Source organism: Neomonachus schauinslandi, chromosome 5, assembly GCF_002201575.2.
Source record: "Neomonachus schauinslandi chromosome 5, ASM220157v2, whole genome shotgun sequence".
Lineage (NCBI taxonomy): Eukaryota > Metazoa > Chordata > Mammalia > Carnivora > Phocidae > Neomonachus > Neomonachus schauinslandi.
Window position 1 is genome coordinate 7655346 of NC_058407.1, and position 68957 is coordinate 7724302.

General features: G+C 54.7%; 3 protein-coding genes and 1 long non-coding RNA gene across 6 annotated transcripts in view; 1 reads left to right on the forward strand and 3 right to left on the reverse strand.

The window, feature by feature from the left end:
• Nucleotides 1-2902: 2902 nt before the first annotated feature.
• On the forward strand, nucleotides 2903-13657 carry TOB2 (transducer of ERBB2, 2). The gene is made up of 2 exons (XM_021687443.2): nucleotides 2903-3326; nucleotides 9727-13657. Exon 2 carries the CDS (start codon nucleotides 9826-9828, stop codon nucleotides 10828-10830), a length of 1005 nt encoding a protein of 334 aa, XP_021543118.1. The 5' UTR covers nucleotides 2903-3326; nucleotides 9727-9825; the 3' UTR covers nucleotides 10831-13657.
• A 13372-nt stretch (nucleotides 13658-27029) lies between these two features.
• Nucleotides 27030-31674, reverse strand: LOC110578215. Its single transcript, XR_002480168.1, has 3 exons — nucleotides 31651-31674; nucleotides 27481-27531; nucleotides 27030-27195 (listed from the first exon to the last, which is right to left on the reverse strand). It is a non-coding gene; the product is annotated as an uncharacterized LOC110578215 (long non-coding RNA).
• Nucleotides 31675-34255: 2581 nt separating this feature from the next.
• On the reverse strand, nucleotides 34256-58478 carry TEF (TEF transcription factor, PAR bZIP family member). Of its 3 annotated transcripts, none has more exons than XM_021687441.1 (4): nucleotides 58312-58478; nucleotides 44046-44363; nucleotides 39161-39381; nucleotides 34256-37976 (listed from the first exon to the last, which is right to left on the reverse strand). In XM_021687441.1, exons 1-4 carry the CDS (start codon nucleotides 58412-58414, stop codon nucleotides 37761-37763), a joined length of 858 nt encoding a protein of 285 aa, XP_021543116.1. In that variant the 5' UTR covers nucleotides 58415-58478; the 3' UTR covers nucleotides 34256-37760. The 3 variants fall into 3 exon arrangements, with proteins under 3 accessions (XP_021543116.1, XP_021543117.1, XP_021543115.2); XM_021687442.1 differs by lacking the exon at nucleotides 58312-58478 and adding an exon at nucleotides 49037-49161; XM_021687440.2 differs by lacking the exon at nucleotides 58312-58478 and adding an exon at nucleotides 48528-48794.
• Nucleotides 58479-62876: 4398 nt separating this feature from the next.
• ZC3H7B (zinc finger CCCH-type containing 7B) overlaps nucleotides 62877-68957 on the reverse strand; it is a 56354-nt gene continuing 50273 nt past the window's right edge. The window contains exons 18-23 of the mRNA XM_021687438.1: nucleotides 67313-67446; nucleotides 67095-67200; nucleotides 66844-66952; nucleotides 66452-66585; nucleotides 66158-66321; nucleotides 62877-65803 (exon numbers count right to left, since the gene is read on the reverse strand). Of these exons, the coding sequence (XP_021543113.1) occupies nucleotides 65557-65803; nucleotides 66158-66321; nucleotides 66452-66585; nucleotides 66844-66952; nucleotides 67095-67200; nucleotides 67313-67446 (894 nt within the window). The 3' untranslated portion in view covers nucleotides 62877-65556. The remainder of the gene's footprint in view (nucleotides 65804-66157; nucleotides 66322-66451; nucleotides 66586-66843; nucleotides 66953-67094; nucleotides 67201-67312; nucleotides 67447-68957) is intronic.

The following is a 68957-nucleotide window of genomic DNA, read 5'->3' on the forward strand; positions in this document are numbered from 1 at the left end:
CAGGGGAGTTGCTTCTGAAGCTCACCATTTTGAAAACATGGTGTGTACCTTTCAACATAGGATTATTTAAAATGGGAGGGGACTGTGGGATGCTTGAGTGGAATTAAGCTCACAATTAAGCCCTGGCAAGATGAAGTCACACACTGAGGAGAGAAAACGTCCTGTCTCCTCCTCGCCACATGACAAATGGACACATAAGCAGTTAAGAATGGTGATTACCTTTCGCCCCTCTATTTTATCCCTTCCTATTTATATGCCAACCCTTTACCCAGAGCTCCCAACTGCCAAGGAGGCTGGACTTCTCAGTTTTGTTTTAGTTAAGTTGCTCAAGCCTGGTGTGTTTCCAGCACTGCAGGGGAGATTAGAACAAAAGCACGAACACGCAGAAATCCTATGCCTTCTGTCCAGGGATTCTGTGCGCCCTCCCTCAGCCTGCACTGAATTTAGGTAGGAGATGTCTACCCTTTATCTACTTATATGGACTCCATCCCTCCTTCCTGAGATGCCCTAGGAGAATTCGTTTCAGTTCACCCTAACGGTTCTTTCTCATCGTGTTTTATAGTAAGGTTTCTTGTTGGGGAATACACACCGAACCGTGCACAGGATATGTAGGATGCAATCTGGCCTGAACAGTTACCTTTAAATTAAGGATAACAACTATTTGAGCCAGGCTTTACATCCTGTATCATATTTAATCCTCACACGATCTCCATTTTAAGAACAAGAAAACAGGTTTGATGACGTAAAGAGATTTGTTACCATTAAATCAAGATAACACGGTTGGTGGACACAATTGGGATTCAAACCCATTGCTGCCTCTAATAAATGACTTCAAATACCAGCATCCTTTGCAATGCCTCATTGCGCAAACGCACACTTTTCCCAAAGGCCCAGCGCTCGGGTTTTTGGCCCCCATTCTTAATCCTAGCGGTTGGATGGGAAACCCAATCAGAAGCCGCCTCTCCCTGCTCCCCGACCAATGGGAAGGCTGTTGCTAACACACAGGTTATATTTTTAGCTCTTCGGTGCTCTGGCACCCTGTAGGTCGGCGGGGTCTCACTGCTCACGTGGAACACGCTAGGGCAGAGCAAGGGAGGAGTGGGGAGCGATGGGGAGGGGAGGGAGGTGGAGAGGGAGGAAAAAGAAGGGGAGGAGTGGAGTGGGGCAAAACGGAGCGGGGCGTGTAAGTGACGCTCTGCCCCTCGCTGACGCACGAGGCAAGTAGTCCCTGGAGGTGCCCCAGGGGCTGAAACGCTCAGTGTGTGGGGGATGGGGGATTTCGGGCTCAGGCTCCCTCGCGACTCCCTGTCCCTTTGGAGTTTGCCCTCCAGTCCGGCCTTTTTCTGCTGCAGTCAAGGAAAGCGCTTTTAAACCCCCACACCACCGCTGCTCTCTGCCCTTGCAAAAAACAACACACAAAAAAAGATCAAGGAACAAACAAATGCAAACTGTTCGTAGCTGGAAACTTTCGGATTTCGCCACCCCACGTGGGTTCGGCGACTGCGGATGGGCTGGAACCGCCTGGAATGAGAATAAAGGTCGGGGGTTGGGGAGAGAATTGGGGAATGGGCGACTGGGCAAAAGCCTTAACGCGCAAGCTCCCAGGGGCTCCTCGCAACCTGGCAGTCCGGTCCGTCTGTGACCTCACCTGGGCACAGGCCTCCCTACCCTCAACTCCGCGCCCCGCAGTCACAATGTGGCCGAGCGCGCGGAGCCGGCGCGCCCGTTCAGGGCCAGCGAGCCTTGGTCTGCAACCCCATGGACCGTCGGGTGCGTGAGCCTGGGGCCCCTGGCACGGGCAGGCGCCACACCCCGCCGGCGGGGGGCTCTTATATAGAAGAAATGTTGCTCTGTCTAGTCCCCCGTACGGGGGTCGCCAGCCGGGAGAGCAAACGCGGGAATCCGCAGCAGGGCTGAGTGCCGCCCGGGGCTGGCCGGGGGCGCGCTAGCGCGCCTGCGCGAGCCGGCGCGGGCCTTCTCCGGCCGCGAGGTAATTGGGCGGCCAGAGGCAGCAAGTAGAAGGTTTATGTGGCGCTAGGCTCCTTTTTCCGGCCGGCCGGCCTCGCCTCGCCTCGCCTCCCCTTCCTCCCGCTCAGCGTGCTCAGACCCCGGTTTCCCACTCGCCCTCCCTTCGTCGTTAGCATCGCCCGCCGAGGCATGGGGCGCTCGGAAGACTCGAGCCAACCCGAGTTAATAAAAGGAGCGAAACGTCTCCCAAGCTCGCGCCATCCCCTCAGCTCCCCCTCCCGCCAAGGGACGGTAACTGGGGCGGTGCGAGAGCCGTGGGGTTGGTCGGCCAGTCAAACGCCCAGACCCGGAGGGACTCGCCGACCTGGCCTGGGGGAGCAGGTCCGGCGAAACGTAAAAACAGTCGGCGCTGGGGCAGGTGCAGGGCCCAAGCCACGGGAGCTGGGGGCGGGAGCTCCCCTCCCCGCGACATCCGTTCATGTCACACATCTAAAGTGAACCACCGGGTTCCAGTCCAGGACCCTGCCCTCCCAGAGCTCGCTGTCTACCTGGGGAAACATTGTACCCGATGAGCACGCTTTCAGTGGTTTGGAGCATGAAAAAAATAAATGGCACGGTGCTGTGATGGGGAGGGGAGGCGAGCATCACTGGACCGGCTAAGGGCGGCCTTGCTGGCGTTTGAGCTGGGATCTGAGTGAGAAGAGGCCGGCCACGGGAGGGCTGGCGGAAGGAGGTTTCGGGGAACCTCCGGAGGGCATGTAGAGCCCCGACCCCGCGTCGCGAAGGGTTAAGCCTCCCGGCCGGCTGGGAAGTAGTCCCGGCCCGGCGCCCGGCCCCGCCCCTGCAGGGCGGAGGGACGCATCACGCAGGGGTGGGGAAGCGGGATCCGTGCGCAGGGTTGCTAAGGGTGAAACTTTTCATTGACTTTGCTCACTTCGGGCCGGGGCGCGGGAAGGTGCGGGTCGTCGCCGGAGAGAAGCGAGTGGCTCGGGCGACGCGGGGCCAGAAGGGCAGGACCGCCCGTTAGCCAGAGCCCGGACCGTTCTCCGCCCTGCGAGACGAGCCGCCCTCCGGTCCAACATCCCCGCGCCGTCGCCGCCGGCCGGCCCGCCCGCCCGCCTTCCGTCCCCTCCGCCGAGCCTGACCTCCAAAAAGCTGAAAGAATTATTATTGAGAGTCATAGCCCAAAACTCCCTCACTTGTCCCCCAACCCTCAACGAAAAAAAGGACCCATCAACCTCCGGCCCGGCGGCGCCCGGAAAGGAAGGAAGAGCGACCTCCGCCCCGCGCCCAGAACCACCCTGGAGGGAGAAGCCTCCCCGAGACCGGCAGACCGCCCCGCCACCGCGGAGACCCGAGTGAGTGAGCGGGGAGCGTGCGGGCGGCGGGGACCCCTGAGACGCCTCCTCCCACCCCCGTCCCACTCTCGCTCTTCGCTTTGCTGGACGCTGCACGTTGCTATCGTGCCCCCACCCCGAGGACTGGCCAACATTTTCCTTTCCCCTTCCACCTCCCCGATAGAACCCCCCCTCCCCGCCTTTTTCCCCGGTGCTCCTCTCCGCTCCGTGTTCTGAGTGTGGCCCCCTCCCGGGTGGGGTGCATTTCCTCCCCTCTCCGCCCCCCTCAGTTCTTCATATCGTAGAGACTCGCTAGATTTTTCTTTGTACCCCCCCCCCCCCCGCAAAACATAACTTCCACCACCATTAAATAAATCAGAGGAAGGAAGGGGATCCAGGCCTTGTTTTTCTGCTTCTTTTCCCGCGGGGAAGGGGGTGGTAATAATTAATAGGGTTTATTTCTGGCCCTGTGGAGCTGAGGGATAGAAGGTAGACATCCCCTTTTGGACCGATCAGTGGTGACTGTCCTCCGGCCGCTGAACCAGAATTTACCGTTTGGCTTTAGTGTTTTAAGGGAAAACTGTGCGGGGCGGGGGGTGAAGTGCGTTTACAGCAATACCAGTGAGTGGATTCTGGTTGATCCCGGTGAGATGCCTGGGAGGAAGAGCCCTACTTCTAAGCTCGTTCCCCTCCTGCCCGGAGGATGGACTGTGCCCTTGACCAGAGAGGGAGGGGGGGAAGGGAGCAGAGAGAGGAGGGGCAGCTGGCAGGCCTTCTCCCACCCCGCAGAGGAACCAGAACCCTACACAGCGGGCTGCAGCTTGGGCCAGCGGAGGGGGTCTCAGGTGCCTTGCTCAGTGTCTAACCTTTCTTTTTCTCCTTCCTATCCATCCTACCTTGGGAGTGAGCCCCTCATCTTTGATTTTCCAGCAGAAAAACACTCCTATTGCTTTCTTGGGCGCCTGCCCCCATCCCCCTCTTAAGCAGTGGGGGAAAGAAGCTTGTGTGGGAGGAAGGATTAGGGAGGTTTAACACTGTGTAGGGGAGCTTTGCCGAGGATCTGGTAAGTCTGGTCATAGAGCAGGCCTTGCAATGGGAGGAGACTCACAAAACAATTTCAAGTATTAGAATATGTTGTTCGGGTGTCAGATGCACAGTTTTTCCTTCCCTGCCCGGAACCTTTTCCCATTTCCCTAGCTGGGTCTAGTTACTCGGACTTGGATTAGAAGAGGGGTGAGGCTTGGGCCCTGCTGGCTTCGGGCCTTCTGATTTTCCGCCCGGCCCCTCCCCGCAACTTAACTGGGAATTTCTTTGGCTGAGAGGAGGGGAGAACTGGGTTTAGTTCCTGTCTTTTCTGGCCGTGGGGGTGCTGGAGCTGAGCCCGCCGGGCATTAAGTGAAAAACGCTTTTTTTCCTCTTTGAATTCACCGTCCCTACAGCAACTCCAGACGGAGACCACCCAGTCCAAGGAATACAGATTAAGCGGCAGGGGCGGGGTGGGGGGGGGCGGCGGAGGGATGGGTGACCTTTATCTGTCCCAGCCCACCGTGTTCACCCAGAAAAAACTCATTAGAAGGAGATCCTTAATTGAACAGTCAAGGGAACCTGTGAAGAGGAAGGGGAAGAGGAAGGGGCGGCAATTCAGCCTTTCTTGAGACCAAGACGGGAATACGGTAGGGTGGTACAATACGGAGAGTAGGCCTTATGGGTAAATTTATATAAAATGTATTAAGCGGTGGGCGGGGGGATGGGGGCGTCCACCACAGCGCGCATGTGCATCGGAAACTTTTCCTCGGTTCTCCGAACCTCGGCCAGCTCCCCTTACCGGGCATGCGTAATTCGCTGGCTGAACCTTCGCAAAGCACATAGGGAAGTGTAGTATGCAGAGAAAGTAGGTCACTTGCTCCAGTCTGAGCGTGAGGTGTCTGAGGACTACAGTTCCCAGAGTGCAGAGCGCGCCTTCACTCCCGGCCTACGTTGGAGTTAGTGAAGTCTTCCTGGCTTCGCAGGAATCGAGTGCCCCAGAAAGGGCCTTCTTAGTCGGAACAGTTGGGTTTGCACAGTCCATGTTGGAGGGACATGGTGGAGACTCTGGGCGGGGTGTTGTGGTCCGTCGGCACAAGTCCTGGAAGGCCTGCAAGCATACCCGCCGGCCTGGGTCGCTGCCTCTGAGACTGGTGGGGTGGGGCCAGGCGGTCCCACGGAACCTGGCTCTCACTCCCTGGGATTCGGTGTGCGACACCTGCTGGCCTTGTCAAAATTGAGGACCCCTCCTTCCCGACTCCTCTTTCCAGGCTCATTTGAACCTGATCGTGCTTGGTTGTAGGACCATTTGGTTGTTAAGGCTTGAGGTGCCTGAATATTTTATAGGTACTCCTGGTTTGGGGGCCTGAGGAGTTCCCTCATCATTATCCCTCCTTTTCCCCTTTAAAACATACTGGTTTTCTTAACCTTCTTTCGCATTTTTGTTATAAGCTCTTTCTGGAAACTCCATTACCGTATCATTGACTATAGCAGCCACCTTTCTTACCTCGTTTTTGTCCTTCTCTTAAGCACTCTTTAAAACAGAAGTCAAGGGGCGCCTGGGTGGCTCAGTCCTTAAGCGTCTGCCTTTGGCTCAGGCCCTGATCCCAGGGTCCTGGGATCGAGCCCCGCATCGGGCTCCCTGCTCGGCGGGAAGCCTGCTTCTCCCTCTCCCACTCAGTAACTTGCTTGTGTTCCCTCTCTCGCTGTGTCTTTTTCTGTCAAATAAATAAAAATCCTCTTTAAAAAATAAATAAAACACAAGTCAGCACAAGGGATCTGAATCCCACATTAATTTTACTGTTGGGAATAAACAGGTGAAGGAGGATTAGATTCTAAATGAAACTGGACAGAATTTACTCTCACATTCGCAACTTTTTAATATATTGACAAAAGGTAGATGTTGCTATTGTTAAACACTTGGTTTTTGAGGCGGGAGGGGAGTTGTTTGGTTGGTTTTGTTTTTGTTTTTACTTTTTGCCACCTTTCTGGCCTTTTGCACCTGAGTCAGAGTTGGAGAAGATCTTAAAGTCCTCTCTATCCTCTTAACTTGAATCCACTTGTTACTTATATTGAAGAGTAGTTATTACTAAGCTTTCTAATCTTACCACATTCTATGAATGAATATCTATGAATATTTATATATAAGCCTAGAATTTGTCCATAGCCTTAAAAAAAAAAATGAACAGACTCATTGGAGTGGTCACTCCTATCTTTAGTTAAAGACAAGACAGCACCAGTGCTTTAATCCTCTGTTCCATAAGCTTCTTGAAGTCAAAATTAGAGCCTGAGCTGATAGAGCAGAAAATCTCATTCTGGTTGTCCAGCATTTTTGAAAGGTTCCACCCCACAGCCATCTGGCCTGGCCTGTTCTCCAATTAAAGAGGCAAAGATGGCGTTCTATACTTCCTTCCTTGTGTGGCAGCGTCACTGAGGTATAAATTGGTGTGCAGCTTTAGCTGCTTATGCTGCAGAAAATGGTTCGCTAGGCAGGGCTGATGACAGTGGTTCTATTGTACTTCGGGGTGGGAGGCTTATTTCCCAATGACTTTGGCCTGCATTTAAAATGCTCCCATTTTGAAAAGAAAAAAAGGAGAGAGGGAAACAAGCCGTAAGAGACTCTTTTTTTTTTTTTTAATTTATTTGAGACAGAGAGAGAGCACATGAGAGGGGGGAGGGTCAGAGGGAGAAGCAGGTTCCTTGCTGAGCAGGGAGCCCGATGTGGGACTCGATCCAGGGACTCCAGGATCATGACCTGAGCCGAAGGCAGTCGCTTAACCAACTGAGCCACCCAGGCGCCCCCGTAAGAGACTCTTAACGATAGAGAACAAACTGAGGGTTAATGGAAGGAGGTGGGTGAGGGACAGGCTAGACGGGTGATGGGGATGAAGGAGGGCCCTTGCTGGGATGAGCACTGGGTATTGTATGTCAGTGAAGAACCACTGAATTCTACTCCAGAAACCAATATTGCACTGTATGTTAACTAAGTAAAATTTAATTTAAAAAAAATAGATAAATAAAAATGCTCCCATTTTGAGGCTGAACACTTCAGGGGAGGTTAACTTGGAAGGCATGTATGCAGCAAAGTTTGAGGAGGCCTAGAAAGGTGTAGGAGCCCTTTGGTGTTGAGTGGTATACCAAGAGGCCACGTGGTGCTTTGGGGAAGTATAATGTCATATTTAAGTCTGTTTTACTTTTCAAAAACACTTTGAAAACATTGTCTTTAACTCCAGGGCCATCGTTGGGAACCAGTGCCAACTTTCTTCATAACTTTTTAATTTCCTCCATGTTGGACACCTCTGGTGGGCTGCTATGGCCCTTACAGACTTCCTCTTGAGGGACACCTGCAGTCCTGGTGGCTAGCCCTGCAGTCCTTATAAACAGGAAGCCCCCTATCTTTACCATTTTTTTTTTCCTCTTTAATCCTTCTGGAATTGATCTGTGCTTATGGCACCTCTGTTGAATCCCCATGTGACCCTCTGCTCAGACCTGAAATGAGGGTGGGACTAGACCTGGCCAGTGTCCTGTGATGCTCCAGATTGACCCAGTGCTTCTTCTCTGATATTCACCCAAGAGCTTTGCCCGAGGATCCAGTCCTAAAAATACCCCTAGGAGCCATGGCCCCAGTCCAAAGAATTATAAGGAAGTGAGCTGGGGCAGGTGTTCAAAAAACTCAAGATCCTCAAGCCTAGAATTAGCACCTGAATACTCTATGCTGGACCCAGAAGGGATTTTAATCAAAATCCAGCTCCAGATCTATCACAGGGCAAAAGATGCCCTTGATGGATCATGTATTAGTCTTGTCTCTGCACTGAGCTCAGCAGCACATTCCCACCCAGAGGCCTGGCTGGGAACAAATTCTGGCCCTGCTGACCCTTAAAGGTGGTCCTTCTCAGTTTTCCCACAGCATGACCACCCTGGAGCTGCCCTTTTGGAGATCCAGAGTGAGGAGATGAGAATCACTCGCTCTCAGGACTTTACAGATCATCTTCTTAAGACATGAGGCTGGCCCAGACCTCAGGAATAAACCTTTTTGACCTCTGTGGGAGCTGGCTGTGAGAGAATCCCAGAATAACAATCTGAGTGTTTATCTTGGGCTGTCTCCTCTCCAGGGATCTCCAAACACTTGATAAGTCTGATCTGGTGCCAAGGACAGGTGGTTAGACGGTCCCCAGGAGACTGAGTGATGATGGGTCCCCAGCTGGAGGCTGCAGGGTGATGGAAAATTTCTTCTCTTTGCCACCCTCATCACCTACACTCTAGCCAAAAGCTAGAGATTCCCTCTGGCCACACCAGTGCTGCTCTTAAGGACTTTTTGGCCTATAGGGTCTTGCCTCCGTTTCATTTCCTCTGCTTCCCTGAGACAGCCCCTGGTCAGCAGTCCCTTGTTGGCCCACACCTCTGGTTGTAACAGGTCTTGACTTCTTGGGGATCGTGTTCTTGTCTCCATTCTTGGAGGCTGCCTCAATGGAAATGCACCCTTTGGTTACACTGTGTTCTTGAAACATCAGTTCTGCAAACCCAGAGCGAGCCAGAAAGCATGTACACCGACGGGGCCCAGGATGACAAATTGGATGTGACTGGAGTCCAAGCCCCCAGTGAAAAGTTGGCAGTGCTGTTTCCTGTTCAGTGATCTGTATCCCTTTCCATTTAAGGAGAAAAACTAAGGATTTTAAACTTATATCTTGGCCTGTGACTGTTGGGAGTACGACTTCAACAAGACGTTATGGAGATTTGTTACCAAGAGCCTCCCCTTCTCCAGTTGAATTAGGGTCTCAGTTTTTTGTGGGTTTTTTGCTTTTTGCTTTTTTTAAGATTTTATTTATTATTTGACAGAGAGAGAGCTAGAGCAGGAACACAAGCAGGGGGAGTGGGAGAGGGAGAAGCAGGCTTCCTGCCGAGCAGGGAGCCTGATATGGGACTTGATCCCAGGACCCTGGGATCATGACCTGAGCGACGGCAGATGCTTAACGACTGAGCCACCCAGCTCTCTGTTCTGTTTTGTTTTTTTGATAGCAGTTGTATAGTGACTTGGATTCTCAAAATAGTGGAAACCACAGCACTCCTGTTTCTTTAGAATTACTTGAAAAACCATAGCTCATTTTATCAGGTGCCTTCTAAATAGCAGGTTCAGTGTGAGACAGTTTACATCCTTGAGCTAACTTACTCTCCATGATAGCCTTATGTCACTGATAAAACTGAGGCTCGGAAGAAAGTGGCTTGCCCTCAGCCACACAGTCAAGCTAGTCACTAGTAGAGTAGAAAAGGGGCCCTGAGTCTGAGATCTAAAGTTGGTGCTTTTCTATCCTTTCCGTTGATTCCCCCTACCCGCCTGCCCCCCCCCCCCAAGCTTTCTGCACATCTACTCATAATACCCTCCGTTGTTCTTGGTTTGCAGAGCTGTCTGGAGCCCAAGGCTGCCTACCTTCCATCACCTGCCACTGCCCTCGGCTTGTATACACGTACCCGGAGCTGATTTGCCACCTCGGAAAGGACCATGCAGCTGGAGATCAAAGTGGCCCTGAACTTTATCATCTCCTACTTGTACAACAAGCTGCCCCGGCGCCGGGCAGACCTGTTCGGCGAAGAGCTGGAGCGGCTCCTGAAAAAGAAATATGAAGGCCACTGGTACCCTGACAAGCCCCTGAAGGGCTCCGGCTTCCGCTGTGTTCACATCGGGGAGATCGTGGACCCCGTGGTGGAGCTGGCCGCCCGGCGGAGTGGCCTGGCCGTGGAGGATGTGCGGGCCAACGTGCCCGAGGAGCTGAGCGTCTGGATCGACCCGTTCGAAGTGTCCTACCAGATCGGCGAGAAGGGGGCGGTGAAAGTGCTGTACCTGGATGACAGTGAGGGCTGTGTCGCCCCAGAGCTGGACAAGGAGTTCAAGAGCAGTTTCAACCCCGACGCACAGGTCTTCGTGCCCATCGGCAGCCAGGACAGCTCCCTGTCCAGCTCCCCGTCGCCGTCCTTCGGCCAGTCGCCCAGCCCCACCTTCATCCCCCGCTCTGCCCAGCCCATCACCTTCACCACCGCCTCCTTCGCCGCCACCAAGTTTGGCTCCACCAAGATGAAGAAGGGCGGCGGGGCCACAGGTGGCGGGGGCGTGGCGGGTGGCGGGCCTGGGGGCCCCCAGCCTCCGCAGCCCCGCCTGGCCCGCTCTCCCACCAGCAGCCTGCTGAAGCACAAGAGCCTCTCCCTGTCTCTGCACTCACTGAACTTCGTCGCGGCCAGCCCGGCCCCTCAGTCGCAGCTCTCCCCCAACGCCAAGGAGTTCGTGTACAACGGGGGCGGCGCCACCAGCCTCTTCTTTGACGGGGCCGACGGCGGGGGCGCCGGGGCCGCCTCGTGCAATAGCAGCAGCTTCGACGTGGCCCAGGTGTTTGGGGGCGGCACCAACAGCCTCTTCCTGGAGAAGACACCCTTCGTGGAGGGCCTCAGCTACAACCTGAACGCCATGCCCTACCCCAGCCAGCCCTTCCAGCCTGTCGTGCTGGCCAACTGACCGCCCTCGGGCCGCGGGGCCGGGAGCGCCCAAGACCACAGAAAGGAGAAAGGAAAAGAAAGGCCAAAAAAAGAGGAAAAGAAAAATACACAAAAAGATTTCCAGTCTTCTTACTCTGGCTTCTAGAAAAAAAGATCCAGCCCAGGCATGGAGTGGGAGGGGGCTCCTGAAGCACCGAATCGAGGTTAACTCAACCCCCTGCTGTTTTCCTGCCTGCCTCTGATTTATTTGGTTGGTTTGGGTTTTATATTTTTTCTTTCTTTCTTTTTTTTTTTTTTTACATGTAGTTTTCTATATAACATCTTTAATTAGTGGCTTCCTATGCTAAGAATGGTCCAGATGTGAATTGCTGCTCCCTCCCTCCCTCCCTCCCTCCTTCACACGCCTGGTTTAGGATTGGTGTGTCCAAGCTCACAGGGAAGGAAGAGCCACAGCTGGGGCCTGACTCTGCCCAGAGCAGAGAGGCTGCCCCGTGTCACTGCCTCTGTCCCCCAGCTCTGCTTTCACTCAAAGCCATCCAACCTCAGCAGGCCTTCTTGGGCCCTGCCACCCAAATAGGTCTGACCCCAGCCCCTGCTCCCTCCCAGGCCTGAGCCGCGGGGAGCTGCTGGCTGGCTACTTGACACCCTCCCGCTAGAGAGGTTAGCACTCTGTCTAGTGGAATTGCTTTCATCTCTGTCCTGTGGCCCCACACCACCATCCCCACCTGGCCCGGACCCCCACCACAGCCCCAGAGACCCAGCCGTTGACACATGTGGCCTCTCGTGCAGCCCCTTCTTCCCTGGGCCTGAGGTTGTGGGGAAGGAGGTGGGGCAAGTGCGGGTGTGTGTGTGCGTGCGCATGCGTGTGCGTGGTTTGCCGTCCTGTTTTAAAGGATTCCAAGCCATGTAAACCCCCTCCCCGCCAACATGATTCCAGGTTGCGGCAAGTGCTTATTTATGTAGGAGGTTGGGGAATGGGCCGGGTGGGTTGTCAGTCCTTTTGTAGGGTGGGTCACGTGTTGGGGTGAGACTGCGGCTGAGCCTAAGACACTCCCAGGGGAAAATACTGCAGAAGGAACTGGTTTCCACGCTGCGGAGGGATCTGCACTTTTGTTTTTGACCAAAAAAGGGGGGGGGGTTAGGTGTGAGGGGCTGAGGGAATACCAGCCTACCAGCCCCTGATGCCTAAGAGAAGTCCCTGGACTCAGATCCTCCTGTTTCGTGACCTTAACCCAGGGTGGGAGCTCCTCACCTGAGCACCCGTGGGGGGGGGGGGGTTTTGGGTCAGTGCCTAGAGTGGGCAGTCCTGAGCCTTGAATCGAGACTTCTTAGTCCTTTGGTTGTAGATGTTATTTTAGTATGTTTCTGCCCCTGCCTGTGTGAGAACTTCTTGGTACCTCTTGCCGGCCCCTCTCACTGCCCGACCCAACTCCACTAGGCCTCGATGCTGTGAGGACTGGTCTCTCGGGCAGGCCGGCCGGGACAGGCGTTTGGCCATCGCAGATGGTATGTGCGGATCACAGGAGAGCCTCAGCTCCTGTCTCTGCCGGAAGAGAAGCTGTTTCTCCCACCTGACCCTAGTGAGCCAGCTTCCACGCATGCCATGATGCTTTGGCTGGTGGGCCACGTGGCATCAGGGCCCCCGTCACCAAAACGTACCAAAGCCCTTGGCACCCCAACCCACCCCGCCCTCCTCAGTGACCCCAAGTGGGGCAACCACCGTGGCAGTGGGTCCAGCCCAGACACACACTGCCAGCCTCCTCCCCCTGCATTGGGCACCAGCTCTACCTCCCCCAGCGGGGCAACGCCCTGGCTCCTCAGCCCAGCACCAGCTGTCCCCTAGATTTCTCCGGCCGGCCGGGTCTGGGCGACCCTCTCCCTCGCCCTCCGCTCCCACACAGGTGACAGGCCCAGGCAGATGGCTGCTCTCTGGGAAAGGTTGGATGCTGCCTGATGCATGCCCCTACACTCGCGGACACAGGTACCCACCAGCCCGGTCGGCTTGTTTCTCACCACATCTAGGGGGAGGGGCAGACCAACCCCTTAGTGTCTTTTGAAATACGAAGAAAAATGTATGTTCAGGAGCATGACTCCACTGCTGGACTCTTGGGCCCAGTTCAGTCTGTCTCGTCTCAAATCTAGGCATTTTTGCTTCAATTTTATTTTTTTTAAGGAAACGAAAACAAAAACCTGCACTAATTTACCTGGTTTCGTAGGAAAACTTTTTTTTTTATTTTTTACATTTTTTGGTGTCCGTTTGTATTGAATAATTTGCTACATTTGTAAAATGTAAGAGGTATATATAATATATGTATATTTCTAACGTAAAAAACGTAATTTTTTTCTTTTCAAGATTTTTTCTTAAAAAGAGGAGAGAAACAGATATTTTTTCAGGAAAAACAAACTTTAAAATAAAAAAAGAGGAGAATTGAACCTATTTCTCCCCTTTCCCCATCCTCTCTCTCTGTCTGCCCCTCTTTCCCAGGAACAAATCAAAAGGTGGATCGTCTTGTAAAGAATGTAAACTTTTAGTCCAGAATGATGTATTTTTCTCAATGCAGTGAGCTATAGATTCTCTAGTTTGACCCCTCGGGATGGGAAGGAGGGCATTGAGGCAATGTGGAGAGGAGCTTGGGGGAGCAGGGTAATGAACTTGTTTTCTTTAGTGAAGGAGGAATACAATCAAGCATTTTGTATTCAGAATGTTGTGCAATATTTTGGAATGGGACATTGGTGTGTTTAGAGATTTAGTTTAAAAACAAAACAAAAAGATTGATCAAATCTGTACAGTTTATATTGTTCCAGATTTTTTTAAGTTTGTATTAAAAGCATGATATATAATAGCCTGCTGCCTGCTCCTGGCTTGTTTTTACTTGGGGCCCCTGTCGGCTTCAAGAGACCGTTGGTCCTCCTCACTTCACCCCTTGGGGTGCCTCAGTGCCAAGGGCCCCTTTTCACCCCCCTGTCGCACCATCACAGGACACAGAGTTCCCACTTCGAGGGGTTCTTTGCCACCCTGGAAACCTGCTCCCTAAGGCTGGGAACTGCCCAAGCTCCCCCTGCTGCCGGGTTGTGGAGCGGGTACTGGAAGCAAGCCTTGCGAACAGAACAGGATCACGGCGTGGCTTTTTTAGGAACGGCAAGGAATCGGCCGAGGGAGAGATCAGCCTCCCCCCCGCTGCTCTACGTCTAGTGTTTGCCTCCCTCAGACGACTGCTCCCTTAGAAGTGGGTAAGGACGAGAAGAGCCCACCCGAGTCAGGTTCTGTCCCAAAACCTGGTGCTTGGATTCTCGGCCCTTCTCTGGGCCGGGCAACTGCCGAGCCGCCGTAGAGGCAAGAGGGCCTGCCTGGGGCTGGGGAAGAGCTCAGCCATCTCCCTCTCACAGGGCCCATCACTGCCCGTCACTGGGGAAACTTCTCCGTGTACCTTCTCCCCGGCTGTGGGGCACATCAGCCCCGCGGGCCCCTGTGTTGAAGAGGGCGGCCAGGTACTGGAGGGATCTTCTTTCCGCCTCACGGCAACCTGGTGATGGGAGGTGTTCTCTCTGCAGTACAGCTGAGAACAGGGCTCCAAGTCTAGATGCACGAGACTGGCAATTGGGGAAGCTGAGCTTTTGTGTGTGACGTTTATATGTACAGAGCCGTGGCAACTGCTGGAGAAGCCTGACGCTCCCCCGGAGGGGATGGGAGGGCTGACGTGCCACCTCCAGCCTGGTATGGGGGGGGGCAGCTCTTCTGGGGCATCAGTGCGATGGGCATCTCCTCAGGCCCCTCGCTTCCCAGACAGGCCAACACTGATCCCTCCCCAACCAAGAGCATGAACGAGGCCTAGAAGCTCTCCGGCCAGGCCTCCAACCTCTGCACACGGTCCCAGGAGCGCTTGATGCCTGGCCCCTCCGTGGGCCACTTCCTCCCCGGAGCCCATCAAGCGGAGGGAGGCCCCTGTTCAGGATGCCCAGGCCTTTGCCTGATGCACACAAGGCCACTCCCAGGGGTCTCCCTTTCCTCTGTCCCGCCAGGGAGAAGCCCCGCGTCTCCCTGTGACCCTGTGTACAGGCTGCCGGCCTACCTGTGGGGCCCAGGGCCCCTCGCACACTCACTCCTACTTCTGCTAATGCAAACAGTACCAGCACAGGTCCTGTCCCAACAGGTGCCCGTGGTCACCCATTCCCCCTCCCTACGCACGTGCCGCGGAGCTCCGCCCTGATAGGAGGGAAGAGCGTTCTGGTAGACTCAGCTCCCCAGAATAAAGTCTCATTTATTCACTCGACAAACCCTCCATGAACACCCAAGGTCTGCCTGGGAGCACAGGAGAGATGGCCGTTACAGGGCAGGCATGCACGGGGGGGGGCCTGAGGGCCTGGGCATCAGGAGGCAGAGAAAGGCCAAGTTAGCCAGGCCCCTCCCCGGGGGAGCCATCAGGGAAGCGACTCCTCTCTCCCCACCCCCCAGAAGACGCAGGTTCCCGTCCCACCCCTGCTGCTCCCTTGCTGGGGGAACCTCAAGCACACCACTTCACCTACTCTGGCTCCTCCGTTCCCTCACTTCGAAAATGGGGATAATTACTGCTCATGAAAATTGAACGAAATAATGAGTGGAAAATGCTGCGCATAGCGGCCCGCCCAGAGTGAACAAGTGTCACCTTCTTCCCCGGGGCTGTCACTGTCTGTCCTCAAACACCACCAGCCGGCCGCTCCCAGAGGCTTCCTTGCATCAGCAAACATGCCGAAACCAGACCCCGCCAGCAGCAGGACCAGAGTGGGGCACAACGGGAAACTCCATCCCGGAGCAGAGACTAGGCTGGCCCCTGCTCTGCCCTCTGCCCAGGTGGGAGGCCGCTTGTGCCCCAGCAATGCCCCCCACCCCATGCTACAAAGTACGCTCCCTGCCGCTTGTCCTCTTCAGGGGCCCAGCCTTCAGCCCTGGGATGGAACGGGCCCTTGACCCACGTCCCGAAACCTCCGGGGAGTTTCCCTCTGGAGAACAGAAGGGCAGGTGGGTGTGAGTCATGGCGGCAGGAGAACCCTGCTCCGTCGGTCACTGCCCAACTGAGTCAGGGCCCGCCCCTAGGCCAAGGGGATGCCACTGTCTGGGCCTCTGAGTGAGTCAGGGGCGGAGGGGCACACTCTCATCCTCCCTCCTCCTCCCCTTGGGCCTGGCCAGTTGGGCCAAGTCATGCCTGGGCAGGACCCAAGGACAGGCTGGAACCAGCCAGGAAGTCTCCAAGCCCCTGGGCAATAGGAACCTACCGATCCCCTGGTTTTTAATTTGGCGAACGTCCCTGCCAGCAAGCGAAGTGAGCTCTTGGTCCTCACAGCTGCTCACTTTCTGTGTAACACTGAACACCTCTCTTCCCTCTTGACATCTGTCCCACTTGTACAACAAGGGATAGCAGGGCTGGGCCCCGGGCCAGCCGAACCACTCCCTGGGCCAGTGCCTCTTCCTGTCTCAGGGGCTCCCAAGACATGATGAGGACTCTGTGCTGGAGAACCTTTCCCAGGGAGGGGAGGGAAGAGTAACAGGCTAGGCCCTGGGCAGGACCACGTGGCTACTGGCTGAGGCCCCCCACCCCTGCCCAAGGCATGAGGACCTGATCAGAATACTGCTGGGATGCGGCAGGCTGAGTAAGGAGAAGGGCTGCGGAGAAGAGGCCTGGGCCAGCCACTCAGCTGGGTCCTCCGGCTAGCTCTGCCCGGACTGGCTCTACTCAACATTCAATATTCACCTTACAACATGGAGCCCCCAGAAGTGCTGGACACTGTTCCAGGCATGAGGGAAATAGAGTGAACAGCAGGAAACAAATCCCTGCTCCTCTAAAGACCATGTTCGATGAACCACAAATAAATGAGAAAATGTCAGACAGTGAGGATGGGCCATAATCACAACGAGCGATGGCCACTAGTGACCTTTAGATTGGTCTGGGGAAGAAGGGGCCTTACCAAGGGGGGGGGCTCTGAATCTACGATCTGAATTACAAGAGAATTACCAGAGTGAGCAGCAGAGGGGTCAGCCCCTTCCAAGGGCAAGGCAGGAACAAGGCTGGTATGCTTAGGGAACGAAAAGGCCAGTAGTAAACAAGAGCAAGTAGCTCAAGATCAGGTCAAGAGGTCCTCAGGGCCACATCATGGGCCCCGGAGCCCAGATGGGGAGTCAGGATGTTATCTTAAATGTGAGATTTCAGTCTCTCACCTCCAGGTTGGCCCATCTGTGGCTAACAGAGAGAATGAGACACTGTTCTCTCACACAATCAATAAACCTTCCTGGAACCCCTCCTTTGTGCCCGGCGCTGAGCCGGACACAGAGGAGAAGCCCAGCACATGGGCCTGCTGGAGGAAGTGGGGGGTACGTCTGGTGATAGAAGACAGACCGGGTCATTAGGACTTCAACCCCTTGATCAGGTTCACGCCAGAAGGAAGCCCAGGGAGACACAAGTGCCCAGAGGAGGCTCCCACCCAGCCTGGGAAGGCCCTTCAGAGGGTTGGCAGAAGCTGGTGAGTGAGGAATTATGGCACAGAACATAGGCCAAGTGCTCCAGTGTAGGCTGGTAAGATGACACCCGGACTGAGCACTGGGGGGCTCCAGGCAGTCAGCAGGGAGGCGAGGAGAGGAACAAGACTCAGGAGTGGAAGAGTGAGAGCCAGGGGCACAGCAAGTAAAGACCACCCCTTCGAGAAGCCACAGAGATATCCCAAAGGCAGAAATATACAACTAAAACTAAAAACTTCTAAAAGAAAACAGAAGAGAAAATCTTTGTGATCTTGAGTTAGGCAAAGAGTTCTTAGATATGACTCCTGAAAAATGATCCATAAAAGAAAAAACTGATACACTGAACTTTATTTAAAAAAAAAAAATCTCCCTTAGACACTGACTGGTAAAAGAATAAAAAATAAAAAGAATAAAAAGACAAACCACAGACTGGGAGAAAATATTTTGCAAATTATATGTATCTGATAAAAGTGTTTTATATAGAATCTACAAAGAACTTTCAAAACTCAATTATATCATTTTGCAATATATACAAACATCAAACCATTATGTTATACACCTGAAACTAATATAATGTTATATTGGTCAATTATATCTAAAAAACAAAACAGGGATGCCTGAGTGGCTCAGATGGTTAAGCATCTGCCTTCTGCTTAGGTCATGATCCCAGGGTCCTGGGATTGAGTCCCGCATCGGGCTCCCTGCTCGGCAGGAAGCCTGCTTCTCCCTGCTCGGCAGGAAGCCTGCTTCTCCCTCTGCCTGCCGCTCCCCCTGCTTGCGCGCGCGCGCTCTCTCTCTCTCTGACAAATAAACAAAATCTTTAAAAAAATTACCTTAAAAAAATAAAAAACAGAACTAAACACCTCTCAATTATAAGAAAACAACCCAATACAAAACTGGGCAAAAGATCTGAACAGACACTTCATAAAAAAGATATATGACAGGGGCGCCTGGGTGGCTCAGTCGTTAAGCGTCTGCCTTTGGCTCAGGTCATGATCCTACGGTCCTGGGATCGAGCCCCGCATCGGGCTCCCTGCTCTGCAGGAGGCCTGCTTCTCCCTCTCCCACTCCCCCTGCTTGTGTTCCCTCTCTCGCTGTGTCTCTCTCTGTCAAATAAATAAATAAAATCTTAAAAAAAAAAAGATATATGATGGGGGGGGTGCCTGGGTGGCTCAGTCAATTGGGTGTCCGAGTCTTGATTTCAGTTCAGGTCCTGATCTCGGGGTCGTGAGATCGAGCCCCATGTCAGGCTCTGTGCTCACTGCAGGGTCTGCTTGAGATTCTCTCCCTGTTCCTCTGCCCCTGCCCCCTGCTCTCTCTCTCTCTAAAATAAAATAAAATCTCGGGCGCCTGGGTGGCTCAGTTGGTTGAGCGGCTGCCTTCGGCTCAGGTCATGATCCCGGAGTCCCTGGATCGAGTCCCGCATCGGGCTCCCTGCTCGGCGGAGAGTCTGCTTCTCCCTCTTACCCTCCCCGCTCTCATGTGCTCTCTCTCATTCTCTCTCTCTCAAATAAATAAATAAATAATCTTTAAAAAAAAAAAAGATTTTTTTTTTTAAAGATTATTTATTTATTTATTTGACAGAGAGAGAGATAGCGAGAGCAGGAACACAAGCAGGGGGAGTGGGAGAGGGAAAAGCAGGCTTCCTGCCAAGCAGGGAGCCCGATGTGGGACTCGATCCCAGGACACTTGGATCATGACCTGAGCCGAAGGCAGACGCTTAACAACTGAGCCACCCAGGCACCCTAAAATAAAATCTTAAAAAAAAATAAAAAAGATCTCTCTCTCTCCCTCTCTCCCTGCCCCTCTCCCACTCTCTTTCTCTAAATAAAATCTTAAAAAAAGATAAATGAATGGTAAATAAGCATATGAAAAACTGCTCATCAATAGTCATTAGAAAAATGCAAACTAACACCACAATAAACACACCTATTACAGCAGCTAAAATTTAAAAGACTGACAATACCAAGTGTTAACGAAGATGTGGAGAAATTAGCAACTTTCATACACTGCTGGTGGGAATGCAAAATGTTACAACCACTTTGTAGAATAAATTGGAAGATTCTTTAGAAGTTAAACACACACCGACAACAGGACCCAGCCATTCTGTTCTTAAGCATTTGCCCGTAAGAAAAGGAAATGAACGTCCATACAAAGACTTATACACAAATGTTCACGGCAGCTTTATGTGTTAGCCCCAGATAGGAAACAACCCAAATGTCCTTCAAGGGGTGAAGGCTTGAACAAACTCCAGGGCATCACACTATGGAACACTCCACAACAATAAAAAGAAATGAGCCTCTGATACACGCAACATGAATGAATCTCAAAATATTAAAATGAGTGAAAGTCAGACCAAAACAAACAAAAAAACCCAACATATTATTTGAATCCATTTACAGACAATTCTAGAAAATGCAAACTAATCACGTCGCAACAGAAAGCAGATTAGTAGTTGCCTGGGACAGGAGAGGAGGAGGGAAAGAGACTGGAGAAAGGGATTAAAAATGGGAATAAGGTGGGGCGCCTGGGTGGCTCAGTTGGTTAAGCGACTGCCTTTGGCTCAGGTCATGATCCTGGAGTCCCTGGATCGAGTCCGCATCGGGCTCCCTGCTCGGCAGGGAGTCTGCTTCTCCCTCTGACCCTCCTCCCTCTCATGCTCTCTGTCTCTCATTCTCTCTCTCTCAATAAATAAATAAAATCTTAAAAAAAAAAAATTGGGAATAAGGAAACTTTTGAGGGTGACGGATATGTTCCTTTTTTTGATTCTGGTGACTAAAAGGCACAGCCGATACTCGATTGTCCGTTCCACAAATATAGATTGACCTACTATGGGCAAACCCCTGTGTTCTTGGCCCTGGAGATGCAGCAGGGACAACACAGTCCCTGCGCTCACCAGGCTCCTGGTCTCGTGCACAAGATCAACAATACACCTGAAACACAAAAGCCACGGACAGAAGTATCCTCAGGGAAGCAAAGCGGGTGACAAGGCAGGAACACTAGGTTGGGGGAAGTGAGGGAAAGGGGCTCTGAGCCCGGGGCCGGGGGGGGGGGCAGCTCAACTAAAACCAGAGGGGCCCCCTTGTCTTGCGCGCGCGCCCCGCCCCTCGGGGACTGCCCCTCCCGGTTGTTGCTGCCCTTCCACCCCTTCCTGCTCCGTGCAGCAGCCTCAGCTGGGTCGTGTGGCTCTGCCAGAATCCGGGCCTCTCTGTGCAGCTCAGCTTCCTTAGCCATACGGCGTGGAAACAGGGTCGGCCCCGCTCACATGGGCACAGAGCCCACCCCCCCTCAGCTCTCTGCCCAAGGGGGCCGCTCGCCTTGGCTCAGCTGGATTTGGGGACAGGCCGAGCAGAAACGCCCAGGGCAGGGAGCCCAGCTGGCTTCTCCTGATCAGCACACTAGGGAGCCTCCCCCTCTGGAATTAGGGCTGCCTTCTGGGGAGCGGGCCCGGGCTGCAGCAGGGGCACCCCTCTTAAGCAGGGCTCGCAGGGTGGCAGGAGGTGGCGAGGCACTGGGCTGGCCTCTGGGAGGGCAGCTCTGGCCTGCCGCCTGGGCCGGGGCGGGGGACAGGCCAGGCTGGCCTGAGGCCCAGAGGGGCAGGGCGGGAGGTCATCGGCCACCGGTAGGGGGGCCTGCTTGGCCCTCTCTCTGGACACAATGTCCGGGACTGCTTCACGGCTTGGCTGGCGGACAGGGAACAGTAGCTGGCAGAGGGCGCAGGCAGCCGGCCGAGGGGGGCAGGGAGCGGCCTGGCCCGAGCAAAGGACTCGTCTGTATAACCTGACCTGCCACCCTGGGCGAGGAGAGGACCAGCTGGTCTGGGAGGGAGACCGGGGGGCCTGGCGCCCTGCGAGGGCCTCAGCCACCCTTCCCTAACATACGCCTTAGTTTCCCCAGACCACTCCCGCCTACCATCACTTGAGCTAAGTTCTAGAAGAGGACAGTACCCTGCAAACGCTGGCCCTGCCCCCCTATGGCCTTGACCTCCGGGAGGTCACAACCTCTCTGAGACTCAGATCTTCACCTGAAAGATGGCACCTACTTCTTTTTGGGGCTTGAATGCACGGAGGGCATTTAAGACAGTTCCCCTCCCGGAGGAAGCACTTGCTGGAGTAGTCGGCTATAACTACCACATTAATAAGCAGCAGTAGGGCGCCTGGGTGGCTCAGTTGGTTAAGCGACTGCCTTCGGCTCAGGTCATGATCCTGGAGTCCCAGGATCGAGTCCCGCATCGGGCTCCCTGCTCGACAGGGAGTCTGCTTCTCCCTCTGACCCTCCTCCCTCTCATGCTCTCTGTCTCTCATTCTCTCTGTCTCAAATAATAAAATCTTTAAAAAAAAAATAAATAAATAAGCAGCAGTAACGTGGAGGTATTGAGGACTTCCTGCGTGCCAGGAGCTCTACCTGCATTTCCCTGAATCCCTGCAGCAACCGGAGGCAGGTTTTATCTCCCTGATTTTATAGGTGAGGAAACTGAGCTTCAGCAAGCAAAGTGACACAGCTGCTATTAGGGGCCTGTGGCTCCTCACCCCTGCAGGAAAAAGGGTAAGAGCCCGATGGGCAGACCCTGGGGGTTCCCTCAGGTCAAGGTGAACCAGGGAGGGCCTGAGGGGGATCCTAGAAACCCAGCAGCGGAACCCAGAGACCATACCCACTTCCCACACGACACTTCCGGCAGAGTCCAAACTCTATCCTGATATATGAGCCAAGGTGCCCAGCAAAGGCTGAGGGACGGTTGTGGGGAGGGATGTATTCATTCATTTAGCAAATACTGATAGAGGGAAACACAGTCTGGAGCTGGACTGCCAGACTCTGGACTCAGATACTGCACCTTGTGAGGTGTGTGTCCTGGAGGCAGGGTGACTCCCAGTTTTCCCAGTAAAAGTGCTGTGTCCCAGGAAACCCCTCAGTCTAAGGCAAGCCAGAACGGCCAGTCACCCTACCTGGAGGAGTTACTCCACCTCTTGGTTTCCTCAACTGTAAAAGGACACCAATTCTCACCTGTCGGAAGGTAAAATGAGCATAACGCCCTGGGCTCGCGGTCCCAGCCCGGTAACTGGGAGCGGGGATAGCAGCCTCTCCTCATCCTGGCAGAGGCTGAGCAGGAGGGGAAGGAAGGAGGTGTGATCTTCCCCATTTTGCAGATGAAGGGACAGAGGCTCCCACTGAGTCTGAGGAGCACACAGAAGACCCAGGCAGATACTTTTCTTGTCCCAGAATCTGCTCTTAGAAGGTATCAGGCAAGGCCCCCTGTGCTGCCACAGGGCAGGCCCGGACCATGCGCTCCCTGGGCAAAGACTAAGGTCCACATCGAGCAGACCGGCCCAACGGGGCACTGCGGAGGAGCCCAAGGCTGGGCTCAGGTCCTGCACTGGGCCAGATCCTGGGAGAGGATTAGGGGAGAATTAGGACAGTTCACAGTTACCTTGCTAAGTACTCAGCAGGTGCTGACATGCCTGGGTTCTTCCCTACAACACTAGAAGGAGGGCCCGTGAGCAGTCCGAGTTTAAAAGTGGGGATACTGAGGCTCTGAGAGGCAAAGTCTACCCAAGGTCACCCATGGGGTGGGGGGAAGAACCAGTCACCACTGGGTATCACTGCCTGACTAGAATTCAAGATACACTGTGGCCCAGGCACAGTAGGGGGGGGGGCGGGTAGCTGTGGAAGGCTCCCGCAGCCGGGGACCTCCGGGGCTCCTAAGGTCCCGGCCAGGGAGGGAACCTTAGCACAGAGGAGGAAGTCGCGAACCGAGGCGGTGCTGAGGCTCCCATCACAGTCTGGGCTCCCCTGTAAACCAAGGATCCTCGCCTGCTCGGTCACCCCATCCCCGCAGGGACCCACCTCGCCGGGCCCCTCTAGACAACGGCCTCAGTTTCCCCCTGGGCGTTAAGCGGCAGGGAAGGTTGCTGAACCACGCAGGGTCGCGCCCACGGAGGGGCTGGGGCCTCTCCTTTCCTGGCCCCCAACCCCAGCGGAGGCGGGGGGGGGGGAGAGGGGGAAGGGTTACGTAACGGGCGGCGCGGGGGGCGGGGCGGAGGAGGGCAGCCAATGGGGGCGGCCCCTCCTCGGAACAGCCCGGCTGTTCCGTTCTTCGACACCAGAATTGCCCCCTCCGCGCCCGCCGAGCCGCGGGGAGGTGGGGGGGCAGGGCAGGAGGGGCGCGAGCGCACGCCCGGGGAGAGCGAGGCTCAGAGCAGACGGGGCGTGCGTCGGGGCCGAGGCCGCTCACCGGCGGACGAGCCTTCCAGCCCAGAGCCCCTGGCCGGCTCCCCAGGGGCGGGGTTCGGTGCCCCGAGCTTCCTGGCCAGGCCCCGGCCCCCCGCAGCGCCCCTGCGCTTCCCCGCGACCCGGGCGACGTCACACCTCCAGGCCCGGGGCCCCCGCCCTCCCCCCACCAAGGTCACCCGGGCCCGCGCCGCCCCTTCCCCGCCGCGCGCGTCTGCGTGCCCCGCTCCCCGGCGGCGGCTCCTGCCTCCCTCCGCTCGCGCTTACTTCATCCGGCCTGGCTTCGCTGTTATTTATATCCGCGTCTGGCTCCCCAGCAGACGGCTCTGACGGGAGGCAGCGGCAGGCCGGGCCCAGCCCGGGGGCCCGCGCGCGCGCGCACCGTGTGCGGCCAGTGCCGGCCACCCGGGGGTCCGCCTTTGGCCAGCAGGCCGAGGGAGCCCCTTGCCGAAGCCCCTAGCTTAGGGCCTGCTCGCCTCCCCCTGGGAAATGGAGGAAAGGCTGCAGGCAGCTACCACCTGAGATCGTCCCCAGCCCCTCCATGGTGGCACCTGCTCTTCCTCCCTGCCGAAGGTCATGCTGCACTCAGGAGGCTCCGAAAGCTGGGTCGGGGCCACCGGGCGGCTGCTTAACAGTGCTGATTCTGGGATTCCACCCCAGGCCCTTCTGAGTGGGCCTTCTGGTGATGAGACCTGGGACTCAGCATTTGAAACAGGCTCCCTTGGGGAATCTTGGGCTTTCTGAGGTTCGGGGCGGGGGGTGGGGTGGAGGTGGGGAGGAAGCAAGCAGCAGGAGGGTGGCAGGTTGGGACTGCCCCTGCTTTGATTTGGTGGGCAGTGTGGAGAGACAGGGCAGAGCAAGTGAGGGGCCTACCTTGGGGGGGTGGTTAGACTGGGGTTTGTGGCCAAAGACTGAACTGTGGCCGTGGAACAACACCCCCCACACCGCTAAAGCCCTTTAATGCCTACTAAGGGACACAGGAGATCCCAGCATTCTCCAACAAGCTTGCAGAGTGGTCCTTGCCCTCACCTTACAAGGCTCAGAGAAGGGATGTGACTTGGACAAAGTCCCTGGCGAGAAACGAGCAGGCTCAGGACCCAGTTGAGTTCCTTCATCCAAGCATGTGCTAGGCCCTTGCACAGAAAGGGGAATACAATACAGTTCCTGCCCTAAAAGGGTCGTGGGTCCAGAGGAGAGGTGGCAGCAAACAGCAATCCGGGGTCAGGGTCGTGGTCTGATGAGCAGGACAGCTGAGCTGAACTGTGAAGGATGTATAGGAGTTCCCCAGGAAGACACAGGAGGGGGCATTCCAGGCAGCAGGAACAGCTTGTTCAAATGCTCAGAGGCCTGAAATAGCAATCGCTGTAGGGATCTAGAAGCAGTTTGAGGCTGAGGCTTAGAGTATGTCAAGTACGTGATGAGAGATGAGGCTGGATGTGCAGGGAAAGCCTTGACCAGGCAAGGCCTGACTTTGGCCTGAGTGCAAGGGGGCAGGAAGCCCATAGAGGAGGGGTGAGGAGGGAGCGCAATGGGAGGGAGGCCCAATGAATGGGGCGCCCCAACAGCGGAGGCAGCAGGGTCTCCTTTCCAGCCCTTCCCTGTATCCTTATGGCAGCTCCTCTTTCCCCCAGCCCCTACACCCACCCTGGCTCCACCTTAGCTCCCTCTCTATTAGCAGCTCAAGCTGGGGGATGCTGGACCCCATCCCAGATGGGCATGATATGCTGGCTTTGAGGACTAGAGTAGGTGGTTCTGTCTCCCTGGATCTCAGTTTCCTCATCTATAAAATGGGGACAGCACTAATCCCTGCCAGTCCCTCCTAAGGGTCCGAGGGAGATGCAGAGGCGAAGGATGGTCAGGAGGAACTTGTTTGTTCTGAACAATGTCAAGTACAGTGCTAGGCATTTGCCCATTTGGTGCCTCCCCCTGCCCTCCACCCAAGTGGGACCTCTCCCCAAATGGTCCCCCATCCCATGCTCACCAGACTTCCGGAACCACTGCTTGGGAGCTAGCCCCGCTGGCCTCGAGTTCTGGACCTGCCAAATCTCTCCAAGTTGGGGCCTCAGTTTTCTCAGATGCAAAAGGGAATGCTCTCAAGGGTTGGCTGCGGAGGGATCCCCGGCAGCCCCTCTTGTCCAGGACAACCCAGGCTGGCTCTCCCCAAACACAAATAACAGAAAGGGCAAGTCAGGACCCCCTCCGCCCTCCCCTTGCCACCCCCAGGCCCTGCCAAGGACATCCTGTGCCCTGGTGATGTCACCAGAGCCTGGAAGCTGGGGCTGGCTGGAGCTAACAGCACTCAGACAGGAGTTATTTTTAAACTCTCAGGGCATGGTCAGCTCCCTCCTCCCCATCCCACCTCACCTCATCCTAGCTGTCTCCCACATCCCAGCTGAGCCCCCAGGCCAGGCCTTGAAGGTTTTCTCCACACACACTCTGTTGCTTCACCCGCCAGGCTTCTGAGGGGCTGTGGAGAGCCAGGTCATCAGCCACGTGTCTCTGATCACCAACTCCAGACCCGCGGAGGTAAACAGATGGGCCCCTAGACGTGGACCCCAGCCTCCTGTGCCTTCTAAAACCCAAAGAGGGCAAGGGCTGTGCCCAGGGTCCCACAGCCAGGGCCGGGGGTCATCAGATGGGCTCTGTAGACCCCTGGAACCCCTGGTTGGGCTGTATGGCTGTCACCGGAGCTTAATTTAAATTCATTTTTTAAAAATGGTTTTTTTGCCTGCAGGCCTCAAGGCTTTCTTGATGCTGTGTAGCTCAGACGAGCTGCTGGAACAGACTGGGTGCTGGGGTGGCTCCCAGCACCATGGCCCTCCCCAACACCCCAAGCAGGATGTGTGTCCCATTACAAATGTCACACACTTACCCTCTCAAGTGACTTTAGACTAAGGACCTGTCAGCATCCTGAGCTTAGAAATGTATGCTGATGAAACACCCCTTTTATCAGTTTCATATGTTGGCCTTCTGGGTAAGATTGTAGTTGAAAATGAGGTTCTACCGGAAAAATCCAGCCTTGACTCCGCAGCTGCCCTGGGAGGCTGGGCAAGGCCAGAGCCTCCTTCAGCAAATGGGGAAACTGAGGCTCAAAGGGGAAGAGTGACTTGCGCAGTGGCTGGAATCCAGGGTGCTTCTGTTCTTCAGTCCATGTGAGGTGAGATGGACCTACCTTGCCCAGCCCAGCCCAGCCCAGCCTGGGGTCGGTGGTCTAAGACACCTCCACAGCCCACAGCGACTAGGGGGGGACAAGCCCTTAGAATATCCATTTCTTGACTGTTCACTTCAGTGCAACACAGACTCTAGACCCAGATAGGCTCAGTTTGAAACCTGCCTGTGGCATTTCTTAGCTGTGTGATCTTGGGTAAGTCACTTTACCTCTCTGTGCTTCAGTTTCCTCCCCTGAAAAAAGGGAATAATAATAGGATGCAATTCTAGTTGCAGGAAATATTGCTTTGAGAGACTGCCTGAAAAGCACTCAGCACAGGCTGGACACTTAGTGAGCATTCAACTGATGGCAGATTTTATTATTATTATTATTATTTTATTATTATTAATCCTAAGCAAACAGTCACTGAATCTTCACCTTGAAGCTGGACCTGGAAGGTTGGTCTCTTCAGACAGTGTCTGGGCAGGGCCATCAGGAGTTGGGGGATAGCTAGCTCAACTGGTCTGGGAAAAAGAATTGCAGAGAAAACCTCTGACTGGACTGGGGTGAGCGTGTGGAGAGAGGCCAAAACCTCAGCAGCCCCTTTGTCTTCTGCCATTACTACCACCACCCTCATCTCCCCAGGGGGTCCCTTGAGTGAAAAGACCAAGAGCCACGTGGCAAGGCAGATGGCTTGTCACCAGGAGGGTAGGGAGCCAAGAAAGAGAGCCTGGGTCCCCCCCTTCCCACACCCACACCCCAGTGTGTCTGCAGAAAGCCCACCAGAGCTGACTTCCAGCCCCACTTACTGTGGGATCTGAGCCAAGTCACTTCATTTCTCTGAGCTTCAATTTTCTCCTCTGTAAAACGGGCATAAAAGTACCTTAAAGTGAAGATGTAATGAACAGGTATATAAATTATCTGCACAGAGTGAGTGCTTAATAATCCTATCTCTTAAGAAGGGAAAGAGCCAGGCTGACTCTCTGCATGAAGAAGTGGGTAGGCCAGGGACAGGGCCCCTCCAACATAACCCTTGGCCCCTCACCCACAGGAAGTCCGCAGCCTCCTTGACAGGGCTGACAGGCATGAGAATGACACTGTGACCTGAGGGAAGGAGGGCCTGGGGGGGTCTGAATGCAAATGAAGTCAAATCAGGCAGGGCAGGTGCTCTTGGGGAGAGATGGAGAGAGAAGATCCAGCTACCAGGTGCTTGGGGGTTGGGACAGAAGTGGGGTGACCTGGTGCCCACTTAGGGCACCATCCCTGGTACTGACTGAGCAGGTGCTCCAGGCTCTGAGGGCCCCGCTTGGCAGGGAGATGAAAGCCCCTGGTTCCTGGAATTTCTGATCTTCCTCTGCCAAGGTGAGAGGCTGCTCATCCTCACCCATGGGCTCCTAGGTGTGGACACACACAGACATACTCACACTCACTCAGACAGACATCCAGGGACTCTAACACACACATGTGCTCGCTCGCTCGCTCTCTCTCTCTCTCACACACACACAGACACACATGCTTCAGGTCACAGGGCTCAAGACAAGGGAGGCCCTAGAGACTTTTCTGGTTGATGCAGCAGGAGGCTGAGGCCCCCCGGGGCGGCCAGTTTCCTGTCTGCCTTCCTCTTCCCCAGATGCACACACCACCCACTCACCCATCACTGGGGAGGCCCCCCCCCAAAAGGCCCTTTTGCCTCATTCTGATAGAGCAGCCCACCTCGACTCCCTGACACAGGGTGCCAGTCCTTGCTCACATTTTATCTCCTGCTGACAGATGAGGAAGCCGAGGCTCAGAGATAGGACCAGCCTTGTCAGAAGCGGCCAGAGGACTAGAGGAGGGGGGATACAAACCCAGAACCCCTCATCCCAGATAGCTCGCTCTGGCTGAGCCCCCATTCCGCCCCCCCATGCCGACACATCCACTTCCTCCCCAGAAAGAGCCTCAAGTACAGGCCATGGGAGGCAGCCAGGCCTCCCTCCCTCCCACACTTCTGTGGATACCCCTGGACCACGTCCACCCATAGCCGCTGGAAGACAGGCAGGGCCGGGGCCCAGTCAGCTGGTGTCCCACAGCACGGCCTGGCACGGGAGGGAGGCGGGGGGGGGGGGGGGGGGGCTTTGCTGACGGCACAAATCTGGAGGCTGTACCGGAGGTCACGGCCCAGGGACGTGTTTGCAGCGCCACCTGGTGATGACACAGCACTCTGGCCAACACCCGGCCCTGTTGGCAGCCATTTAGTGAGCCATTTAGTGAGCCGAGTGTCAAGGACTGGGCAAGCCAGGCCCGGAGAATGAGACCAGGCCAAGAAGACCTGGGGGACAGCACTCCAGCAGACAGGACAGCAAGTGCACCAGCTCTGAGATGGGAAGGAGTTGGGGGTGACCCAGGAGGAGCCCAAGGGCAAAGTGGCTAGAGCCTGGTGCGGGGTGGGCGGGGGGTGGAGGGGTGTTGAAGGGGGGTTGGAGAGGGGGCAGGTCAAAGGCTGTGGGGAGGAGTTTGGACTTGTTTCTGAGTGTGATGGGAGCCGTGGGCTATTGTGGGTGGATGAAAGGGTGTCGTGAGAAGGACAGCCTGCGGCGGAGCGAGAACAGAGGAAATGGGAGAAGAGGGGGGCGGATGCTTCCACGATCCAGGCAGGACACAGCAGCGGCTCAGACACCAGGGGTGGCCGTGGGGGTAATAAGGAGCTGCTGGATTCGAGAACTGAGAGGATTTGTGGGCAGATCAGATGGGGCTGGGAGATCAAAGAGGGACTCAGGCTTTGGTCTGAGCACCTGAAGAATGGTGGGGCCCTTTACCGTGAGGGGAAGACTGAGGAGGAGCAGGTTTGGGGGAGACCAGGAGCCTCTGGGCAGGTTAAGGTGAAACGCCTGAGAGACCTCCCAGTGAGGTGCCAGGTAAGCGTCAGGAGCCCGGGGAGCGGATGGGGCCAGAGACACACGGGGCAGGTTGCCAGGGTATAGACGGTACCCAGGGCTGCCTGCTCCATGCCTGGTGTTATTCGAAGGATTTCGTGTGTTGTAACTCATTGGCTCCTCACCTCAGGTGTGAGGGCGGGACTGGGCCTGGCTGGACGCTTGCAGAAGAAGGTGTGGAATCATGCAAGAGGGGCAACTTGTCCCCAAGAGTGTTGGTGAGGCCTTCCTGGCAGAGGTGACAGCTGACTGGGGCCTGGAGGGATGACTAGGAGTTTGTGAGGCAGAGAAGAGAGGGAAGGGAGGCTGGGCTTGCCCAAGCATGGACAAAGGCCTGGTGATGTTACGGAGTCTGAACATCAGTACTGAGACCCACACTTCCAGTGTCCTTGGGCAGATGGGGAAACTGACGCCCAAAGCAAGGAGGGCTGCAGTGAGTCATCGGTAGGTTGGGCCCAGGACTCCAGTCCCGGCTTTGGGTGCCTCCCCTTGCTCTGGTCTCACCCCTGAGGCTCGTACTTGGGGCCTCAGCAAGGCTCTTAGGTAGGATTTCAAGGTAATTTGAGCTCAGTCTAGCAGCTTCTCAGAGTACCGGGATTGGGGGTGTGGCCCAGTTCTGCCACAGACCTGGGTCAAAGCAGTTCTGGACTCAGACCCCAGCAGGACAGCCATGCTCTTCAGCCCTGACTGGCCTGGCCCTGCTGACTTCCAGCCCCATCTCCTGCCTCTACCTACCTCTCTCTCTCTGCCCCCCAGTCAGCTTTTCTAATGGTAGAATTAGAAGTCTGTGAGGAAGGTGATGGCACTGATGAAGAAGAAGGCGCTCAGAGAGGGATGTGGTTTGCAAGAGGGCACACAGCAAGTTAGAGACAGGCCCAGGATGAGGGCGCTTCCTTGTGAGCTCAGGTTTTTGTGAACAGCTCATGGTCCAGGTAGGAGTAGGACCCTTCCTGAGTGAAGGGCCACCCAGCTTCGATGTGATTTCAGGGAGATAGGAAACATGGAGATGCAAGATCCCTACGTCTGAATCTCATTTTGCTGTGTGACCTTGGATAGCTCCTTTCCCTCTCTGGGCCTCTCTCCCATTCATTCCAGGAGGGCCTAGAGGTGCTAACTTGTAAGGTCCTTGTTGTCCAAAGCCTCTGACCCTGGCACCCAGGAGGAGAGGACATGCTATGAGGGAGGGGGAAAGACACTGGTCCAGGGTTGGATGGGGACCAAGGAAGAGGTTGGGAGGAGTGTGGGGAGAAGAAGCAGTATGGCCTCGAGGAAGTCACGTGCCCTCTCTGAACCTCAGTTAACACGTTTTCCTAGTGGGAGTCACCGTGAAGGTTCTGGCACTCCGTGTGGGACAATGATCAGCCTTTTCCTCGACCAAGCCAGCAGCTGGGCCTGGCCTCCTTGCTGCTGGTCATGGTGGTTTGGAGAGTCCACGGGAAGATGTCAGACCAGGCCTTGGTCTGGCTGCTCTGGCTGGCTAGGTGGAAGGTGGGGGTGTACTTCCCGTGTGGATGGGCCTAGGCAGCACCAGCACCTCGGCCAGGAGATGACTGACATGGCAGAAGAGCTTGGGCTTAGGAGCCACTAGTTCTGGGCTGGAAACTCAGCTCTGCTACTTAGTAGCCGTGAGATCTTGGGCAAGTCAGCTAAGAGTTTGCTGAGCCTCAGTGTCCTCCTCTGTAAAATGGGACACATCATAGGTGCCGTGAGGCTGACATGACAGGAGAGCAGTGAGGAATGGTGCCCCCGGCTTGGGCTCAGAGAACTGGCTGAGATTCCTCCTTCCTCTGCTTTCTCTGCAGCCCACATGGGACCAGCTAGAGTCGGCCTGGAATCCAAGCCGGAGCGGACGCCCCCCACCCAGCTTGGAGACACCTGCAGCCTCGGAGCTGGGGGAGGCCGAGCACAGCACACTGCAGGGCCCCAGCTGTCACTGCAGGGAAGCAGTGGCTCACAGCCAGAGGCCCCTGCTCTACCACGTCCAGGCATCAGCTCGTGGGGTTGGGAGGGTTTGCTGATGAGAGCACAGGAAGGGTTGGCCGGGGGCCGGGGACCGGGGACACCCACCTTCAAACCTGTTTCTGATTTCCTCTGCCGCTCACCCCTATCTCTGGCTGGCAGCTTGCCCGGATTAGCAGCTGACGTCAGGAGCCGCTAGCTGGGCCGGCCTGGCACAGCCTCGGGGAGGTGTGTGAGGGCCGGCTGGGAGCTGGGTAGTCAAGGAAGGAGGCACGTATCCAGCTTTGGAAGTTTGTCCTCCAGAGATGTAGGAGGGAGAGGGGCATTGCGTTAGGCACTCACACGTGACCAGTGTAACACGTTCACCTTGTACGGAGAGAGAAATCACTCTGGGAGGTGGAGTAACTCACTTCAGGCTGCACAGCTGGTCTGAGCCTGGCTGCATCCCACACCATCCAGCTGCTAGGCCTGTGGGGGGCCCATCTCTGTGCAGCACCTTCTACACCATGACCTCAGTGCATCAGCCAAGTGCTGAGCACCTACCCCATCCCCGGAGCCTGGCAAGCTGGTGTCCCATTCTAAGATAAAAAAAAACCCCAGAAGCCCAGACTTGCCCAAATCACAGCTTAAATTGGTGATGGAGGCAAGGTTTGAACCCAGGATGAACTCCAAAGCCTGTGTTCTTACCTGCCACAGCCTCGACAAAGATCTTGTAGCTTTGACATATTTTGAGCCCGAATCCCCTAGGTTCCCATGGCTGCACAAAATTCTGCTTTGGGTGGGAGCATCTGTATGCAGAGTAGAAAATGCAGTGGGTTAGAGCAGGTCACCTCCACGGAGAAACAGACCTCAAGTTGACAAATTTCAGGGAAGGACCTTATAGGCCCAGTTTAGTCACATGTTCACTCCTTGACCAATCAACAGGGCCTAGGGCTAGTAACCATGTAGCAGCTGGCTGGAGACCCCGGGGGGCTTAGAGGGTGGGGTAGGGCCGACACAAAGCCTTTGCCTAAAGATTCGACCACAGGGCCAAAGGCTCTGTTCAAGTTACCCCTGCTTTCCCTGGCTCCTTGGGGTCCTAGTCCCAACCTCAGTGACAAGAGGGTGTTGTGTCAAGGTTCCACTCACGCTGGGTCCTCTCATAACTGCTCTCCTGGTGCCTCACCTCTCTGGCCAGAGGGATAGGCCGTGTTTGCCTGGGGAACTGAGGCATGTGGACGGAGGTCACAAGCCACCTGGAGGACTCGGCTCTGAGCCCAACTTGTGTGTGAGCCTTAAGGGCAAGTCATATCCATTCACTCTTTAGGTCTCAGCTTAAATGCCGCCTGCAGACAGGTCTTCCCTGACCCCTCCGCTTGTCTCTCTCCCAGTTCCCCCATCTTTTCAGTCACATGACTTAGCACAATCCATCATTCTCTATTTTTGTCTGCAGAATGTTTGTCTTTCCTAGCAGATTGGGAGGGCAGGAGGCACGGCTGACACAGAATAGACAATAAATATTTGCTGAATGAAGCTTCTCTAAACTTTGGTTTCCCCATCGTACAATGGGGTTAACATCTCCCCTCCACCCCAGTGAAATTCAAGTCAGATAATATCTCAAAGCACGCAGCCCAGGCCGAGGATGCAGAAGGTACTCAAGATCCTGGGAGCTCGAATGAGCGGCAGGCTGGGCTGGAAGACCTCTGTAAGCTGTGGGGAGGTGGGAAGACCCAAGGGTGCACCTGGTTAGAAGAGAATATGTGGCACTGCCCTGACCCCAGGGCCAAGAACAGTCCACCTGCCTTTACCGTCAGGGAATTTGAACTTGAAAATTTGAAACCCACTCTGGGTTTGAATTTCAGCTCTGCTGCTGTTATTTGGGGCATATCACTTCGCTTTTCTGAGCCTGTTTATTGGTAAAATAGCCTTAAAATTTAAAAAAAAAAATCTTTAAGTAGGCTCCACACCCAAAGTGGGGCTTCAACTCACAACCCTGAGATCAAGAATCACATGCTCCACCCACGGAGCCAGCCTGGTACTCTGTAAAATGACCATTTTTAAAAGCCCACTTTGCCAGCCCGTGTGCAAACTCTAAATGAGTGCTTTTCCCCTTTGAAACAAAATTAGGGACGGTTCCTGGTCCCTCAAGCCACAGGGACCCTGAGCACTGAGGACATGTGGCATGGGGAGGCAGGACAGGACAGGCTTGGTTGTCAACAGGGCTGCTGGCCCCACCAGCTCCGCACACCGAGGGAGCAGAGGGAGGAGGAGGAAGACACTGTGCGGGTGGGGGAGGAGGCGGCGGATCTGCAGCCTGCGCTCTGCCAAGGCTGGTGCACCCTATTCTGCCCCCACCTCCGATGAAAGCCCCCGGGGTCCCCGGGCCAGCCCTGAGCAGGGGACCTGGGGGCGCCCTGCAGGTGGCTGCATCCTTGTGCATAAACGTATCTTCTAATTGTGGGGGAGTTTCCTGGCCACAGACAGAAAACTCAGCCAAAGGAGAAAAGGAAAAGCCCCGGATTCCCACCCCCAGGACCCCACTCTTAGTCTTTGTACTTTCTCCTTTTTGCATAGTTGCCGTCCAGGGTCCCCTGTTTGGGAACTCTTTTCCTGAGCAGTTCCCGGTCTTTCTAGCCTTTGTACCGCACTTTTCCGTGTTCCAACTACTTTGGATCTGACAGCTGTCCTTCCTCAATACACTGTGAGGTAAGCAGGCAGAATTACTCCCAGCAGACGGATAAGGAAACTGAGGCACAGAGTAGCCAAGACTACCCAGCTGGTGATGCAGGGACACACACAGAGGAAACGTGGGAAGAGGGGAGGAGGACAAAAAAGACAGTCCCACAATTCTCATCTCAAAATATTTAATTTTGTTTGGAAAAGGACACATTCCCGGCTTCCCTCCCTGCCACATCACTCCAGCCTACCAGCAGCGACACATTCGCACGCACACACGCACATAAGGCCAACGGGCTACGGTCTGCTTCTGCCCTCTCCCGCTGGGCAGAAGGGGTTTCCTCCTTGCCTCCTTCACCCAGCAAGGGTAAAGGGGAGAGGGGCCCGCTGGAATGCCGGCTCCCAGGGGAGGACGCAGAGCCCCACACACTCTATCACATGCACTTAGAAAAATAAAACCAAGTGGTGTTCTGGCATCCCCAACACCGTAAGATAGCAATATCCACCTGGAAGTCATCTTTGCCATTTTCTAGAAAAATTTATTGCACTTAATTAACAGATGTTAAAGGAGCTCTGGGGTGGGGCTTTGCCACGAAAACCAGGGGTTCCTGGCCCTTTGTGTTATGGGGAGCAGAGCTCCCAGGGCCGTGGATGGAGAGCTGCCCAGCACAAAGGGGCCCTCCTCTGTTGGTTCCCAGGCCTGCCACCCCGCCTCAGGCTGGAGGACTGTATGAGCTGCCTGCCCAGGGCCCCAGCAGTCCCCCTCAGCAGGGCGATGCTTATCCAGAGTCAAGGGGCACTGCCCAGTGCTCTCCCCAACCTCAGGACCCGGACAGGCAAACGCCTTCCTTTGGCCAAGGGTAAGAGTTACCCAGGTCCTCCACAAGGTGCTAGCCATCATGAAAGCTCTCTCTAAATATATATATTTCTATTTCTAGATATACATTTATTAAATGTATATTCTTTCAACATTCTAGCTCATTCATGATTTGTCTGTTCTGAGGTTGCAATGAGGCTGCCACGAAGCTGAAGACAGGGAGCTTAGGAAGGCATGTGCTTCCCAAGCGATCATAAACTGACAGGAAGCCATTTATGCTGGCTTCCCTAGCCTCCAGTGCTCCTTAGATGTCAAAGATCTGAGCCCAGGAGCCACACTCTTTGGCTGTCGGCCCCAAGGAGGGAGTCAAGGAGACTCCCAATTCCTGACAGATACTGAGCAGGCAGCAGCCCTCTCCTGCTCCAAGCACCCGTTTCTTAGGCCTGGGAAGGAGACACGCTTTACCTGAGCGCTCCTCTTCCCCAAAATGTCACCCTTCCGTCAACCTTCCATGGACCCCTCCCCTTCCTGTCCCTGCCAGGCTCCTGGCTCAAAGGAGCTCTTCTGAAAGAGGCCAGAGGCCACACTCTTTCCAAGTAAGCACTTTGGGAAGGAACCAGACACCCACTGCCCAGCGGGGAGGAAAAGGAGGGCACCGAGCAGGCAGAAGGTGAGACAGAGAGGAGAGACATCAGCCATCATTCCACCCGCTGTGGGGGGAACATGGACACCAACCAGAGATTAAATGTCCATCCTTCCAACAAAACAAAACACAACACAAACCGTATACTTTCTGGCCAAAGAAAATGAAGAGCGTTTAAGCTGGAGGCTCTTCTCCCAGTTACAAAATGAGAACTGCCCTCTTGGTGGGTAGCCAGACCAGACAGAGAGTCCGGGCGGGCGAGCTGCCCAGGGCAGGACACTGACATGCCGGATGCAACGGCCCTGTTGTGGTTGTAAGAGAGTGAGAGTGAACACGGTTTTATAGAACCACAGAGTCAAAATCAGGAGGGAGGGGGTGGCCTCCCTTGGCCTCAGGGACCCTTGTCAAGTACCCGGAAGGGCAGGTGTGCAGGTCCCTGGAGGGCTGTGGCATTCCCCTGGGGTGTGGTCCATGGCCAGTGCATGGTTTCCCCCGGTCTTAACATCTGCTGTGAAAAGTCTTTCAGGGTCAGGGCCTGGGACTCGGAGCCACCACTTTAAATAAAGCCAGTGGTAAGCACAACAAAGTGCACCTGTCGCCTCTGACCCCTCTTTACCACAGGCTACCCGCCCTGAGCAAATAAATACACCCATCTCCAGGTGCCCCAGCTGACCACAGTGAGCAGAGGCTTCCACAGCTTTCCTCAATGAATCTTCCAGGTACAGCCAAAGGACGACGCAGTCCGCCGACACAAGAGGAAGGAGCAGCTGGGAGGGACTGGAGCCACAGCTGCGAGGACCTCTGCCCTCCACACGACAGCTTGGCTCATGTGGGCGGCTGGTGTCTCCTGGGGACGCAGACGGAGGGGCCCCTAGCCCGAGTGAATGGCCCAAGAGCTGAGCTGTGACCCCTGCAATCCCTCACCGGGTCCTGCGGGCTGACACTCCGGGCAGCTCGCATGGGGGAGGGATCCTGAAGCAAGAATTAGGAAGCCCTCTTCTGTTTTTAGGGAAAGTGGACTCTGGCCTGGCCCACACTGGAGAGCAGAGCAAGAAAACAGGGGAACTTCTTGGGAAACGTGCCCCGGTTCTCCACCCACAGTGTATGGGGCCGTGGAGGCCAGTTTTCTAAACACCATGCGACGGGGCATCCTGGCTCCAGGAAGTCAAGCTTCCTAGGCGAGTGGGGGGGGGTTCCTTTTAAATCCAAGGTCTGAGCATGATCACTGGGTGAAAAGAAAGAGCAGGCTCCAAGGCCCAGTGTGGTGGGACAAAGAAGTTTCAGGGGGCCTCCACGAGTGGCCTGGAGAAGAGGAGATGAAAAGGCCTCCCTCTGCACTGTGGTCAAGACTCGGGAGACCAGCCGCCCTGGGAGTCCCTCCTCCGAAGCAGATGAAACATGGGGAGAGCCCCTCACCAGGGCCTCCTCCCTGGCTTCCAGGCCTCAGAGCCACAGGAGCAAAGGGGCGTGGGAGCGAAGAACAGCTGGGTGCACTTCGGCTGCAGGCCCCAGACCCACACCCCATCCCAGGCTGTGCAGAGACCCTGCTCCTGTGGCCTGGCCCCCTCTGGAGGAGCTGCTTTGTCTTTCTACCTCTGAGGGAGATGGGAACGGATGTGTCTCTCGAAGACTTTCTGGGGAGGGTGAGGTGGGTGACAGACACGCCCCACCTGGAAATGCGCCCCGCTACCTGAGAAGACATCGGGCAACAAGGATCATGACTCGTTCTGTGCAGACAGGCACGATGGCCCAGGCCGGAGACCAGGGGAGAGTCAGGGAAGCCTGAGCCCCCTGTGAAAGGAGCTCTGTACCCCAGAGGTCCCCTTCCGATTCAACTGGGACACCCAAGGATCGAAACTAAGGCTGATTCACCCGTCTACGTAGATTCTCTCGCACCCCCACTGGTGAGGAGGCCGGCCCCCCAGAGAAGTCGCCACGTGCGCTGGCCATGTGATAATGAAGCTTGAACGTGAACGCTCCTGGAGCAGGTGTGCCACCATTCGACCGTGACGAGTCATAAGTCTCCACGCGTGCGTGGGGTTTCAGGGAGCCCCCAGGCAGAGGTCTGAGGTGCAGGCAGTGCTGCCCGAGCGGGGGCACGGGTTACAAGGGCCCGTACTTGGTCTCATACTTGGACACGATGGTCTTGCACTTGCCCACCTCCTTGCGCAGCTCAGCCACCTCCGTCCGCAGCGCCGTGTTCTCCTTCTCCAGGAAGGCTGCCCGGATGGTGATCTGGTTCTCCTTCAGGCGCCGGGCATCCCGGGACCGTTTGGCCGCTACGTTGTTCTTCTTGCGTCTTGTCCAGTACTTTTCGTCCTGTGGGAAAGTGTCCTCTGTGGATCTCTCCTCTTCCCCCATGAGGGAACCCAACCTTTCCCCTCCTACCAGCACCAGCACCCCAGATTCCTCTTAAAACTCATCTGGTGCAACCAGCCAAAAGCTTGGACCCCAGGGAAGGAGCTGCATGTGCCAAGGACACCGAGGGGCCCTAACCTTTCCCCAGGAAGGTGGAATCAGAAACAAAGTCCTTGGTTGGGATGTGCGGTGGAGGGAGGGGGTTTTGCTGATTACCGGCTCTGGGCTACTTCAAGAGAAAGCACTGTCCACCCCTTGCCTCACTTCGGCATTTTGGTCGTGGCTAAGGGCCTGCACCCTGCGTCCAGCTCCCGGAGTTTAAATCTTAGCTCTGCCACTTCCTGGCAGTGGAACCGTGTGAGCCCCTTAGCTTCTCACTGTCTCCCGTCCCTCATCTTTACGATGTGGGATAGTAACAGTGACTCCAGCACAGAGCCGTCTGGGGAATAAATGAGTTACCGTGTACAAGGGGCCTATGACAGTGCCCAGCATATGGTAAGGACCACACAAATGTCTCCCATCTTCACCGTCACGGTTACTGAAGCCTCAGAAACCTCCTGAGAGGCGGGAATGGTTATTCCCGCTCTACGGATGAGGCATCTGAGGCCCGGCGAGCTCTAGGTGGCAAAGTGGAGTTTGAACCCGGGTCTGGCCAATTCTAAGGCTTGGATGAAATAGGTTCCTTTGAGTTTTTCATAAGAAAGGATGGAAAGACTACAAAATCCTCCTCTCCCTCCCACTCTCCGAGTTCCTACAAAAGCATCAGCTTGAAAGCTGCTTGCTCCTCCCTGGGGATGGCAACTTACAACTATCTTTTGTCCTTCAAAGCAAGGGCTTGTTCAACCCCAGTTCCTGTGGCCTAGTGAGCTCTTGCCCGAAGGCTGGGCCAAAGCCAGGGAAGTGGGAACATCACCACGGTGGCGGCCGGTAAGAAAAGACAGAAGCTACAGGGAGTCACACTGGGGCCAAATGTTACCTGACTCCCCTTCTTTCTACCAACTGCTGCAGGATATGGCTCTGTACTCTGAACTCATGCCTTTCTAAACAGTGTCCACAAGGAGAGAGGGTCCTCCACATAAAATCGAATGGGAGGAAGCACAGCCCCTCAGCTCTTGAACCTTCATTCATAACAGATATCAGGTTACCTTCTGCTCATCGGGGACAAAGACCTTCTTGGCCTTTTTGATCATGGGCTGGGGCTTCAGGTCCTCCTCTGCAAACTTGTGCTTCCGAGGGTTGAAGAGCTCCCCGCCAGGGACACTGGAGAGGACCAGGTCAGCAGGGTCAGGATTGAAGTTCACATCCACCTCCACACAGTTGGGGTCAATGGGACTGGGTGTCTCCCTCTCCTTTTCTAGGGAGGATTCTGAAAGACACAGAGGCAGGTGGTCCTGAAGCAGCCCCCTGGACAGCAAAGACTCACGTCCCACACCCAGACACCTGCTTGAATCTCAAGGTTGCACCAGCCTCTGCCACTTGCAGGGAAGAAAAACCACAACAGCATCAGCCTCCAGGCTGGCATAAGTGATTCAACTCAAGAACACAAATATGGAAAGAATTCTTTCCTGTAGGAACAAAATGCTCAAAAGCAAACAGAGGCTCTCGAAAAAGACAGGATTTTCCGATTGTTTTTTCCCCCCCAGAAATATTAAGCAAAACATTAAATCATTATACCCCCTTAACTTCCTGCAGTTTCAAGTTCTCAAATAATGAGAAACAGCTGAATTTCTCTGTGAACTATTATGGGCTAGGGACACAGACTGAACAACGAAATGGCTTCCATTTTTGAATCCGTTGAGGCAGATCAGTCAATGTGCTCATTCAGTCTCGGGACAACTCTCAAAGGCAGACAGGTGTTAACTTTATTTTACAGATGAAGAAACTGAGGCTCAGAGACACAACCTGGTTGTCCCAGGGTCACACAAATGGTAAGGGACTGAACTACAATTTGAGTCTGGGTCTGGCTGACTCTGAATCCTTGTTCTTTGCCACCCCTTTCCGGCTTTGTAGTTTAATCCAGTGTAGACATTGGATTAAAGGCACTTTCAGAATTCAAAGGTTGTGCATTACTAGAGATAAGTTATAAAAAACAAATCAACATATCTTTGGCCTGCTCATTCAATGCTACTGATAGTACACAAAATATTCGGTCAACAGGTATTTGTCAAATATCTACCATATGCCAGAAACTGTCCTTGCAAAGACAAAAGTGCACAAAACAAGTAAAAATCATTGCCTTCGTGGAATGTTATTCTAGCGGGGGAAGGCTGACATTACACAAGATAAATTAAAAATATCTACAAGAGTGTTGGATGCCGTGTGGCTATTTGGGAGGAGAACATTTCAGAGTGAACATCAAGTGCAGCAGGATGTGCACAGGCAGGCAGTGGTCTGCAAGAAACAGAGAGGCAGCCAATGTGGCTGAAGGGGAAGGATGAGAGGAGAGAGTAATAGGACAGGTCGAGAACATAAAATACAGTGCTTTTAATCCCCAGAAAGCAGTGGTTTTCAACAGGGGCTGATTCTGTCCCGCAGGAGACATGTGACCACACAGGGAAGCGGGGGTTCCGCTGGCATTCGTGGTAGAAACCAGGAATGCTGCTAAACATCCTGTAATGCACAGGACAGTCCCTCCCTCCACCCCAGCAAAAAATGATCTGGTCCAAATGTCAATAGTGCCAGTGACTTTGACTTTTTCCCTGAGATGGAGAAGCCCCTGGAGGGTTCTGAGCAGAGGGGTGACATGATAGGTTTTCACTGGATCGTGCACATAAACTCAGTGGATCCTATTGGGGGGGTTAATTACTAAAAGGGCTGAACACCAGGAGAGTGAATGACCAGGGACCCATGTGGTAACTGTGGGAGCACCGCAGCTGCCAAACCCTACACCCGTGAGACAAACAGCCAGGGTGCCAAAGCCCGACAACTAGGACTCCCACACCCTGCTGGGACAGGCAGCCACGGCTGCAAACACTTTCTACATTGTGTGGCGGAACCTACAAAGCCTGAATGTATACGTGTCTGATGACCCAACCCCATAGAAACGCACAGATGTAATCACCAAAAGACACGCATGTAAATGACCATGGCAGGGCTGTGCATAACCTAAAACTAGAAATGCCTCAAACGCCCGTCAACCATAGAATGGATAAACGTGGTATGATCATACAATGGAATCATTCAAGCAATGAGAATGAGAAAACTGCTATAGGTATGACATAAATTTCCTCACAAATTTGAGGAAAGGCAGCTAGACAGAGCATACATACTACTTATGTCTTTCAACAGAAGGAACTGAAAAATTAAAGAGAGGGAATTCTCCTTTCAATTCTACCATGTGTACAATTCTTCAATATAAAACTTTACCTGCACTGTGGTTTTCTTCTGCCACAGGAGTATTCCATAAGTATGTTTTGTAGATATATTTTGTTAGTGTAAAGAGATTCTGATGCCCACATAATTTATATGTGTATTATAATGCTAGCTATAGGCACCTATAAATGTCAGACTATAAACAATTATAATAGGCAAAACAAACATAATACATAATATACACACATATACAACATACCATCCCATGCATCTTTGGTGATGGAAATAAGGATAGTGATTACCTCTGGATAGTAATGACTGAATTGGGGTCACAAGGCATTTCTGGGATACCAATAGTGTTCTATATCCTGATTTGTGTGGTAGTTACATGGGTGGGTTCACTTTGTGAAGATTCATCGAGCTGTGAAATGGGCACTTCTGTATGCCAAACTTCATTGAGAAGGTTTACTTAGAAACAAAATGGGGCGCCTGTGTGACTCAGTTGGTTGAACTTCTGACTCTTGGTTTTGGCTCAGGTCATGCTCTCAGGGTCGTGGAATCAAGCCCCATGTGGGGCTCCATGCTCAGCTCAGAGTCTGCTTGATATTCTCTCTTTCCCTCTCCCTCTGCCCGCCCCCACACTCTCTCTCTAAAATAAATAAATAAATCTTAAAACAACAACAACAATAAATCAGAGGCAAATGACACCCAGATTGCCTAAGGTATAAAATGAGGACTCATTTCCAGCTCTGTCTCCTTCCCATACACGGACCCAGCCTTCCGGGACAACCTGATGAGCACAAAAATGAGCTGCCTTCAAACAAGAATTCAGCTGGAATCAGCTGAAGCCTCTAGACTGAATCAGTTTACAGGAGAAAAACAAGGGGCAGAGGAACACGTTAAACGGCACTGTAGGGATATGGTCAGAAAAATCTAGCTTGTGCAAAACTCTACAGGACCCACGACTCAGTGTCTTCAACAAATAAATTGCAAAGGAAAAAAAGAGGGGATCCCACAGATTACGAAAGATTTAAGAGACATCACTAAATGAAATCTGTGCATCTTGTTTGGATCCTGATTCAAACAAACTGTAAAACAGTAACATTTTTAAAAAGATTATTTATTTGAGAGTGTGTGCGTGCGTGCACGGGGGTGGGCAGAGAAAGAATCTCAAGCAGACTCCCCAATGAGTGCAGAGCCCAACATGGGGCTTGATCTCATGACACTGAGATCACGACCCGTGCCAAAATCAAGAGTCAGACACTTAACCGACTGAGCCACCCAGGCGCCCCTCTAAACAGTAACGTTTCTGAGACAACTTTTTGGAAATTTGAATGCTGATGGATATGTTGTCAATTTCTTATGTAAAATTGGTATTTTTGTTATGCTTTTTAAAAGAACCCTTACGTTTTACGTACATATTGAAATATGCACAGATGAAATGATATAGTATCTAGGATTTTATTTTACTTATATTTTAAAGATTTTATTTATTTATTTGAGAGAGAGTGAGAGAGCACAAGGTGGGGTGGGGAAAGGCAGAGGGAGAGGGAGAAGCAGGCTTCCCACTGAGCAGGGAGCCCGACGTGGGGCTCGATCCCAGGAGATCATGACCTGAGCCAAAGGCAGACGCTTAACCGACTGGGCCACCCAGGCGCCCCCAGGATTTGATTTTAAATAATGAGGTGAGAGACTGGAAGAGGTTATGGAATACAAGATTGATTATGAGTTAAGAATTATGAAAGGTGAGTGATGGTTACATGAAGGTTCATATAGTAGTCTCTTACTTTTGTATTTGAAAGTGCTTCCATAATAAAAAGTTAAATAATAAAATAAAGCATGAGAATTCCTTGGGGGTGGGTCCCCTGGGTTCCATACCAGCTCCTAGGATCCTTCCTGGGAGCCATCAGCCTGTGTGCCTGTAACTGAGCCTGCAAAAAAACCTTGTAGGGTTCCCTGAGACAGCGGCCATGCCTCCTCTGAAGGGTTCGTGTCCAAGCGGCATGAAAACCAACCCATCCACCCCACGAGGTAAAACAGAAAAAGGACAAGAGGCTAAAGGAGGAGTCCCGGAGATGATGCTTGTCCTGGAAGCAGGAACGCCTTCCCCGTGCCAGTGCCTAAGCAGTATGTGGCTGGGGGGTCAGGCATCTGGCTTCAAGTGCTGCCTCCGCTCCCTATCAGCTGTGTGACCTTGGGCAAGTTACTTCTAGTTTCCTCACCCTGTAAGAAAGGTATCAGAGTATCAATCTCATAAGGTTCTTGTGAGGATTATGTGTTAATGCCTGGCATGGAGTAAGTGCTAAATAAATGTTAGCTGGTATTGTTGTTATTATTATTATTATTATTATTATTATTACTACTGCCTGAGCTGCCCAATAAGCTGTGGCAAAGTGCATGCAGACGGAAAGAGCAGTGCAGAGGAAAAGCAGCACGAGATTTCTATTCTGTAAAGTCTCAGACTGGAAGGGCTCACTCCACTGTCCCAGCCATCTGCAACACGCCAACCCACAGAAAGGCCCCGGCTGCACTGATGTGGCTGCTATTTTCGTCGCCAGCCTCTGGGGACTGTGCTCAAGGATGGGGTGCAGAGGATTTCTCCACGCTGCAGGCCCACCGGGACCTCCTCTGAGAGAAGGGCCTCACTGGGTGTATGGGCTCAGCAGCCCTCAGTGGGAACGGGGTTTCTCTGGATGGGCCGGGTGGCCAGGCACCCACCTGTGCTGGACGCGGTTTCAGAGGGCTGAAAGACGGCAGTGGAGGAGGATGGTGGGGATGCCGTGGAAGAGCTGGCCGACTCCTTCCCTTCCAGCTCGGCCACAGGCAGCAGCAGGTTCTGGGCCAGGTGGGTGGGGCTGGCGGGGATGCCATTCTCCAGCAGGAACTCATCCAGATCCATGTACTCCAGGTGGAAAGACTCGCCGTCGTAAGGGATGGTCTTGTCCCAGATGGGGGGCATGAGGGAGGCTGAGACGGCCATGGTGCTGGCTGCCGCAGCCTCGTCTTCCTCCAGCTTTTCCTTCCCTTTTTCTTTATCTGCAGACACAAAATCTGTGCTGAGACACCACACAAGAGGGTAATTCAATCTCAGGAGGTGAGCTGTGCACCTCTCGGGGCTGACTCCTCTCCATCTGAGCCCTGATCCAGCCCATCAATTTCAAGAGCCCACTCTGCTCTCCAGTTATAACCTGTTGTTTGACCCAGGCCCACTGGTCTCCTTCAGAGCTGGCAGTGTGGCCTCACCCACGCCTGGGCTTCCCAGAATGTCCTTCACAAGTTCTGGGGCCTGATGGGGTCCCAGGATTAATTCAGAATAGGCTGTGGGACTGGCATCTGCAGGAGAGAGGCTTCAGGGAAGAAATGGAGTTTCTGATTATCTTAGTAATATTTTAGGAAAGGATATTTAAAGATTCTTCAGACCAAGAACTTCCGTGTTCTCCTGTCCTGTTCCCTCCAGCCACACTTCTCCACAGGAACCCAGCCTAGGGCTTGAATCCCAGCTTTGCCACCCACTTGCTATGATGTGTGATTTTAGCCATGTTACTTAACCTCTCCCAGCCTCAGTGTACTCTACCATAAATAAGGATAAAGTAGCCTCTTTGGTGGAGATTAAAGATAACACATTTTTTTAAGATTTTTTATTTTTAAGTCATCTCTACACCCAATGTGGGGCTCGAACTTGCAACCCAGAGATCAAGATTCACATGCTCCATTGACTCAGCCAGCCAGGTGCCCCTAGAGATAACATTTGAAAGTGTCTTGTAGGGTTCCTGAACACAGCAGGCATCCGCTATTGCTGTGAGCTCACTGAGGGCAGGGACTATGTCTGATTCATTTCTACATCTCAAGGACCACTACAGGAGCAAGCTGAGGGGAAATGTGCATATTGAATGAAAAATGCTGGGTTTGCAAACTGACTCCCTTTAGGTTTATCGGATAGAGAGGGCTTGGAGCTGTCTTTTCAGGACCTTTTTCAGAGCAACCATTTCAAGAGACCTCTATCCCTGATTAAGCAGAGAAGACTGAAGGCAGGTTTTCTGGGAAGGACAGGGGGTGGAGCTGAAGAAGAAAAGACTGTTCCAAAAAAAAAAAAAAAAAAGCTCGTTCCCATTCAAAGCAAAACTAATCAATTAGTGCGGACGGGTTCCCACCTAATTGTCTCAGCCCAAAAGCTATGCACGTAGGTATCCAAGAAAGGGCAAATTAAGAAAAAAGGATGAAAGAAATGTGACAAGGTTAGAAGGAAACCAAAGTGACAGGGAGGCTAATCAGGGAAGTGGGAGATAAAATCATGACAAGTTCATAATGGGCTTTCAAACTGAGGGAGACAACTTTGAACTCTGGATTCTGAAGTAAAAAAAAGAAATCAAATATGATTATGTTGGAAATAAACCAGTCATGCATGGACTCCTAGACCACAGCCAGCCAAAAATCAGCCTGTTGGTCCAATAAAAATGGACACACCCAGTGTGTTAAAAAGGTGCAACTTTTGACAAACAGAATTTGGTCATAGCTTCTAACCTGAATTGTTGCAACTACCTACTGTACCAAGCTTTGTTTTTTTTTGTTTTTAAAGATTTTATTTATTTATTTGACAGAGAGACAGCGAGAGAGGGAACACAAGCAGAGGGAGTGGGAAAGGGAGAAGCAGGATCCCCGCTGAGCAGGGAGCCCAATGAGGGGCTCGATCCCAGGACCCCGGGGATCATGACCTGAGATGAAGGCAGACGCTTAATGACTGAGCCACCCAGGTGCCCCTGTACCAAGCTTTGGTTTAAAACCAAATGGGGGGCGCCTGGGTGGCTCAGTTGGTTAAGCGACTGCCTTCGGCTCAGGTCATGATCCTGGAGTCCCGGGATCGAGTCCCACATCGGGCCCCCTGCTCAGCAGGGAGTCTGCTTCTCCCTCTGACCCTCCTCCCTCTCATGCTGTCTCTCATTGTCTCTCTCGCAAATAAATAAAATCTTAAAAAAAAAATAAATAAATAAATTTAAAACCAAATGGGAAGTAAGAAAGCCAAGCTCTGGTGGGCTGGGTGGGCCAGATGGCCTCCCTGTTCTCCTCCTCTGAGATCCTGATTCTACATTCTGTTCAGAAACAACTGTGACCCATGTTGGGTGGGATCATGGGGCTCAAAGGAGGCAGGAAAAGGGAAGGGACAGAAAAACAGCCATACTGAAGGACAAGGAACAATAACTTCCAGGTTTTACCTGATGTAAGCAATGAAAATATATATTTTTCAAGTTTTTATTCTTTTAATTTATTTTAAAAACTTATTTATTTATTTATTATTTATTAAGATTTATTTTAGACAAAAAGAGAGCACCAGCAGGAGGGGCAGAGAGAGAGAGAGAGAATCTCAAGCAGATGCCACGCTCAGCGGGAGCCCGATGCCAGGCTCGATCTCAGGACCCTGAGATCATGACCTCAGCTGAAACCAAGAGTCACACGCTTAACCGACTGCACCACCCAGGCACCCCTAAATTTATTTTTAAATAAGCTCTATGCCCAACGTGGGGCTTGAACTCAAGATCCCAAGATCAAGAGTTGCATATTCTATTGACTGAGCCAATCAGGCACCCCAAGAATATTTTTAATCAGTGTTTTCATAATTTTTTAATAAATTATAATCAGAGTTTTAATTATAAGAGATGATAAAGGACTAGGCCCACCGCACAGGTCACAGGGATGGACATCAGTGGTTGCCAATGATACAGTAAAAAGCACCAGACCAGGCTGAGAGCTGTAAGGCTTAGCTAGGTGACCTTGAGAAAGCATCCTCACCTTCTGAGCCTCAGCTTTCCTCATCTGGGAAGTGGGGATAATATCTTACAGGACTGCTATGGAAGACTAAATAAGATTATGTCAAAGTGCTTTGTAAGCACTGTGCAAATGTAAGGTAGAATTATTGTTATCGATGGTTGATACTTGGTAATCTTGAAAAAGAACTTGAGAGATGTGTACACCTGTTCCAGCATCTTGTCTCATCCGCACATCTGGAATAAAGCACTGCCTTCAAAACAAAGAAAAGGGTCTGGGCACATGAGGTTCCAAAGCAGGAGGGGAGAGCCTGGCCTTACCTGATGTGCTGAAGCTATTTATAACACAACAGTGACAGCCACAGAGATGGGAACCTCAGAACACACCCAGGAAAGGAAGAAAAATAGCATTTTTCAAAAAGAAAATTAATTCCTCAAGACAGGTAATTCACAGAAGGCTTACTCCTTCCCAAATCCTAGAACTAGCACTGATGGTTCTTAGAAATTCAAAGATCTCAGACTGCAAGCATACCTTAGTGCACCTAAAACCTCACAATAGGTGGCATTCCTCCTGTGCCCTGAACCTCATGTTCTCAGGCCAAAAAACAGGGCCAAACCTGCTTTCCACACAGTCTCCACGGACCTTTGTGGCCTAGGAAACAAGGCGCAGCCCAGCCCTGCTACAGTGGCCCCAAAGTCTAGGGTCAGCCCCAAACAACGGGGTGAAGGTGCCACAGTGGCCTCATTCTGACCCTCATCCCTCTACCTGCCTCGCCCCAACCTCCCCCTGGGAAGGCACCTCGAATCCCTTCTCCTGACACCCCTCCCCCACCTCAGCAGCAGAAAATCTCCTGTGTGTACCGAGTAGCTGGGGATACGCACACGCAGGGATGAAGAGAGGTCCTCCTCCCAGAAGTGGGGAAGTCCATATACAAAGACAATCCGCCACCGTATATCAGGGCTTCTCAAACTTTGGTGTACTTTGGAATCACAGAGGCGGGGGTGCTCCTTCAAATGCGGATTCCTGTCCCAGCAGCAGCAGACTCGGTGGGCGAAGGGTGGGGCCCAGGAACCAGCATTTTAAACTAGCATCCCAAATAATTCTGATGCAGGCATCCCCAGAGAAGGCGCCCTGGAGCGTCCTTTAATTGGCAGCTACGACCCCCATCGGCCTCCTCAGGAACCCCTACACGTCGCGGGCGCCGTGAGGCTGCCCGAATGAACCCCTCACCACGACCCCCACCCCACCCTCTCCCTCCTGCCCCTTCCCCGCAACCCCCATCTGACCTAGACTCTCTCCAGTCACCCCAACCTTCTCTTCCCAACCCCTTGCCTCGCCCTCCAGGCCCCTCCGCAGGACAACTACACCCTGACCTCGGACCTCCCCGGCCCCGCCCTCGCACGGCCCCGCCCCTGCAGAAACCCCCCCCCCCCCCCCCACCGGGGCGCGCCTCCCGCGGGGGGTTCTCCATCAGCTTCTTCAGGACCAGTGGGAAGGAGCCCGGCAGGCCCCTCTCCCCAGCTGCGCGCCCCGGGCCCGGGCCCGGCCCCGCCTGCGGCTCCACAGGCGGCTTCTTCCCGCCGCCCGCGTCCGACATCGTGCCCCGCGCTCTGCTCGCGCGCCTCGCCTCCCCCGCCCGCCCCCCGAGATGGGCCGGAGCCGTGCGACCCGCAGCAGCTGCCGACACGGGCAGCTACTGCGCAGGCGCCCAGCAGCACCCCCCACCTCCCTCCATCCCTACCCCGCCTGCGGACAGGCTCTGGCATATTAATTATTCATGAGGCCAGGCCAGCTTCCCCGGATCGCGGCTTTGGATTGGTCTGCCCTGTAAGTTGGGCAGGCGCAGCCTTCCGGGCCGTGATTGGTTAGGACGCCGGGGTTAGCGCGGCACGTGTGGGGCCAGGTGAGGAGCAATGCCGGAGGCCCCGCCCCGTCCGCCTTTGTGTCACCTGATTGGCGCCTGCTGGAGTCGGTGTCATGAGCCCTCTTCGGCCGCAGCCCCTTACCCTCAACCTGCGGTCTCACCTTTGCCTCCCTCTTCATAACCCCCGCCCTCCTCCCAGACCACCGCAACCGTTCCCTCTTCCCTCTCATCTCAATCTCTCCACCTCCCGGACGCGCCACCGAAGGGAAGCTGGGCAGGGCGTGGTGAGGCCGGCCGGGGGAGCCTATCAAATCGCCCGCTCGGGCCCCGCGGCCATTCCCCCCGCGGGTCACGTGGAGCCGCAGCCGAGTCTGGTAGCGGGGGGAGGGGGAAGAGGAGGAAGGCGCGGTGCAGCCAATGGAGGGCGGGGGCGGGGCCCGGGGCGGTGCACGAGGCGTAGCACGTGCGAGGCTGCGGCGGGGAGGGGAGGGGTGGGCCTTTTTGTTCTGGGGACTCTGCCCGGGGTCGTGGGACAGGAACGCAAAACCCAGCGCGCGCTCGCGACGCAGAGGTTGGCTGAGGGCAGGGCCGCAGACGGCGACCTGCACTACCCGTTGGGTTGGCCCGAGCTAGCTTGGCCGCTACTGCCGGGGGCGGGGGGGGGGCGGTTTGGCGGGACGGGGGTGTCAGGTTCCCCACTGATCCCGGTTTCTGGTGCGGGTGTGGCAGCCAGATAAACACAAGCGTGGAGGGCGCATTCTTGAGGCCCGCGGGTGGAGAGAAAGGGCCGGCCCTGCGCCAGGGCCCGGGTACACGCTTCCGTCCTCCCACTTACTAGCTTACGACCTTGGGAAAGTCCAGTGGCTTCACTTGCGCCTGCTTCCTCATCCATAAAATGAAGGGGTTGGGCTAATCTGTAAACTCCTACTAAACGGCTCTGCAATTCTGTTCCTCTCTAGGACTTTCCCTTCCTTTTCCTAAGGAAAAACGAAACAAAACAAGATTCCTTTACACAGAGTACCGATTACACACTTTGTGGGCGAACGTCCTCTTAAAACACAAATACTCCCTGGGAATGCCTCAGGAAACCTATGAAAGTGTAAAATGTGGGAGAGTACACAAATGTGGGGACGGTAGAGGAAGCTAATCCCAAACGGGGCCCAGAACTTTGTACCTCATTAGAGCACAAATCACACTCTGCTTTGCACCCAAACAGTACTAGACTCTCCCTGTCTAAACTTCCTGGGTGGGGGTGGGGGCTTTGGCCTGTTTATCTGGTTTCTCACCGACGAGCCTGGGCCTTCCAGTAGTCAGACTGGGAATGGTAGAGTGCAGTCCTTGGTGCATGGGGTAGGTGCGTGACCGCCAACACCCGCCTAGCTGAAAGCTGTCCCGCAGATGCAATCAGAATTTTGCTGGGAGTTGAGGAAAAAGAAGTTGGGCCCCTAAGCAGGCCTGGAAAGCAAGAGGTTTGAAGGGGTTCTGGGAGATGGCTGGGACAGGCTGATGGCATCTGACTCCAAATTCAAGTACCTACTGCTGCACCCATTACACTTGGGTTACGTTCTGGCTCATACCTCCAGCCAATTGCTTCACATCTCCAGGCCTCCTTTCCTGGTATATCAAATGGAGGTAGGACAGAGTCTACCTTTGAGGTTTCCATAAGCCAATGCACTGCACAATTGTAAACCGGCAACAAATGGTAGTTTTCGTAATTTTACTAAAACTCATGGGTACAGATCAACAAATGGTAGTTTTCATAATTTTACTAAAACTCAGGGGTACAGATCTGCATACAACTCGTGGTGTATGCCGATTCTCTGTTTAGTAGAAATACTAAATTGTGCACAGAAAATCTGTTGCATTGTGAACTTATTGGTGGGAATTATGTATATGGCTAAACAAAGATATCTTTAGGGGGTGCCTGGCTGGCTCAGTTGGTGGAGCATGGGACTCTTGATCTTAGGGTTGTGAGTTTGAGCACCACATTGGATGTACTTAAAAATAAAATCTTAAAAAAAAAAAACCAAAAAGATATCTTTAGGAGAAACGGACCTAGAGGTTTTCAGAAACAAATTTCGGAGTAGTCCAAGGAAACTGACAGGAAGCTTTTTCAAAAATGGCTGGTTTGGCCATGGAGAGACTTGCTGCATTAGAATTAAATGTCTATTTTCATGGCTAATGTGACATTATTGAAGGGGAAAACAATTTTCAAGGTATTAGAGGAGGATTTGCAATAATTTAACAGTGGAAAGTTATAACATTTGTTTATAACAAGGGTGGGTGTAGTAGGAAGGAGTAAAGATTTAGATTTCTTTGTAAGCTAGTTATCCAAAAGGCATAATGCCAACTCCATTTACCACCCAGCCCGGAGCAACTAAACTAACAGGCAAGGGACACTTGTGAGGAGCAAGACAAGCAGGTTGGGACTTTAAAACTCAGTTTTGAGGGGCACCTGGATGGCTCAGTCGGTTAAGTGTCTGCCTTCGACTCAGGCCATGATCCAGGGGTCCTGGGATTGAGCCCTGCATCAGGTTCCTTGCTCAAGAGGGGAGTCTGTTTCTCCTTCTCCCTTTGTCCCTCCACCTGCTTGTGCTCTGTCTCTCTCAAATAAATAAATCTTTAAAAAAAATAAAACTCAGTTTTGATTCTAATCTCTTTTCGTGTCCTGACATTCCCCAGAAAGGGTTTTTTTTTTTTCCTTTTCTCCTGGATAACCACAGGGTAAATGGTGTGTCACAAACACTGCAGGAACATTACAAACATGTCCTCTCTCGTGCTTGCTTGTAAGCTAGGAGGTTAGCTACGTTGTGGACTGGCAGCATTCAACAGCACCACCCTGGAGGCGGGGTGAGAGCCATTACATTCTGGGCTTCCTTCTCCAGCTGACCGGAGAAGAACCGTGGCAGCCTCTGTCTACCCCGTCTCCTATCAGTCAGTAAAGTGGGAATAACAGCGTGGCCTCACCCCTTCTCATAGTGGAGGAAAAGATGTTGTGAGAATTAGCTGATTTCCATAGTATGTGAGCCCTACGAAGAAAAGAACTCCACAAAAAGAACATGTCATTACATGGTTAAGACTTTAAAGGTATGAAGTGGTACCTCAGTGTTCTTAGTGGTAGGGTTTCAACGCAGTGACTTTTTGAGGGAAGCATGGTTGTGGGGGGCAGGCATGGGTGGGGTCTCCTCCCCTCAGCTGCTGACTAGCCACCTGGCCTTGGGCAAATGACTTCTCCTAAGCCTCCTGTTTGTCACTCAGAAACCGAGGTGGATATGCTTACCTCACAGAGCAGTTATGAGGATAATATGTGAGAAGCAATCTCAAGTGCCCACCTAAACAGTGTATGTCATGGAGTGGGTGGGCCACTACCCTTCCCCTTCATTCAGGTTTCGTTGGGTCAGGAGTAGAATTATTTTGGGAGGCTGGGTTCTAGTCAAAGCTACAGCAGAGAACACGGATGTGAAATACTCCATTTTCCAGAGCTAGACTGGCTTTGAATTCTCTTTATGCTTCAGAAACCTGCTAACCAACCCAAATTGAGGGGTGCCTGGGTGGCTCAGTCGGTTAAGCGTCAGTCACACTTGATCTCAGCTCAGGTCTTGATCTCAAGGTCATGAGTTCAAGCCCCTCATTGAGCTCCACACTGGGCTTGGAGCCTTTTTTTAAAAAACCCCAACTTAATTGAGCATATGCAGAACAAGTGCCTTTCGTTAAGCCACAATGCTGATTCAGAGTATTATTATTTAAATTTGCATTTCAGAGGAGCTGTAACTCCAGCACGGGAGCCTTTGGCCAGATACCCCCACAAAGATCCATTTGGCCACATAGTCAGCATCCAGTAGGACAGCACCTCTTCCAATCTTCTGACTTTACTCAGCATGGTGTGTGTGTAAGAACAGGACAATGAGAAGGCTTCCATTGAGCTCTCACAAAGCCCAGTTATCTGTGGGCTTTGCCAGTACCCAATGCAGGAGAGCACAAAACTTGGTGCAGGGTAGTAACTCCGTAAACATTTGTTGGCTCGCTTTGTTGGCAGGGCTGGTAGAAAGGTTGACAAAATCTTTCAGAGCCAAGTCCTATACATTTGGAACATTATTAACATTAAATAACAGTCATTGTGTTGATTCATGGTGGAACCTGGAATAACAAACGTGAGCCATCCTTAATGGCAAGTCCCCCAGCACAAGCCTGGCCCACAACTCGCATACCTGTGGCTGCATAGTTCTGGGCTGTGGCTTGTACCTTGGTATCAGTGTGTTCTAGAGGAGAAGTGGTGGGTGGAGGCTCTTCACTAACTCTTGCCCATCTCTTCAGTATGAGTTTCCTGTTTGGCTTGCCTCTTGTCCACTCCCAGGGTTCAGATTACAGACGGAGAGCTGCCCCGGGAGTGCCATTTCCAGAGAAGCCATCACCTCCAGCCTCTGCCACGTCTCAACAGCCACTGACAACCACGGTTTCTCCAGTAAAATCTGCATTGATGGTGCAGTGGTAGGGTGTGGGCTCTGGGGTAGACCATCAGGGTTTAATTCCCGCTTTGACTACTTCCCTAACTGTGTGACCTTGGGCAAGTACTTAACCTCGCTGTGCCTGAATGTCAAAAGTAAACAATTCAGGCACGCTGCTGAGAACAGCACTTGGCACCTAGCAAGTGCTCAGTTGAAGTTAACTCAGCCTAATTGCATAGTGGGATGGGGGGCAGGGATAGGACAGCTTCACCCTTCTTTAGGATCTTCAAGGCCCTGCAGGTTCTCTCCTCTGCGGGTCTCTCCAACCGCACCTCTTCCTTCTCTCCCTCCCTTGCTCACCCTCGGCAGCCACAGTGGCTTTTATTCCTCAAATACGTGTCTTTCCTGACCCAGGAAAGGGCCTTTGCAGGTGCTGTTCCCTCAGCCTGAAAGTTCTCTGTGTTGCTCACTCTCCCTCACTTTCTGGGCCTCTGCTCCCATGTCACCCCCTCAGAGAGGCTGGCCCTGACCCTCCTCACTGCTGTCAGTCTCTCCCCACTGGAATACAAACACAGGCGAGGGGGCAGTGTTTGGGTCATTCACCCCCCGGGGGCCACAAGTGTACCAAACACTCACTAGGCAACTGGATGACTGAAAAGGTCCTGGGGAAAGGAGGAGCCTGGCCACGGGCAGAGCTGGGGTGTGGCCTTCCCTTTCCTGAGCATCTGTCTCCTCATCGTGGAAAGGATACTCATACCTCCCTTGCAAAGCCGCTTCACAAAGGGTAACCAAAAAGCTCACACTCAGGAAAGGTGGCTCTTAGAATTAGGATTCATTCCCGTGGCAGCCTAGCCTTGGGTCAGGCTCATAGAGATGCAAAACCATCGGCAAGGGCCACCCCTGGACACGACTGTCAGTTTCTGGCACGCAATAGGCATGAATTGATCACATTTCTTGGATCGGTGATGGTGGGGAACAAAGAGGAAAGAAGGCTCTGAGGCGCCAGCGGGGGAGCCAAGAAGAGAGGCTGGTCCACACACTGGCCCCGAGGGGAGCTGATCCCTCTGAGTGCATTTCCTCACCATTTAGAAGTGGTAGGATTAAAGGAGCTAACGTGCCCCATAACGGTGAAGTCCCCCCTCCCCCTCCTTTTCCCTGAAAGCAAACTTCACAATTTCTCCATTTCTCTCTGGTTCCGCCAGGCTGGGAGTGGAGGCAACCACATGGACTTTTCCCGAGGCCAAGCTCAGGACAGCCCAGGCCGCGCTGAGTCTAGCTCTTGGCCCGCTTACCTGAGTCCTCCGAGGGGAGGACGCCCAGGCCCTTCCTGTGCTCCCCTGCCTCTGCCCTAGCAAGTCCCACTGGGATGCGGCCTATCATTCAGCCCCTCCTCTGGTCAGCACCGCGGGCATGGGTAGCTGCCGACGATGGCACCGTGCCCCCGGAGCCTCAGCCCGGGTTTCCAAGGAGACAGTCCCGTGTGCGTGTGCGCGCGCGCACGCTCCCACAAACTTGCAACATCCAGTCCTTTCAAGGAGAATATCCGCGGGAAGGAGGGTAGAAAGAGGGGAATGGAGGGTCAGATTACAAATGTGATGTTGGTGGAAGGAGCATAATGCCAGGCCCAGCGGCTCTTTGTCCCTCACAGAGAAAACAGTGTAGCACTTCACAGTTTGCAGAGGCTTTCCCATAGGATAAGGCAGGCAATCCTGGCTTTGTACCTCGTACAGATTGGGGGTAGGGGTCTGTCAAGGATACCCTGCTGGGTGGCCCACAAGTGATTTTAGCCAGAAGCTCCCTGAGGTGGGGACCCTGCCTGCCCAGCTCCAAGTGAGGGCCTTGTCCCACTTCTGGGTGTGGGTTCATGCCCATGGCTCCCTGCAAAGGAAAGGAGGCCTGAGTGACCAAAGCTGGCAGAAAAGTGGGGGGGGGCAGCCTCTGAGCACAGCTGAGGCCCCATGGGTTGAGGGAAAGATAAGATGTAAAGATGTAACAGTGTGGTTGAGAGAAGCAGGGTCCTTCCAGAAGCTGGAGAAGAAAGTGAGAGATAGAATGTGCCACCTGGAACAGAATCACCTCAGAAGAGGATCCCCCAGAAAGAGCAGGGGTGGAAACAAGAATCATCCTGAGGGATCAGGAACCAGAGACGGAGGGGAAACTGAGTCAGGACTTGGAGTACAGACCCCCTTTTTTGCTGGACATGGATTTGTCTGTCCTCAGGAAAATCAGTCAAACTGTTGACCAGAGTGAGGGGCCACCAGGTGGCCATTGTGACCTGAAGCCAAGGGAGGCTCCAGCCTGGTCAGCTCTGCTAGAGAAATTCTGCTTGACTAGGGACAGGAAAGAAGTGGAGGTCTGTGCAGGCTGCTGGGGGACCCGGCGGCAGCAAGAGGGAGAGGGGTCCCAAGGCTGGATCTCCGGGGGCATCTCTGAACTAGAACATGGAGTGAGAGGCTGCAGGGAGAGCAGGGTCTTGTGAGAGTGCACCTGGGATTTCTCACACTCTGCAGGGGTTGCTTCTAAAATTCCCTCACACTTGACCCAAGATATGCTCTGCACGTGACCCAAACATGTGAAGAAAGTGGGGAGTTTGTAAATAAGCCTCAGTCACCTGTGCAGAAACCACCCCTTTCACACCAAAGCAAAGGGTGAGCAATCCTGAGGGCAGGCCTGCTTTCTGGGGCAACTAGCTGTTTCTCTCATCTTCCTCCCATTGAGGTCAGATGCCAGGGTCGGGGGACCCAGGGGGAGAGACCTTATAAAGTACTTGCTACATGACTGCTGGAAATTCTAGTTCTGTGTAGTATATGTATTCTTTTTACCAAGGGATATTGGTTTTCAGGTAGATACATTTATTTTTATAAAAGATATGGAGAGGGGCACCTCGCTGGCTCAGTCTGTGGAGCATGTAATTCTTGACCTCAGGGTTATGAGTTGGAGCCCCATGTTGTGTGTAGAGATTACTTAAAAATAAAATCTTAAAAAAAAAAAGTGCTGTGGAAACTCTGGGAGCTTTGGAAAGTGGTGATGGTGGGTTTGGGGTGAGGTCTTTGTGGGGTGCACTAACCCCTTTAGGTCTTCAACCTTCATCCCCTCATCTTATCTACCCATTGGCATCTGTCATTCCCATGGGACCTCATGCTTCTGACCCTCAGTGAGATGCCACATGGGGAAGTGATAAGAGGTGGCATGAGGCTCTGGTTCATGACCATTGGACCAACCCAGCCATACCAGACAAACTGATCTTCAGTCACAACTCGTCAGCTCTTGGGAAAGCTCTGCCTGAGAACCTGGGCAAGTCCCCGCAGTGCTGGACCCCGATTTTGCCCACCCACAGTAAGCACTGGGGACTTTCCGGCAGTCACAGGGCTCAGGGATCAGCTGGGAGCCAGTGGGCAGCAGCTGCTGCCACATTTCAAAAGCTTTGTTATCCTGGTCCAAGGAGCAGTGCCCCGAATCGCCCCGAGAACACTTTTCTGCCCAGCTGAGAGCTGTCCTTGCAGAGCTGCTGTCCACCCAGCTGCTCCCTGTGCATGCGCTGGGCCATCCCAAGGCACCCTACCTTCCTTGGGTGTCTGGACCAAAAAGGGAACCCTCTGCCTCTAGCTTTTGGAAGGACTTCTAGCATCACCCACCCACACGGCCCTTCAGAGACGGCAAGAAAGTCAGCTGCGGTTTATCTGCCGGGCTAAGTTGAGGTTTCCTGAGAAGATGGGCTTCTCTTGGTTAGCAGCTGGGGTCCTGAGGCTACAAGGGCATAGGAACTCCTTCTCGGATGCCCGCCTCTTGCGGGGTGGCCCCGTCTGGCCCAGCGTTCAAACCACAGGGTGTGGTCTGAGGGGCTTGGGCCCAGAGCTCTGTGAGAGAGCCCGCAGGGACCCTGCCCTGAGCTCGGGGAGCCACCTTCCCCCCTTGGGCAGTACCTCCTCACTCCCCAAGGGGTGAGAAAGAGGGCAGGGCCTGTGGTGTCTGTCCTCAGGTTCTGGAGTTTGGGAATGGCTAAGAGTCCTTTGGAAGGAAGTCCTGGGGGCAACTGGGCTCTGGTGATGAGACAGATCAGGTGCCAGCACAGCAGGATGAGGGTGAGCCCGAGAAAGGTCCCCTGAGGGGACACGTGGGGCTCCTAAGTCAGACTCCGGCAGCCTTGGACGGCTGGGCTCCTTTAAAGGCACATGTGGGTTTTGAGCCCCTGACATCTTAGAACAGAAGAGATTTGGAGAAATGTGGATCAGGAGGGAGCACTCTGAGCAGGCTGGCCCCCACATCTAGCCATGGCTTGCTACTCAGGCAGAGCTCAGGAGACACCTGGTGCTGGCTGCTCGCTCTGCCCCCCGTCCACGCCCTCCTCTGCAGGCTCCCTGGCCCCGTGTTTGCCTGTGTCTCCTAGGAACTGGGGCCGCGAGCCCGTGGTCCTGTTACATAACAGCTTCCATCCCATCCAGGGGTTCAGCCCTCCAGCGAGCGGGAGCTGAAGCAGGCGAACGGAGGAAGGAGGGAAGGCTCTCCTCCAGGCACAGGAGACCGTCGCTGCCAGTCCGCAGCCACCCCAACACGCAGAGGGAGGGAACTTAATAAACAGCGTTCGGTGCATTCTCTCAGCAGGGCACTCTGGTCCTGCCCTCGGCCCACGTGAGCACCGCACCTGTCAGTGGCCACACGCTGGCCGCAGCTTCCCAAAGCCAGCAGGCCTGGGAGGCGGCCCCTGAGTTGCAGTGGCGCTCCCCACTGTGTCCCTCTCTGCACCCAGCCCTCCTCCTGCCCAGGAAGGGGCCAGGGGCAGACCCCGACCGGGGACCCTCCCCAGCTCGGAGATGCCCGTCCTGCCACTGTGCCTGTGACCGCATCCCGCCCCCCCGCACCCCCCCCAGCCCCGGCACATGGGCAGCCAGCCAACGCAGGCCACCCCCGTTCCTACCTGTCCTCTTCTCTGGCCAAGGCAGAGAGTGCTCCAGCAGGGACTTGAGGACCTCAGGCATGTCCATGGCAGGGGCCACTCCAATCCGGTCGCAGCTCGACATGGCCCGGCAGGAGGTGCTTGCTCGGGGAGTTCAGAAGCTGCTCGAGACGCAGGAGCTGGCCCGGGAGCCGCAGGCTCTGGAGGCGGGCGGGGCGGGAGCCCGAGGCAGCCAATGGGCAGTAGGGGCCCCGGCCCACCCGTCCACCCCCGGCTCGGCCACCCGCCAGCTCGGGCTGCAGCCAGGCCTTCCCTTCCCGCTGCCTGGCAGGGCGGGCCTGGCCCTGCGCCAGCCGCGGCACGTGGAGCCACCGCGCCAATCCTCTCACGGAGAGCCCGGCCTGTTACCTAACTTTGCAAGGGGAAGTTCTCCCCCAGGCCGGGAGCCATAACCAGGGCCTGCCAGGTGAGAAGAGTGAGAATGCTCCACGCCCACAGCAAGTGTGCCCTGCGCACTCAGGCGCACTCAGGCACACTCGGCCGAGGGGGCCTGGTGGCCCAGTGCAGCAGAGGGCGGGCCGTGGAAATCAGTGTGGGCCGGGACCTGAGACCTGGCGTCCCAGGCAGCTCAGCCCAAAGGACATCCTTTGTGTCCGCACACACTAGCCCAGGAGGGGGCCTCACGCGTTCACCTGCAGCTCGGGAGCCTGGAGAGGTGGTTGGCCTGTCTCGACTCCGATACCTATATGCGAGGCACGCGTGTCCTGCAGGCAGGTTTGCATGTGGGGTGGGTAAGTGGGGATTTGCACCATCTGCAGAGTCTGAAGCCTGCTCTCCTGAAAGAAGTGAGAAAACCTGCAGCCTGGGATTCCTTTGGCTTTCTGGGGAGGGGAAGAGAGGCAGGGGCCCAGCAGACCAGCCCCGGGTGGGCAGGCAGAGCAGGCACCCCTGAAAGGGAGCAGCTCTGCAAACCTGGCTTAGACTTGTCTTGCGTGATGACCTGCTTCCCAGCCCGTCCTGCAGACCTCGGTGGCAATTGGCTGTTTGCTCTCTGGCCCTCTCTCCAGGACATTGGCCTCTGTGGTCCCCAGGCCACCTGAATGTGTGGTCAAAGCCAAGGTTCTGTATGTCCCCCTCCACCAAAGACCGACATCAGACTTGGCTGGCGGGGTGGGAGTGGGGGGATGGTGTCAGGCTCTTGATTCTGCCACACTGATGTGGGATCTTGAACAAGCCACACGGCTCTTCTGGATCTCAGTTCCCAAACTCCTCAGTGTTGTGACCTCTAAAGTTCCCTTCAGCTCTGGTTCCATGTCTCTGATGCTCCAAATTGGATGCAATAAGCATTTGGTTCCCTGCATGTAGATGATTTCTAGGCAGTTCTTCACTGCTTTCCAAAACTCTATTTTGCACAGAAGCAAAAATTCTCCAGGAACCTCTCTGGCCTGTCCCCTCCCCAACAGCCCTCTGCCTGTCCTCTTACCCTCCCTTCTTCCCTAAGAGCCCTCCCCAAACTATGCTCTTTCCCCCAATTAATTAAAAATTAATTTCAAGTTTGAATACAAAAAACATTATATGGTGCAAAGCTCAACACTTTTGATTTTTCTTTTTTTTTTTTTAAGATTTTATTTTATTTATTCGAGGGAGAGAGAGCGAGAGAGCATAAGAGGGGGTAGGGTCAGAGGGAGAAGTAGACTCCCCGCCAAGCAGGGAGCCCGATGCGGGACTCGATCCAGGAACCCCGGGATCATGACCCGAGCCAAAGGCAGTCGCCTAACCAACTGAGCCACCCAGGGGCCCAGCACTTTTGATTTCTCTTCCTGTCCTTGCTCCCCATTCCTCTTCCTCAGGAACAAATTTAGTTTCTTATTTATCCTTCTAGTGCCCTTTGCTTCTGAGACACTGGGCGATGAGGGTGAGGTGGGCCTTGTGCTGGCTGCCTCAAGCTGAGCTGGGATTTGCAGGCTGGGGCTGACTGAACCACTCCTTGGCCCAAGAACCCCCTCATGTGCTAGACCGGCTTACCACAAAGGTGGAGTGGGTAGGTGCCCACAGAGCACGACTCCAGAGACAACTGGAAATGCCCTACATGTCTCAAAAACACCCACCTGCCGAATGACATTTCATCCTCGGAGATCCATTCCGGTGAACTCTCTGCAGAACCTTTTCTTTCTTTCTTTTTTTTTTTTTAATTTTATTTATTTATCTGAGAGAACGAAGGAGCGCGAGAGAGAGAGCACGAGCTGGGGGAGGAGGAGAGGGAGAGGGAGAAGCAGACTCTCCACTGAGCAGGGAGCCGATGCGGGGCTCGATCCCAGGACCCCGGGATCATGACCTGAGCCGAAGGCAGACGCTTAACGACTGAGCCACCCAGGCGCCCCTCTGCGTACATTGGTACATTGAACCCTTTCAATGTACAAATGTACTAAGCATCTAAGACCGTGAATGAGCGCTTACTGCTTACCCGTCACCAGCCTAGACCTTGTGAGGGATTCAAAGTTAAGTAACGAACCCGGCCAGGCAGGTCCCTACCCTTAGGGGATTTTCATGCCACTGCAAGTCAGTCCACGTGGCACCCTCCCCCTCCCCCGCACCCGGGGTGTCCAGTTGGCAGCGTCACCTATGGTCACACAGGGGCCACATCAGCGGGTTGCTGGGTCAAGCGGCTGGAGAGGGGAGAGATGGGGAGGAGAGGCTGCAGAGAAACCTGGAGACCTTTGGAAAGGGCCTCAAGGCGGCGCTGTTGGGACTGCTTGCACTTCTTGGGTTTCCGGGCTCAGAGGTCTGACGCCTGCTGTATATGGCTCCCCCATAGGGGGTATATGTGGACGCAGTTTCTGGCAGAGCCCTCAAGGGCTTTCTCTAGAGAGGTGCAGAGCTTCCCCCCACCCACCTGCAGGTCCTCTTAGCAGCAGCTTCCCCAGAGGCAGGGAGGAGGAGCCTGCTGGGGCTCCATGGTGGTGGGGGGGGCTCAACTGCGGCCCTTACCCACAGGAGCGAAGACCAGAAATGGACATGTGCTCAGGAACCGGAGGCTGCTCAAACCAGTCCCGGCCCCTTGATGGATGAAGTGTCAGCCACGGATGGTAAATACCTAGCTTACATGGGGGCTTGGAGACGCACATGCGAAATACAACAGAGAGAAAAAGAAAGATGCAGGACAGTAAGGGCACATCGATGACAGTGATACAGCAATCTCTTTAAGTCTATTCCAGTTCCGCCTCCTCCAGGAAGCCCTCCCTGGATCTGGCACCTGGAGTACCTCCCACCCCCCACCACCGTGCCTGTCCGACCTTCCTACACTCTCCCATGTAGGTCTGTATCCCCTGGCGGACTGTGGGGTCAAGGGAAGCCACGTTTCTTCAGTAACAATGTTCCCAGGACCTGAGATGGAGTGGGTGCTCAGTGACTGTTTAGCAACTTGAGCTGAAGGAGGACCAGAAGAGAATTTGAGAATTTTGCCCACCAGGTCCATTGAGGTCCTGCTTATCTTACTTGCTTTGATTTTTCTGAGTTTAAGGGAGGTCCAGATGCAGGTTCCTGATCTCTCCAGCCTGAGGACGGGTCTGCATTTTTCCTTCGGGAGTGGTACCTTGCCATGCCGCTTTGGTTTCTCACGGTGTTGCCAGGGGTGCCAAGAACCCCAGAACATCAGTGCTGAAGGGACCTTTGCCAATCACTCAGTTCCCAGTGGTTCTTGTTTTACTGTGTCCTTTCTGAGGGTCCTTGGAACCTCTGCTGAACGTCTATAAGATGTGGACATCAAACGTGTGGGCTGGTTGTAGGGAACAGACACGCCGTATCCGGTGCCTGGTACACAGAAGGTGCTCAGTCAAGTTGGCCGTTTCTCTTACTCATCTGGTCATTTATCAAGCACCTGAGCCCCTCTGCGTATCTGGCCCAAATGACTCTGTCCTTGGAGAATTCACAGGCCTTGGACCCCTGTTCCTGAAAGCAGTCTGGTGGGAGCTGGTTCTTGAACACAGATAGCCCCACCCATCAGGATTCCCCATCACCTGCAACATGCACGATGCAAGAGATTTGGAAAAGCATCTCTAACCCCAGCAGATACGGGCTTCCCCGATCGAGAATCCCCAATCTAATACGCTCTCTCCTTTAAAAGATGAGGAATCTGGGCCCAGAGGGGTCCAGGGGTGCAGTCAGAATCCTATACCGAAGCATGGCATGACCCCTTACTTTTCTGGAAAAGCCACACCCAGAAAGGGCATAGAGCCAGGCCTCTGGAACTCAAGACGGTGCCCTTGATCGAAGCAGGGAGGGGTGGGTACCTCTGGATGGCCCCACGCGGAGCGCTGGGAGCAGGCAGGCGGCAGCAGGGTAAAGGGTGCTGCTGGGCCCACTTGTACACAGTACAGCTTGTCCCTGCCAGCCGAGGTGCTGCCTGAGCTGGGGTCAGCTGGGTTGCCCTGTTTACACAGGGACACAGACCTTCCACCCCTCACCCCTCGGAATGTTCACCTTTAGGCCTGCCCAGTGCCAGGCAGCTCTGCCCCACGGGTAAGGAGCAGCCCAGGCCCCCAGGCACCGGGCAGGGAGGAACGGGAGCGACACCTTGGGGAAAGAGGTCAAAGTGCACACGTTTATTTTCTAGAACAAAGGCTAAAAGAATCAAGTTTCTTTCATTTTATTTTAAGAAGGACAAAAATTGTTATTAAAACATCTACATTATTATCAAGATACTAGACCTTATGAATATTTAATATTAAAGTGTGGTATTCTTAAATTTTTAATACACAGACATTTTAAAAGGACCATTAAATTGATTACTGCCCAGCTGAGAAATGCAGCATCCCTCTTTCCCCTACCCCAAAGGGACACTCACATCGGGGGCGCCTGCCCCTGCCATGTTCGAAGTCTAGTCTCTGCCTGCTGGCAGGGGGCACAGGCCCCGATTCAACTCTCCAAGCCTCCCAGTCGGGGTCACGACTGAAATAATCACTCTCATCATTCAAAGTGGACTCCTGTCCCCCCACCCCCTGCCTCTTGCTCTCTGCCCAACTCTGTGGGGGATCCAGCTCTGGCCAGGCCAGGGAGCCCCAGATCTCAATGGCCCCTGGATGGATAACAGGCTGAAGAAGAAAAATCTGGACTCTGATCCTATTCTTCTGGGTGGGAGACAAACACCAATCATCTCCTTTCCTGGAGCACCACTGCTCCCAGTGAGGCCGGAGTGCTCTGGGAACTGGGCCCAGGCAGGGCCGCTCCCGCCCCTACTGCCAAACCCCCTCCAACCCACAGCTCCAAGTCCCTGCATCTGAAAAATCCCTCTTAATTACACCAGGATGGCTGCATTTTCTGGCCAAATTCTTTATCTTTAGCCCTCATTAGAAGTGATTCCTTGGATACCACACACATATATAATATTATATAGAGCGATATATTTAATACCTGTGTATATATGCATCACGGGGGCGACATATATACACACTAAAAACGAGGCTGGTGACGACAGACTGCAACACCACGGATCAGGGAAAACAAGTGTCATCCACATTCACAGCCACGGCCCCCACCTTGGGTGTGGTCTCTCCTCCCCTCCAGTCATGCCGCCGGCACCACGCTGCCAGCCTGCTGGGGGAGGGGCAGGGGGAGGAAAGGGTGCATGCCACGATTACTGGGGAAGGCTGGGCAGTGACGGCAGGAGGAACAGGGTTCTCTGCGCCCGGGGTGCCCAGAATCACATCATCGCTCACTATCGATCCTTGCTTGAGGAGAAATGAGGGGGATTCCATTCTCTCTGTCTTACCCCCACCCCTGACTCCAGCTGTGGTCCCAGGTTCCTTCCGGGGGGGCCCCACTCCTTGTGCCAACTGCGTGGGACATTCTGGAATGTCTCGGGAACCAGGGGAGGCTGGGTGTGCCCACAGGGTGTGGGATGGAGAGGAGGGGGTGCACGCAGACAGGTCAGACAAGAGGGATGGGGCAGGGCTTAGTGGCTGGGGGCAGGTGCTGGGGGTCGGCTGAGGTCCCAGGCAGCTGGTAGGGCCAGGAATCAGAGAGGGCTAGGACAGACAGGGGCAACTGTACGTCTAGGTCTGGGGAGAAGGGGAAGAGGGCCATGCTGGGTCCCCAAGAAAGAGGGGCTGTGTCCGATCCTAGAGTGGCCCCTGGTGCCCAGGGTCATCTCCCTTCCCTCTGTATTCCGACCCCCACCCTTCCCCTTCCTTCCAGTTCATCCTGCAGAAGCTGAGCCCATGGGTGCCCTGCCCATTACCACCACCCCTAGTGGGCGTGGGAAGTAACATGCTGCTACACTCCCTACAACCATCCTCAGGAGGGGAGTCCCTCTACATGGTGCTGACATGAGCCTGAGCCTCCCTTCCTCAGCCCACAGGGGGCACCGCCTGGGACCCCGATGCCACACTGATTCAGAGACTGTCCTATTCCTGCCAAGAGCCCAAAGGCTCCAGCAGACAACTGGCCCTTAGCCTTTTGACTAGTTTGCCTCCTGGCTCTACCTTGTGCCTTGGGCTGGAGACCCTGGCAGATCACCCGTCCCTTCCAGGCCTCAGTCTCCCTGTCTGCAATAAGGGCGTTTGGGCTGAGTCATCTCCAAGGACTCTGAGCACCTACAGTCTACATTCGGTGGCCCACAAGGAAGAGGGCTAGGCTGGGGGCCTGACTGGAGAGGCTCCAGAGATCATCTAGCCCAGCCCCTCCCACTCTTCCAACCGGAGGGGAAACTGAGGCCCCTGAGGGCAAGCGACCAGGAGTGTGTTCCCAGCTCCATCCTGGGGCTGTGTTTTAAAGCTAATTGGGGCCTCCAGCCCTCTGTTATGTCCTGATCTGCCCCCTGGGGGAAGTGGGGGTGGGGTGAGGGTGGGGCAGGGAGAAGGACCCTCCCGCTGCAGATTCAAGTGGGGACCCCAGGCTCCCCAGCCCTGAGCTTTGGGCCCCCTTTAGGACCAGACAGAAGTTAAAGCTGTAGGCTGAAGCTGGAGGGGTCGGCCAGGCCCCTCCGTCCCCAACCAGGAGAGCCGGGGGTGGGGTGGGGTGGGGGATAGCTGCCCGGGGTTCCAGCAGGATGAGGACCCTGGGACCACTCAGGGCTGCAGCACGTGCACCTGGGTATGCACACAGGTGGTGGGCGCAGAGAGGATGGATGGGGCCCCAGGGGGCCGGGGGCTGCCTGAGGAGGGCGGCCCCCCACCCCCAGCCCTGGCCTGCCCTGGCCCTCCTATCAGGCCCTCTGTCCCCACCCCCGCCCCCTGACCCTAGGACTTCACCCGAGGCCCAGAGCTGGCCCTACTCCCCGGTGACAGCGGCGGCCACAGGGGCTTCCGGGGCGGCACCGGTGGTGTTCCCATCCTCTTGCAGCAGGAAGTTGTATTTGCCAAAGTCGTCGTCCCGCGGGCACAGAAGCATATCCTTGCGGGCCTTGGCCAGCTTCTGCTTCAGCACCTCGCGCCGGTCCAGCCACTCGGTGAGCTCCTCCTGCCCGTGAGCGCAGCGGCACTTGTCCCCATCTGGGCAGGCCTTGCCCTTCTGGAGCCTGTGGGCAGCAGGAGGCTCACTGCCCAAGCCCCATGCCCTTCCCACCACGGGCTGCGGACCTTGGGCTGGCTGCTTAACCTCCCCCAAGACAAGCCTCTCCCTGGGCAGCGTCGGTCCTGGTGAAAGGGGGCCCGTCCCAGCCTCCTCCAGGACCTGCCCCAGGGCTGCTGGCGGGGGTCCGCGGTTCTGAGCCCGCCCGCCCCCGGGCTCCTGGCATCCAGGAGCAGCTGCTTTAGGACACCGCCCCCCTCCACATGTTATCTCCGGGCCGAGGGGAGCCAGGGCTGGCCACAGGCTCATCTCAGGCCCACCCTGCTGCCCGCCGAGCCCGCCGAGCCCGCCCCGGGAGCACCTGTCGCAGAGCCGGAACTCGCCCATGGGGAAGCGGTAGGCCCAGCCGCTGGCGTCGCTGTCGGACGTGAAGACCTTCTCCTTGTGCTTCTCGGACTGGATGTGCTGCTGCCACTGCTTCTTGCTGTTGCTGTTTTTACCGCAGAGCCAGCAGTGGTAGCCCATCTGGGGGCACAGCGCCATGGGTGCCCAGTCCTCGCACCCCGGCCCCGACGTTCCCCGGCAAGGCCGGGCCCTCCGCACGCCCTCCCAGATCAGCCTCCCACCCGGGCCCCAGCACGAGCGAGGCCGTTACCATGATGTCGGCGTAGTCCGTGGGCATCTGGATCTGCTTCTCCCCTTCCCGAGAACTGATTGGGGTCCCTTCCCCTGGCTTCCCCGGGTTGTGTTTCTTCAGCCACATGTCATAGGTCTGCTGCATGTCCAGGACTGGTGGGAAGGAGAGGACAGGGTGCTCGGTGGGGGGGATCCTCCCTCCATTCTGACCCCTGGCCCCCGCCCCCGGACATGGGAGCTGGGGCCACCCCAGGCCTTGCTGTCGGGCTGCCAGGTCAGCGATGGAAGACGCTGAGAGGGTCCCGTCTGGGGTGGCAAAGGGAGAGCGAGCAGGTGCTCTTGGGCCTGCTGATGGTGGGGGGGGGGGGGTGTCTGGCTGGGCGGGGGTGCTGGGCCCACTCTTGCACTCACTCTTGTTCTCCTTCATGAACGTCCACATGTCCCTCTCCTCCGGGCTGTGTGCGAAGGAGCAGTTCCCCACGTACTGGCACTTTCGGCCGTTCTGCGCATGGATGCAGAGCTACAGGGTGGGTGTGGGGAGAGCCAGCTGAGTCCTGCTGGAGACTGTCACGGCCCCAGCCGGCAGGCAAGCCCTCCTAGGGCCCCTCAGCCCTCACACCTGAGCTCCCACCGCCACCCTACACCCCACTCCCGGCGCTCACATCGTATTGCTGTGGGAAGTTGCGAATGGAAGGCAGGGGCCTCACAGACACCCATTTCCTCTTGGCCTTTGACATCACCAGAAGGACCCGCCGCTCCTTGGTCCAGCTGTGGGACAGAGGGGGATTTGCCGGGGAGAGGCCCGGGGAAGAGGCCTGGCCTCCTTACTTGTGTGGCTCGGGTGGGCCCCCCCCACCCCCCAGCGGGGCGCCTGGCTCACCAGTGCCGGGCCTTGGCGCTGCAGTACTTGAGGTCTTTGTCAGGTTCTACCACCTGCCCGTTCCTCCAGCACTGGCCACACACAAACTTCATCTGCAGGTCGAAGGTGCTGGGCCCATGTGTCCGAGGGGCGCCCTGCTGGGGAAAGGGGCTGGTGAATCCAAAGGCATCAATCAGGGCTGAGGCCTGGGGTCTGTCACGCAGGTGGCCCCTCCAGGAGTGTGAGGGCCCACCCAGAGCCTCAGAATGAGCCAGCCCGTTACCACTTGCCAGAGGGAAGTAACCTCCCCACGCTAGGCCCCCCAGCCTCTCAGCGTGGGAGCCAGGCCTGGGAGGGGGCCCTGATACCCCATCGACTACTCTCTGCCTTGTCTGGCGAGTCCCCACGGGTCTGCTCTTTGGAACCACTGCCGTTTCCCTGAGCATGGCATGCTTTTGCACATGCTGTCCCTCTGCCTGGAATGCCTTTCCTCTGTACTTTGTCAGGCTGATTCTGGAAACTTTCAAGACTCAGCTCGAGCACCACCTCCTTTAGGAAGCCTTCCCTGGAGTTCTCCTAAGTGGTAGCTGCCCATCCTAGGAGCTCCCATAGTACCTGAACTCCGTCATGTTGATCAGCTCAGCTCGTTATGGGGCCTGGGCCGAGTGGACAGCAGGGCCCAGGTGGGAAGCCACTTGCACAGGAGGCTGCTCTGGGGGGTGGCACGGACTTCTGGGCAGCCCTGGACCCCCTAAGGCCCCACCAGGTTCATCCCCCATCCTCTGCTCTAGCCTTTCCTTTGCAGGCAGGAGGGCTTGCTCTCCTCACCCCTGGGACCCCTGGGATGGGGTGGGGGGTGAAAGGTGGGAAAAATGCCCACGCAACCTTGTCTTCTGCCATTTTCACACCCCTCACCCAGCTCTCTTGGCTCACCTACTGACTCTCCTGTTACCTAGAGCCTCCCTGTCCTCCCTGGAGCCTCAGACGTGGGGTCACCCCTCCAGGCAGCTCTCTCTCCTCCAGGCTGGAGGAGGGTACATGTCCCCTACCAAGGGAGCACCCTGTGTGCCTGGCACTACCTAGCCCAGGGCCCGTCCTTGAGCAGGAAGGGGTTCTGTCCACGTGTGTTCACTGACCCCTGGCCTGGTGCTGGACGACTCGCAGCCTGGCTCGGCCCCAGGATGACCTCCATGTCACCTCAGGGACAAGGTAAAAGCAGACCTTTGTAACTGGGGCATGGCCTGTGCTAAGAGTGGGCAGGAGGTTCTCCACATCACTCCTGATTTCCAGGTGTTCCAACAGATTCTCACAGAAGCCCGAGGGGACCCATTTCACAGGTGAGGTAAGTGGAGACAGCTCTAATGAAGAGCCATGCCGGTTCACTGAACTTCCCTTTTCACAACTGTACAGCCTCACCAAGTCCTTGCTGCAGCCCTGGGGGGTGGGGGTGGGGGTGGGGGGCTCATTCCCACTAGACCGATAGAAGCAGAGGCTCAGAGAGGTTACTAATCCAGCCCCGGCTAAGTGGCCTGAGGACAGGAGTCTGGAGAGACGCATGCTCGTTTGTGGGATGGCACAGCTGCGGAGCCATGGGCACTGAGCCCGAGCAGCTTCTACCCTGGCACCTCACCGTCGGCCTCCCAGTGCTGCAGACCCGCCCTCTGAT

Coding starts and splice junctions, on each gene's coding strand:
- TOB2 (XM_021687443.2), top strand. CDS start 9,826: ATGCAGCTGGAGATCAAAGTGGCCCTGAACTTTATCATCTCCTACTTG.
- TEF (XM_021687440.2), bottom strand. CDS start 48,684: ATGTCGGACGCGGGCGGCGGGAAGAAGCCGCCTGTGGAGCCGCAGGCG. Junction 39,382..44,045: donor TGAAACCGCGTCCAGCACAG/GTGGGTGCCTGG, acceptor TGTGTCTTTCAG/AATCCTCCCTAGAAAAGGAG. Junction 37,977..39,160: donor TTGTCCCCGATGAGCAGAAG/GTAACCTGATAT, acceptor ACTTTCCCACAG/GACGAAAAGTACTGGACAAG.